The 54,022-nt window shown below is 35.5% G+C and overlaps 3 protein-coding genes across 3 annotated transcripts; 1 reads left to right on the forward strand and 2 right to left on the reverse strand.

Annotated features, from left to right (window-relative positions):
* Positions 1-681: 681 nt before the first annotated feature.
* On the forward strand, positions 682-7,349 carry LOC144432831 (sialate:O-sulfotransferase 1-like). The gene is made up of 5 exons (XM_078121128.1): positions 682-780; positions 4,381-4,590; positions 5,521-5,688; positions 6,234-6,428; positions 7,006-7,349. The coding sequence occupies exons 2-5, from the start codon at positions 4,407-4,409 to the stop codon at positions 7,347-7,349; spliced, it is 891 nt and encodes a 296-aa protein (XP_077977254.1). The 5' UTR covers positions 682-780; positions 4,381-4,406.
* Positions 7,350-8,747: 1,398 nt separating this feature from the next.
* LOC144432841 (uncharacterized) lies at positions 8,748-31,080 on the reverse strand. The gene is made up of 23 exons (XM_078121139.1): positions 30,886-31,080; positions 29,196-29,254; positions 28,834-28,905; positions 27,242-27,349; positions 26,763-26,888; positions 26,557-26,659; positions 25,847-25,983; positions 24,145-24,340; positions 22,522-22,650; positions 22,174-22,354; positions 19,507-19,616; positions 18,360-18,485; positions 16,784-16,981; positions 15,522-15,703; positions 14,701-14,866; positions 13,894-14,004; positions 11,505-11,665; positions 10,899-11,024; positions 10,613-10,695; positions 10,257-10,297; positions 9,979-10,075; positions 9,086-9,185; positions 8,748-8,883 (listed from the first exon to the last, which is right to left on the reverse strand). The coding sequence occupies exons 1-23, from the start codon at positions 30,965-30,967 to the stop codon at positions 8,833-8,835; spliced, it is 2,745 nt and encodes a 914-aa protein (XP_077977265.1). The 5' UTR covers positions 30,968-31,080; the 3' UTR covers positions 8,748-8,832.
* Positions 31,081-42,589: 11,509 nt separating this feature from the next.
* On the reverse strand, positions 42,590-44,877 carry LOC144432640 (protein prune homolog 2-like). Its single transcript, XM_078120906.1, has one exon. It carries the CDS (start codon positions 44,346-44,348, stop codon positions 43,311-43,313), a length of 1,038 nt encoding a protein of 345 aa, XP_077977032.1. The 5' UTR covers positions 44,349-44,877; the 3' UTR covers positions 42,590-43,310.
* Between the last annotated feature and the right edge of the window lie 9,145 nt (positions 44,878-54,022).

A 54,022-nucleotide genomic window follows, 5' to 3' on the forward strand; every position in this document is an offset into this window, starting at 1 on the left:
TTTCGTGGGTGAGTATTGTTTACTGTTACACCATTTTTAGTTAATTTTTAATAATGAAGTCGAAATGACAGATGGTGACAAAATATTATAGGAATAAAAATTTGCATGTTGTATGCACATCTTGGTGTTGACTTTTCATTCATGTATATGGGTGCTGGTCTACAGCTAAGTAATCATTACATATTATTTATCAGTGTGTAAATATTTTATATGAGCATAATGTGTTCTAATGCATACATAAATAATTGTGTGTCTATCTATTTCAACGGGTTAGTGTAGACCATAGGACTCAACTGAGTACAATGTAGAATGTGACAGTCTTGTGCTTGTACCTTTGACAGTGGCTCCTGGGCAAACAGGTATTATGACACTAGGCCTTCGTATATGCACACACTTCGTACACACGGACTTGCAGACAGATAGAAAGAACAAAAACACAAGCATCCCTTCAGGGGTTTGTATTGACGGATATCATCTTGCTCTGGTAGATTTGAATATGTTCAACCATATGTAGGAATGTGCATACGAAATATCAAAACAAACTGATAAAGAGTCTATTTACAGGGGAAATGAATTTGTATCTAATTCATTAATCCCGCCCCTATTGTCAAATGGTTTACCCCTAACTCGATTACAAGTCCCAAATTTGTACATATACGTATGAGCGAACAGAAGTTTCCACTGGCCAGTGATCACAGGCCTATGCAGTCAAGTTCCTGTTTCGCTGTTTGGTATGTTCATCGACTGGATACGATGTGACAGTGCCCGAGGAAAAGCAAGGTAAAGACGCTAAACACATTTTAAAGCGTATTATCGACTAGCGCAATCAACGATCAAGACCTTCCATGTCATAGAGTTAATATTGTCAAATATCTAATATTCACGATATTTGTCAAGTATCTACGGAACGTACTTTGCAAATTTAGAATTTCTGACCATACCTTACACACCAAAACAAGCAGGATGTATGATATAAACGCATTCCAGATGAAAAGGTCAACGGATATTCAGTGGGCAATATAACATGTATACTAATAGTCGTTAGAATTTAACAGTTGAAACATTGTGTGTAATAATAAGAATATTTCAAAGTTAGGCTTTATGAATTCAAATTACCCTGCTGGGGTGGAGCCCTCAACTGCAAGAGTCTAGGTGCCCGAGACTAACTTATACGTTGCATCAAATTCAACCTTTATTCATGACTGACCAAGAGGAAGTTCGTTGCGTAATCGAATGTAAGAGTGCCTTCACGCTGAATAACTAAACTAAATATGTATATATTCATATTGTTCCTTTGAAATATTAGAAACAATATTCTTCAGATACTGAATTTATCATCTTTATTTTATGCTACATTGTCCTTTATCCTGTTGAATTTTAGAATTTCGATGAAATAACGTAATCAAATGTAACACCGGAGAACACATCTATTCATGTTGTTCCCTTGAATTGACATGTAACTCCAACAAAATAGCTATACTAGTAGAAACGTAGACAATGCATACGACATAATGGCGTGAGTGAGAGACTAGGCAGTAGTTTTGAATACAAATAATTGGGTCTATTCACTCGAATACATAACTTTGTATAGTAACGATTCAATTGATGCTATGCTATTGATCAAAAATATGTTTATATCAGATGTAAACTGAATGCCTTCAATAAAGGCAAAACTTTAGATTGCTGTTCCTTCACGCCTTGTCGAAAGAAAAATTCTGCGCTACCAGACATGATATTGCATATCCATTAGTTACTACATCAATAAATAAAACGAAGCTTTGGAGCTTATTGTTCATATCCTCTTCTGTAAAAGTTGAGTTTGGTGTATTTTTAACCCGCTGTAACTTTCACTAGAGTCCACCATTTTAGTTTAATTCACTATACGAAAAGTCATATTTGACCATGTCTTTCCACCGGGGTAAATCTTTAGCAGAGGGTGTGTAAATGTGGTGAGTGTGAGACGAAGTGACACCTTTGACTTAATTCACCCCCGGTGACCTCTCCCCTGGGGGCTGTGAACACTCAAAAGTGTCACTTTGGCTCGTACTACCCCTTGACAGAGATGGTAGTTAGGTGGGTCACAGGTATGGTAAATGCTGGGTAAAGGTGGGTAAATTTGACTTTTCGTATAGTAAACCTCAACCGAATCTCTTCTTTTGTGTCAGTAAAATCAATTTAATACTAGACAATAATTTTGAAAAAAAAATAATCAGGTCTACCACTCAAGTAGTTGTTTTGTCAACTATTTTTGTCCTTGTTACCACGTCTACTCAAATAAAACCTACCTAAGAGTACCCATTCATTCTCATTCAGGCTACCAGCCTACCATCCACAGACACCATCACACGATCTAGGTTAGTGTAATCTGTTCACCTTAAGCTTATGAGATTCGCCAAGTTTTATTACAAAAGGGCGATGGATATATTCACTTGTTTCAAAGATGGTAGACTGTAATTTGCTAGTTAAATTTCAGTAATTGTACGTGTATTAATGGCTTACAGCTCGATGTAGTTTTAGTGGAGGTTCGACTAACCCTGGACTTCGCATCACCGTTTCATAGCTGACCCCACCGGCTACCTGTTCCGAATATATGCATGAACCGTTTATTGTTTCGATACTGAGAGGTATAACATGTAAATATATACATGTACTAGTATACAATGATATTTTCTCTATTTTATCGATTAAGTATTATTTCTATTGAGATGAGAAGTGCATATTTTTAATCAGCTCACACATCCATATAACACCAGAGGATAAGTGCATTCTTAAGATCTAGCGTAATTACTGAAAATCACTAATTATGCAAATAACTCATTAAAATTACAAGCTATACGGTATTATCAAACTTTATGACACGTGCACTTTGTTATCATTAATGTATGTACTAAATTACTTCGATTTATAATCATATTTTAACATTCTGAATGACTTAGAAATGGCAAGTAAAGTCAGAAGGAACATTTGAACTGTTTGTTTTATTGAATTTGCCCAAATTTCAGCGATAAAAAATAATTTTCATTCACTCATGGTTTTCCTAACCCTGCCATATAGGGCGTCGATTTAAATTTTTTTCATCTAATTGAAGACATTTAGGGTCGTTTGGGTCATGAGCAACAGAATTAAGGCTGCCCTTATATATACCTACCAATTACTGTTGTTATCCTTACAATATATATAATGTTCTGACTGTTGCAATGGACATGGTCTTGTTGATAGGCATATTTCATACATGTTTTGATATTTTTTTGGCCTGACTAACCAAAAATGTTGTTATCTTTGCAAAATATACTGGCATTGTTGGCTGTTGCTAAGGCCATATCAATGGAAGTTGACTATAATCACATGGATTCATGGGTTTTCATTGCCTAACCAATGGTTAAGAATAGGGTTTTGGGGCCACATTTTATTTTTAGCCCCCTAAGACTAATTTTGAAGATAAAAATTGCCAACATGTGTTTTTTTATATGTGGTCCTATAATGAACGTAACCATATATGTTTCATAAAATTAACATACATTTCACACGAAAACCCATATGCCCCTGCACTAAAAGGTCAATGAAAGTTGGAGCGAAAAATAATGTCAGGTGATGGGTACATTCGGTGCTTTGTAATTGTGGATTTCGATCATGGGCGACTTATTTTGTATGCAATGTAACAAATAACAAATAGGCTTTATACGATACATACGGTAGTTCTACTACAGCTACAATTGAATTTGTTTGGTAGAAGTTGATGTAATATTAATTATATTATGCCAGTATATTGATGGTGCAAATCGAGAGATCCGATGTTAGTGTAGAGGTCAAACTAACTGGTCTAACTGGTCTAAAATAGTGATTAAGGTATTTGCTTGATCAAAACTCCACTGAGAAACTTATTCATGCTTTTGTCACTTCACGTTTTGATTATAGTAATACTGTTTGGCCTCCCAGCATATGAGATTCGGAAGCTTCAAATGATTCAGAATTCTGCAGCTCGTTTAATTGCTAGAGACAAGTGTAACCACGTTACCCCTATTCTCAAAGAGTTGCACTGCCTGCCAGTACAACAGCATGCAGAAATCACAATTCTCTGCTTAACATTCAAAGTCCTTCACGGTTGTGCACCTAGCTACCTTTATCAGTTGCTAACCCGACGTAGCTCCATTAACACAGAAATTTTAAAATGACAACTTCTCCAAAAGCACTGCCCTGCTTGACTTGTATTTTTGGGGTCAGATATGACAATACAGAATTATATTGATATAAATCCTTCGTCCAAACTTTGTGAGCTGTAAGACCTTATACTTCATTTACAGTTTGACTGAAATCATTAATTATCCCTTACAATATCTACTTTCATAATGTATGTAAAACATCCTCTGAATTTTCTTTCAGAGAATATAACAACAGAAGAATTGGATATGACTGGCAAACGGTTTTCAATAGCTAAAGTTATCTTTGCTTGTGCATTATCATTACCAATATTCGTCTATCTTTTGATAATAAACAATCACTTAATACAACTCCCATTAATTGCGCCACGAATTGGACATCGTTCAAAGCAGAGGACTAATGCAAGACCATTTGAAGAACTGACATCAGAAGGTAGGGTAACGGTTTCGTGTTAGTACTCTTGTGAAATGGTTTAGGAGTTGTAATCCTTTATATTTCATATGCATGCGTGGAGAAAGAACGTATGATGAATGAGAACTTGCAAAAAATGTAAATGTCGCCATTGGAACTTCTTACATTTGATTAATATCGTCTATCCTTCATGAACACAACAACTTTTAATAAACATAACACATATTTTCCAACTTTTCGCGGTTGCCAGGAGAGGAAATAATGTAGACTCAATACACTGTAGTTGTACAATGTACAAGAGGGAGGTACAATGAAAGAGTGTAACATGATAAAATCATTGGAGGGTCACATATTACGAAAGAGACCGAGCATGATCACCTTGCCCCCAATCCACGTAATTACTGAAGGCCCTCATTTTGAGCAAGCTTGGTCAGTGTGATATTACACTGTTTTCAAGATGAGCTCCTGGTAAAGAGAATCAAAATCTCTTGCTGAAAAAAAACATCATGAGTACATTTGCCATGATATGACATAGATCAGTTTGTTGATTCTCCCACCTAATGTGTGCAGCCAACTGGCAGACTTGTGATTTTCATTAATTATATGTTGTTTAAGACCAAAAATGAAAAATAACGAGTAATTTGCTTAAATTACAAACAGCTTATACTTGCAGCATATCAGTACCAGGCAATATTGACCATTGATTCATTAAATCTGAATCATAAACTTTTGTTATGGCAATAAGTTGAAATCATTATTTATTGGGCACTGATGTTTGGATGGGGACCCAAAAATTGATTTGATTGGATACATTGCAGTATGCCGCTACATAAATGTTTACCACAGGTGTTTTCAATACTGTGCAGAATGTACGATTTTATGATTAAGTCGACATTTATCCTTAAAGGTGCATATGAACTCTACTCACCTTTGGTTGTTTGTTCACCTCAGATGATGAATCACGATGTAACATATCACTGTCTCCTGTACACACGCATCCTATCATCGCATTGGCTAGTTTTCCAGGATCCGGGAATACATGGACACGACATCTCATACAACAGGCTACTGGAATATACACGGGGTCTGTATATCGTGATGGTGACATTATGAAGAATGGTAATTCTACGGTATATTGTAATCTTTACACTAAAGTACATAATATGTTCTTTTCTGCCACAGAAACTCAACCCCGATGTGAAGAACTAATATTTTTCGTTTGTCTCATTACTTTCTGTACTGTTTCTTTCGGTAATTGAGTTCCAAAAACAAAACCCACAATGGCAAAGCAAAGCACATTCTCAGCCTCTAGGCTGTGAACAAAATGCATGTACACACAACACACAATAACACTTATCTATAAGAGCAAAAAGGCGTTTACACGTGTGTTAGAAATGACTGAGTATGCACAAAGAGGTAAGCGAGTCATTTCGAGTTTTCGAATATTGGTACTGATTAAATAATGTCATAATATAATTCAAATATGAGATTTGAATACCTGGTTAGAACTCTGCTAGCCTGTTATTGTCATAATACATTCAATATGTCAAAGCATTTAAATGAATTTCAGACTGAGTGTGAACGTCAGTTTTACGTCATTAACTAACACGAATCATAATGTTACAGATTGCTTCTTAAACGTGATTTTTCTACCCTAATTGAAGGATTCGATGGTGAACGCGAAGACTATAGACTGGGTTCCACTTTGACGGTTAAAACTCATCGTTTCAATACATCGGAATACGCCGCCGCTATATTGCTTCTACGTGATCCATACAAGGCATATATAGCAGAGTTTAATCGTAGGAAGACAACGGGCCATACAGGAAATGCCCCCTTTTCAGAATTCCTTAGCAAAGGTAGGACTGATAACGATTATCCCAACCTTTAATTACCTATATAATCACTGGCTTAATGAAATATCCACATCAATGATCAAAATCAAACAGAATGAAATTGAAAATGTCCTCGTAGGTTTCGTATAATACTTAGTTGGTACATTCAAAAACGGAATAGTAGGAAGTACTGATGTATTCGTGTTAAAATCAAACCACTTCAAGTTGTGTTTGGAACAAAAGTTAATTGAATACTATGGTTTACCAACACAGATGAATTCCCATTTGAAAACACGTATCTTCTCGAGAGACTTAAAATGTGCTAATTGGTCTAAAGATTATGCAAGAATATTAAACCTAATATATAATTCTACATTATTTGTCCACGGAAATGTGCCCCCCCCCCGCCAAGTTTTATTAGTAGCCAAAAGTACACCCGAAAACATAACTTGCAGTTATGCTCTTGAGGATACTTGACATGCATGGCATGTCATGCAATTTTTTTTATTTTTTTCAAATTGTTCAAATAATACTACATCATATGTGTGTGTTTCCACATGCCAAAGTAACCTTATTTTCTCTTTTTTTAAAATTAATCTAGATTGGCATAACTTTGTGACTAGACAGAGTGCGCGGTGGGAAAACCACACTGTGTCTTGGATTCATTGCGAAAAACCCTTACTGGTGGTGAAGTATTCGGATCTCAAATGCTGCACAATGGCTGAAGTTGGGAAAATTGTTAAATTCGTAGGTTTTGAATTTAGTGCAACAAGAAGAACGTGTGTGGAGAATAATATCCACGGTGCCTTCAAGAGAACAGGACAGGCCGTCTCACTCCCTGATCCTTTTACTTCTGCCATGCATAAAAACATCGACAAGAAAATTGCCGCTGTTAATAAGATGTTGGTTGAGAAAGGTTACAAGGAATTGGAAAGAGAAGTTTAGATAACGCGAATCGCAACTAATAATGTCATATTCTTTTCAAAACAATTATTTACAAAGGATCCTAGTTTTGTGGGGTTGAGAGTGAACAAGACCTTTTCCAGTTTGAGTGACACTATGGCAAAGTTTGAGATGGATTTAATTGGTTTATTACGATGTCTTTAAAAGGATGGTTATTACAATTATTTTAGTTGGTTAGTGACGGTTATCATAATGTGGTAACATATTAGGAGTTATCTATTTTTTAGTATATTTTGTCGGTTTCAGAGCTGTTTCAACCTTATCGGGTTTCCATCTACACAACCGACCAAACCAGATTTTATAATTTCATATCAAGTTGTATTTTCTTCAATTTTACTTTATCTTCTGAGAAATGATGTACAGTACTTGAACAGAAACAAGATTCCTCTAAGTTCTAAAATAGCTAATGCTATGATAATTAAACCTTGTGTAACATTTTAATCTGAATGAGTACAAATAATAACATTTTCAAAGGCGAATCAACCTTTGCCACCATTGAACCTTATACTTGCTGTCAGCATCAACACTGTCATTGAAAAGCCAATGGTTTAATCCCAGGTTCTCGTATCTAATCAGTGGAACTATACAGGATTAGATAGGATGAGTCTATTTTTCAGAACCAATGTGTGTTACAGCTTTGAAAGACAACTTTTCTTCTCATCCATATTTTAATCCAAATCCAAATCGGGGCTCTATTAATTTCTCAAACAGTATTGATGTATGTATTTGTTCCCATGACCAGCGCCATAAGGCTGCCACTTACAGATGAGTAACAAAAATCAACTTCATTTAAATACTATAAAACACAACAACAAACGAAACGGTTACACAAAAACACACTAAAACCACGACTGAATAAAAAGCTGACAAATTAATTAACCGCTTATACATGGACACATTTCATTAAAACATAAAATTCTCTAACTGCACTATTTACATGATTAAGATTCTTAAGTACGACCGATAAAACTTGTTTTGTAAGATCGACCCTACTGGAGGATAGTATTAAAGGAATATTCATACGCAAAAAGTTGCCATGGAATATTTCTGGAAGAGTGTAAATAAAGAAACATTGTTTACGGTGGGAAATTGCATATTTAAACTCGCTTAGGAAACGCATGTGACTTTAAAGGTGGTACATCATTCTATCAATTTTCAGCTGAAGAATACCACATAAGATTTTTTGTAAAATATATTCATAATCGTAGGACGTGGACCTTTCCAGGCTCACAAAATCTTCATCGCATGTGTCTTTTTTAATATGCAACAATTAAAAAAAAGTTTTTAGGGTATTTTATATCTATCACCTTCCACACACCAGTTATACGGAATATGTTAAAGTTAATATTTATGGAATAGTTCAAAAACTATATGATGATCCTTGGTAGAATGACAACTGTGTATAATGGTCAACTGACAAAAGCCTGTGATAGGCCGATGTGCACAGGTACAGCTACATTTGTTTCTATATGATACTGGTACAGTGTCTCCTTTCCTCATGACGAATAAAGAGTCCCTGTAATGAAACAAATATTATGCTAACATAAGAAATAAAGTAATTCTAAATGTAGAATGTATTGATATAACATTAATAAAAACAGTTTTCGTTCAGTGTTTGAAGTGTATTAAAGTAATAACACAATCTGAGACCAACATTATGTTCAATAAGATACAGTATAACGGCGTAAAATTATTTAACTATACAAAGGATGACCTACCTCATCGTCTTGGAGTAGGCCATCAAGCAACTTTATTATCTTCGCTGGTGTAGGTCTCAATTGTGGAGGAGATTGCCAACACTGCCTCATCACATGATAACTGATTTGGGAGAAACAGAAGTCGGTTTGAGTTATTTTGAGATCTACGCACTGGTTAACTACTAGTGTTAACACATTATGTGTACCTTACACGGACATTTCAAGTCCAGCCAGACTTATTTCTGTCTTTAGTATACAGTACTGATTACTGCTATCAGCTTACACATCCGATAAATTGGCTGACACTATTTGTATTTGTCAAGACAACGAGATTCGTGATGTCATGATAACATATTTTCCCATAAACCCTTGCAGAAAATCTCCAAAATGGCTGAACACATGGCAAGTGCAGTTTGGCTTCTTTTCAATTACGATCTTTCAAAGTTGAGTAAGTTACCGATGTGCTATTTTATCTCCCGAAATCATAGTAATCAATATAAGTGTACTAAAGGTAAAAATAACTCTGACAGCCCTTTTACGTTGAGTTGACATCAGTAATCAATACATGTGTAATAAAGACAGGAATAAGTCCGACTGGACTTTTTCTTTAAGTTGATAGCAGTAATCAATGCGTACTAGAGGATACTAGGTAAGTCTGACGAGATATTAAAGTAGAGTGTTTATAGGGTATAGAGTGAATGTTAAGAAGGTTTTCTCATTACAGTTAACGTTAGTTAAATGCTGCCACGTGTGCACATAAATTATGGAAATTAATTTATCACAGAGATAAGTGTAGACTTTTCCTTTATTACTAATGATTGTCTTCTGCAAACAAATTGTAAATGTTGACGTCATCCAAATGACACGCAAATACAATATATATCTAAATATCTGAAAAGTCGGATGAAGCTCACCCTGCTTTCGTACAGCGACGAGTTCTTTCTAATCTTTCTCCCCTGCAGAGTCTCCGATAGAATTCTAAGGCATCCACGTTAAAAAATGGTGTTTCCCCTAAGAAAGTGCAAGACAATACAATATAGAATCACTCGATCAATTAATCTACTAAAATTACACTATTTCTTTGAGTAATCATACAAAAGAACCGTTGAATCCTTGACATGTGATTTATATATCGGTGAACTTGCCCATATCAGCAAGGTATTTTTTTATACTGTATTGTTAAGTTACGTACCAAGGGTAGCAATCTCCCACATCAATACTCCAAACGACCATCTGGGGAAAAACACATAAAAGAAGTTACAGGTGCTGAACAGGTAAAGTTCAACAACTTCAATATTGTCATAATTTGTTTTTTTTCCCATTATCACAAAGACTTCTTAGAATAACACTTCTGCAAAAATGATAGCAACGGTTAAAAGTGGAGATTTGGGAAACAAAACGAAGGAAGTTAATGCAGCAAAGTGGTTATGTCAACGTTGTAAGAAAAGACGAATGAAAATGATAGTATCATGAAACTGATACTCGTGTAAGTAAAGACTATTTTTGCTGATAACATTGAGGATATGCCCTTCTGGAGATGTTACTTACATGTCACCTTCAGGTTTAAATATTCCCTTGGAAAGAAATTCGACAGGCATCCATTTCAGAGGCAGGGGTCCTTGATCTGCAGCCTAGAATGAACAAAATCGTCAATCATAGACTAAGCATATTGTCAAACAAAACTCTGAAATGAACTTGTAAACTATCCTTTACTTTTTAATTTTCACAGAGGAATGAATCGCACATAACCAGAATAATATTGGTAAAGTGTTTTAAACGTTCAAAACAATCATTAACATACAGATACAAATAGAATATTAACTGCTATACAAACCCATGGCACTTTTTCATATCCTCCCTTAGTCAGACAGACATTTCGACTCAGACCAAAATCACCGATTTTGGCAACATATCCGTCAGTTAAAAGAATATTTCTTGCTGCCACATCTCGATGAACAATCTATATTTATAAAGAATGTATTTTCAAAGATTAACATAATATATAAAATATATTAACAGAAAACAATGCCAGGGATAGAATATAGGCCATGCATCCATACCTCCTCCCTCCGTGCAGACTATGTAAACAACACCCAATGCAGTTTGGTGAATATGACTTTCAAACGCATGAAAACGTTTTTTGATCGAACTTTCTTGCACACAAAATTAATCCAATTGTACAAGGAAAAGCAAATTTCCGTTTTCTTACAACTACGATCGCTCACTGCCTTTTGTTTTCAAAACATTTGACAGTTTTACTATCATACTGATCTTCAGAACATTTGCCCTCTACTGTTAAATGCCGTCACGTGCACCGATTTTATGTAAATTGAAGTACTCCATAGATTCTGTGTCTTTCCCCTTTCTCATGTGACAGCAGAATTACAGAGAAGGCTCATATCAGTATGATAAGCCCGAATGAGATACTAGCTTCACCGACCTTCTTTTCTCGGAGAAACTGTAACGCCTTGGCCACGTCTTTCGAATATTGTATCAGTCTTGATTCATCTACTTGTGGTATTACATGCCAGCGTCTCAGGCTGGTCAGGTAGTCTAAAAGATCCCCCAGGGCAGCATACTCAACTATGATGTATTTAGGTCCTTTAAGGACGAAACAAAAATTGGTGTAAAATTCTTTTGATTCCGTTCATTTTTACCATCCGTAAGGAAGGTTATATGTTAGGGATGAAAAGTCTATCTATCTATCTATCTATCTATCTATCTATCTATCTATCTATCTATCTATCTATCTATCTATCTATCTATCTATCTATCTATCTATCTGTCTGTCTGTCTGTCTGTCTGTCTGTCTGTCTGTCTGTCTGTCTGTCTGTCTGTCTGTCTGTCTGTCTGTCTGTCTGTCTGTCTGTCTGTCTGTCTGAAACGGCAGGTTCAATTCAAACGAAATTTGGTGCACATATTTTTTCGGGTAATGGCTAGAACTGATTGGCTAGAACTAATTAAGCTATATCTTTAAGAGTGCACAATTCAAATTCAATGTAATTTGGTACATACATTTTAACTAGTTATTTGTATATCTGTGTTTCCGGTAATTGGCTCATCGCTTTGCAAACGTATTAAAACTCTTCGTACAGTTTGACCTATCCTGATTTGAATATTGACCCATCGATCTCTTTGCATGTTAGTCATTCAATACCATGATAAATCAGACCCCATTTGTGGGCAATTTTTCTTCACTATTTCATTCTCAAATATAATTGAAAATCTTTCAGTTTTGATTTTTTTATAGTAAGTCAAGTCATAATAGCTTACTGGGGAGCCCCGTTCTGGCATACGCATATGATTCAGGCCAAGTCAACATTGTGTGTGGATTACACGGAAGTTTCCGTGGTGTACAACCCTGCAAATCATGTTTTGACTAAATTGTCAAGGTATATTTTGCTTATTATGGACACACAGTGTATTTAGATTGAATAACAGGAAATTTGCAAGTCACCAACTTATGCATACATGGTCCATCCTAATTGGTGGCTTTTAGCAATTTTAGCAATTTTATTGTTACATGATGGTTAAAATTTTATCCTAAAAGCCTGTGTTTTAGATCATCAACATATTTGATTTTTTTTTTGATTTATTGATTTCACCAGGAAATAAACATACATAACAAATAAATTAACAAAATATATAAATTAAATTAAGTCAAAGAATATTCAATCAAATACATGTACATCAGTAATTACATGGACCTGGTGGGGGTTGTAGGAATAGTTCTACAGAACTAGTCAAGCCCACAACCCTTACAGAATGAGTTAAGTCGAAAATACTGGGTAAAACTCGGTAGCGGAAAAATAAACAAAATGTGATAAGAATAAATGTCAAAATAATGCTTTGCATGAACGAATAAATAGGATTTACAACAACAACAACAACAACAACAACAACAACAACAACAAAAACAGCAAGATAGACATACATGTACATACATACATACATTGAAGTACCTGTTACTAAGTACTTACTTACTTATTGAAGTAAGTAAGCTTTTAAGGCATGTTTGAATGAATGTCTGTAAGTTATGTTTTTTATGTAGTCTGGGAGTGAATTCCAGTGTGTTACAGCTGCATACTTGATATTGTGTTGACTATGAGATAAGTTAACTTTAGGGACAGAGAAATTATTTTGAGTTGCGAAACGGGTGGGATACATGTGAGGAGGTTTTTTAAAGTAATGTGTTATGTCATGGGCAAAGTGATTATTCAACAAGTCAAAGATGAAAACGCATGTGTGCAGTTTACATAGTTTATAAATGTCTAAAATACCAAGTTGTCTGAAAAGAGGGTCGCTATGAGCATGAAAGTCAGAAAAAGTAATGAGGCAAGCAATTTTCTTTTGAAGTAAAAGTATTGGCTGTAAGGAAGTTGCATAGGTATTACCCCATATTTCTAGGCAGTAAGTAATGTGTGGTAGAATGAGTGTGTTATATAATAACAAGAGAATGGCTTTCGGTACATATATTTATGTATATCAAATAAAATTCACATGGCCAATATTACCATCGAAAACACCTATATTTCAGGAAACTAATTTACACAAAGGTGCCAAATTGTTCCTCAAACCTAAATTGATTTTAGCCTAGAAGCCCTCCTGAAAATTTGAATACATTTGCATATATCAGTTAAATAGAAAATGGCTGCCATCCCTTTAAAAAAACAAAATTGAAAATTGAAAGAAAATATTTGTAGGGGCCGGTATTAGTAATGAAGTTTTTGTTTAATACGTAATACTGTACCAGTTTAGAATTCTAGACTAGGCAGAATGCAAAGAAACTCTTTTTTATCAATCCTCTGCACAAAGGAAGTATTTCTCACCTTCACCAAGGGTTACTCCTATAAACTCTATTATGTTTTCGTGTCCTTTCAGTAGGATGAGCGTTTCAACTTCGTGACAGAAATCTCTGTAATTGTACAAATGAGCCTTTTCTGGAAAAGAAAGTAAAATGTTTAAATATTAATAACGTCTGGAAACAACATTGTACAAAATAAAATATACTATATAATAATATATTTTCTAGTGAAGTTTAAACTTTTCAATTTCCAACACAACCAACTCTTGGAAAGCTGTACATGTGTTCCTAGTTCATGTTAATTACTTCAGTCTGCTCATGAAGTCCTTAGTGAGAGGACGAAAGCTTCAGGTACATCTTTTCAAGAGTTGGTTGTGTTGGAAACTTCACAAGAAATGGTTAATACCACACAGTTCAACCTACACAGAATTACATAATAATAAATGCAATTATTTTTTTAATTCATTTTTATAATTTCCATGCCCTGTCGTCAGTCCCTAGTCATGAAATCGACTGGTGTCTTCCCAGTTCTGATTTACATTTACCTATAGCTTTGTCTGTCTGTCTGTCTGTCTGTCTGTCTGTCTGTCTGTCTGTCTGTCTGTCTGGCTGTCTGTTCGTCTCGGTCAGATTCTTTGTAAAAACGGTATTTTCTACTGTTATTATAAACTTGTACAAGGAATGCACCAACTCACAAAACAGAGTCTTACTTTTTTGTCCGCATTGGCAGCTTACCACATTTCACATTTATACCAACTTGCTCATTGGATTATTTTGTAAGAATGGCTTTTACCACTTAGGTAAGAAAAAAGGTTAGGGGTTAAGTACATACCTTCACTGAAGGTCTTGACTGCAACAGTTTTCGCACCCTCACTATTTACAATTTCAGCACGTTCAACATGTCCATACTCTCCTTGACCTAATATAATCCCGGATCCTAATTTCAAATGAGATCTGGGTACTTCATGTTGAATGACTTGGATGTTTTGGCTTAAAGTCTGGGAGAGAAGAATCATTTTCATAACGTGAACTGTATTTATGTTTATGCTATTAGCTAAATCGGTATAACTTTACAGTTTACTTTTTCTCTATTATACAGATTGCATGATATAATGAATGAATTGCTTGATAGTTAACTTGGGTGAAATCTATAACTTCAATGTGATAAACGTATGTCCTTATTTGATAAAAGCATGTGCATTTATAATCAACAGAACAACAGACGAGAATGGAGAATATATAGTGGACTAATTATACATTTAATGTATTTGTTTTCACACAGGGGAGTTTGGGTTAGGATTAGATTAAGCATACGTGTCTACAGACTCCCTAGCATAAAGCTGATTTGCATAACTTTAAATGCAGTGAACGGCACTGTTCCACGTGTCTGACATTTTCGCCCTATTTCAAAAACTACCCTAATTATAACATAATTTTGATATTTTCCCCTGAAATCTTCCGATATAAGCGTTTGTCTTTGTTTCAAAGAAACTAGACATGATGTTGGCCTAACGCGTGATGAGAATGATACTACTTTGAAATATATTTGTGTAGTTTGATTTGATGTACGAATTTCGACATCTTCAAATCTTTTGTGCCCTGTCACATTTGCTGATGTTCTTGAATGAAAACCAAATTAATTACAAATATTACCTTAATCATTCTTTCAGCTTCTATGTCTATGTTATCAAGTCGTTGATGAGATGTTAACGTTGGTGGTTTTCTCTTCCGTAACAATGATATGCATACTACTATGATAACGCTGAATACGATGAGTGCAATAACTATAACTATAGGAATCCATACTGGTGTAGACGTCTTGTGATTTGAAACACCTTGACATAGAAAATGACAAAAAAAGACGATCATTTTTTCCTTCAGTTATAATTCAATGTAGTTGATTTTGGTCAAAAGGCTTACTGTAAAGAGAATTTGTCAGATATATGTAATCAGACGTTTCTGTCCCCAAACTTAAACCGTGCTTAAAGGGACTTGTGAGCATGTTCAAACACAGCTTAGTCAAAAAGAACTCACAAAAAGATATCATACTTCTCAGTTTAGAGCTTTCGTTATTTTTACACAATTTATCTTCGTTTTAGCATTTACCATTGCGATACAAGTTAAAGGAAATTGTGCCCTACACTACTTATTCGTACGTTCATGAGCTAAACGTACAATGAAATCATGGATGAACTTACTCTTGGCTATGCAATAAATGACGTGGTTTGGTATTTTGATATTTAAAGTGGAGATCAAATCAAAGAACTAGTAAATGAAATATCTGATAAGGAGGTTATATACACTTATATTAAATGTCAATGCCTTTTAATTCCAAATCCCGAACTAATTATTGGTGAATTATTCTGGCAAATATGGCTGACATAATATGAATACCAAAACATTCTTTTTCATAACTTCTGCATCATCTTTTGAATATTTGAAACACGTGTATTTTTGATCAGTCTAAGATTGCTGCGTGTGTTTCTTGATGTTATAAGATGGAATTCTAAACTCAAAGTCGAAAAATAACTGAAAAAGCTAATTGTGGCATGTCGTTTGGAGAATGAATGTGTAACATAATGGAATCCAGTTCGTGATATTGGCTGGAACATCCCAAAGATGTTGAGAAACTGTTCAAGTAAGGTCTCCAATCTGTGTATTCAAATTCACAAATATTAAAAGACTTACAACCCAATTTAATTTGGGTATAATATTCTTTTACAATGTATATCCTGTGTCTGAAAGTATCCATAAAAGAAAGCAAGCTTTCGGAAACTTAACAGAAGAGTGTGGGGCCAATGACATTACAGGTAAACTCCAACTACAATAATGGAGAACTCTTTGATGCTAATTTCCTAATACATAAACACGGATTTAAAGTTTGCTATAAATCCAAATATTTTAACATGACTAACCTTCTAGGCAGATACATTCATTCGAAGCATTACACATAGGTATTTTAAAGGAATCTTCACAGGAACAAATTTCCTGACAGTGAATACCACAGCTTCCTTCTGGACAACTACATGTCCCATCCTTTACATCACATTCTGCACCATGTTCACATTGGCAGGCTGTTTTGCAGTTTGGACCATACCAACCTGCTGAACAAACTGAAACCACGACACCTTAAATCGTGCACTATCAAATTTAAATGTTTGTTTTTCTTTATTTAGACTTAATGTTTCTGAAATGCTAAAGGTATGTTTTTGTTGACATGTTTTCTTGCATTTCACTTGTGCCATGAGTAAGTAGTAGACCTTGACTTTAGTGCACCACGAATGAAAACATAAAAAAATGCACTTTCATTATGCACGACAATTTTATACAAGATTTAGAGCTGTCTGTCATCCTTTTTTGTTGATAATATAACACTTACAGGGTATACGTTAAATTTAAGAGCTAACTCAATATTTAGAATTAACAAGTCTTCGTAGAATACACACTTCCTCAAATACTTTACTTCTATGTGGCTGAATGGAGACATGAATTAAAAGGAATTAGTGGTAACAAATAAATACTTCAAAGTGTTTGATAATGCAGGAAACTGCTGAATTTCGTTAAATGAACCTAAACATTAGGACAGAGTCAAGGCCAAAGGTCAATTTCTCATTAAAGAAAGTTTAAACCTGGCAAAATGGGGTAGACACTTGAATGTAGTCTTCATGTATTAACGTTTTTTGAGTTATGTTGTAGATCATTATTGTTCACTATAAATATAGCTGCCATTGAGTAAAAAGTAATATGAGCACCAAAGATAATGTATGTGTATGTTTATCTGGTTTTGCGTTATCTGTAGACACGATCTAAAAGACATTAGCCACACATAATTGCTACAAAGTGTCTGCAATATGTAAGTAAGTAATGGCTTAATTTTGATGGTCTACCCTGTACGTCAAGGTCAAGGGTCACTCTTGAAGTTTTTGAGTTATTTTGTAATATAGTGATTCTTTTACTACAAATATGGCTGCCATTCAGTACAAAGTACATGAACACAAAAAATAATGATTGTGTATACTTCCTTTTTTCAATATTACTTGTAAACATGATTTAGTTGTATAGTTTGTTTCTTCAATATTACTTGTAAGCATAAATTAAAAGAAATTGGCAATATGTAAATACTACAATATGTCTGTGATAGGCAGGAATTGGATGGATTTTGATAACTGCATCTGAGGTCAAGGTCAAGGCCAAATATCAAGGTCTCAAAAGATAGCTTGCATCTGATAGTAGACACTTGAATGGGATGTTGGCCGCCATTCAATCAAATTTGCATGTATCAAAAAATAAATTGACGTGCATATACCCCACATGATATGTCACCTTTGTGTCAGGTTGGAAAGAAATCGGATATTGACGTATTACTGATGGATGGAGCCTGTCGTAATTGCGCCCCCCCCCCCCACCTTCGGGGCTAAGATATGAAAAATGATCTAAAGCAGCCAGTGTAATGTTTTACTCACTCTACATAGAAGTACATGGAAATCTTACTTTCAGTGCAAGTGTCCCCTGTCCATCCATCTGAACACAGACAACCATTATATCGGTCACACAAGCCACCATTCTTGCAGTTACATGTCTTTGAGCAATATCTACCCCAATAGTGCTCAGGACAACCTATGTATCAAGTTAGCAAGAGGAAAGAATACAAGAAGATGAGGTATTGGGCGTTTGAGCTTATGGTTCTTGACAGACTCGCACATCCACCCCCCACACGCACGCTCGCATGCAGACAGACAGACACATACATACATACATACATACATACATACACACATATACAGACAGACAGACAGACACACACACACACAAAAACAAACAAACAAACAGAACCGGGGACAGATTTCAGGAGATTGCATGGACACGAAAATTAATTCTGATGTAAGTATTGACGAAAAATGGATCGTCGTCTTCGATCGCCAAAATTGGTCACCTTTTAACCAAAAAATATTCCCTAAACATGGATCGCATTTTCACCTGAAAATACCCAAAGCATTTTTTAGAAAGATCTTTACAGCAACAGAGTAAAGAATCACTTTCACCTGATTTTGCTCTTTCGTTTCAGGTAATTCCTACAAGATTTATAAAAAATAGCCGAAGTGATGTATACATAATATGCACCACATTGTTATTCCCTATAAGTGTCAAATTGTTATTATTTATGTTTAATCGAGGTATTCTAAAGCCACAAATTAAGGGTGTTTTGAGTTTCTGAATCAGAAGGGTTGTACTTTTGTCGTCCTTCAATATGGGTCTGTTTGTGACTGGAAATCACTAACAATGGGTCTATTTTTGGATTGTGCATAGGTAGATGTTTTCAACTTGGGCCGCACCCCCCCCCCTCCTATCGTCGTGACGTAGAAATCGACTGAAACTTCAAAATCTTCAACTAAAATGGACGAAATGCAACATTTCTTATAATTTCCTTTTTCATTATGATACTTATTTCTTGAATGTCCCGATTTTTATGACAATGAATAGAATAATAGGTTTAGAAGATTCAAACGATAGTGTAGGTGATATTTATCATCATTTTGTTAATAAACATGATGATGGGTGAGTATAGGGAATGATACTGGGTAGCATTCTTGGAATTATAAGCTTATATCGTGAACATAGGGAAACACCTAAATCTTACCGGATATATTGATATACGCAAAGGCGCTAAACACGTTATTCTGTGCATCGATGTAACGACATTCAAAACGTCCAGTATTTGTTTCTGATGCTTGATCGATTTCAATTTCCCTGCAATGAAGTATATTAATTAATAATAACATGTTTTATCAGCAATTTTCAGCACAATTGAAATTATAGAACTGCAGATTAATGTTGTGGCCATTATATGGCTGAACCGCGTGACGCATTAGTGTTATTTACACGAGTGTTTGCGGTGTGAAGCGACTGAAAGTGCGGCAGCAAACACCACGAGCGTGTGTTCTAAAATAACTAATACTCTATACCCGTATATAGATGGTACATACCAAGAGATTAGATTGGTTAAGACATCTCACTAACTGTGCTATATTAGTATTATATGCACACTTAGCGCGACTCGAAGCAGCCCTGTATGAGAACAGTATAACCATTTTGTAATCGCTGTATCGTCTGCAGCCATCATGGTCGCCGTGTTAAGCGCCACAAACAAACCTAGCCTGTACAAACTACGTATATACGCTGCACATCATTGCTTACATGTAAATTAAGTGATCTTGTCCTCGACTTCATATCCTGAGGACCCCCCCCCCCTTCCCGTAATGGGTGAAATCACAATGTTTCAACAGATATTCATGTTCTGGGCCGATGATCTATACCTGCACCTATACATATACATTCCAAAGTGCAGTTTGCATTACTGTTTTTTTAAAAACCGGTAACTTTCTTCGGCCGGGGGGGGGGGGGGGGTTGATTTGTAGGAGGAGGGGGTGACCCTGTTTTTGAAAATTGGCAGTGGGGGGGGGGGGTCATGCTGTTTTGAAAATTGTGGATAAGGGGATCATTTTGTTTTGGATTGTGATGGAAGAAAAAAATCATATTCTACAATGGCATATAGCCTTGTCTGAAATATGGTACATGTAAATATTTGTTCTTCTCCCTGTTTCTTACATGAATTCTTTAATATTACTTATTAGTTCAAGCATAACTATACATATACATAGATACATGTATTACCTAGCTACCACACTAGTTACAGAACATGTCATGTAAATGCTTGGCTGTTTCACAATCAATGCTTCACTTATATTGCACTTTGGGGCAAAAGTGAACATGAAGATAGTTTATAAAAGTAGTTAATCTAAATTTTTCTACTCGTCAGTATGAACTTGTCAGAAGAGATTAATATACTTTCTATTTTGGACACTACATATTATTGATGCTACAAATCACCGCATCTCATTAGATTCCAGTTTCTACTATACACTAAGTATGACCACCTAAAGTTCTCTAACATACCGGTGACTTTACTATACTTACTCTATTAATGCCCCTATGCCAATGTTACGGGCCCATTTTTATGTGACATGGAAAACTCATTTACATTTACGTTAGCTTTTCGAAGCTTGGAAACATTATCTCAAAGCCTACGAATAACCTAAACATTGCCTTAATAGAAGCAAAAAAACCCCAGATCTGCCAAGGAAGAACCCCAAGGACACCCTCACCCCACTCATGCATTCAACCAATAATCAGATGCACCAACCTTTTTACTGTCATAATGGTATTAAACTTTTCTTAAATATTTTCACCTATTTTGAGATGATATTGTCTTTTAAAGATGTGAAATGTTTGCCAAGATAATCTAAAATTGCCTTAATCTCCAAATCTCCCCTACCAATGATACTACCATTAGACGTGCTGACCTTTACTACATGTAAATAATGATGGTATTTAACTTGTTAAGAACATATTTCAACCATATGTAAGTTACAAAGAATAGTTTCTGATACTTGATGGTGCTGTCTTGTAAAGCATGGATTAAGTTATTGATTGAAAGGGTCTGAATAGCCTAAATATTGGCTTAAGAGTAAAAATCCTCCAGGGCTTCTAGAGATAGACCCCCTCGGACCCCCACATGAGGTGTACACATCCCAGTCTCAAGCTCTTCCCCTACCTCTTACTGTCAAGATGCTATCAAACTATTTTTCAAAAATATTTCAATCCCATGTAGTTGCTTTTTACATGTTGATGTTGTCTTGTAAACCTTGGAAGTTTTTTTCTGAAAATGACTTTTCAGAGTTAAACACCTCCTGGAGACCCCTAGGACCCCCCATAAGAGATGTACATATTCCCTTCTCAAGCTTTTCCCCTACCTTTCACTGTCAAGATGCTATTAAACTCCTTTTGGAATATATTTACCATAGTTCATGCAGTCAATAATTATAATTATCATAGTGCTAATCCGGGATCTTATAAAGTAGTTGCAACATTGAGATGAATAGATATTATAAAGATTAATATTATATAGGGGGGGGGGGTCATCATGTTTTAGAATTAAGTGATGGTGGGAGGTCAGTGACTTTTTGTCGGCCCGATTTGTACAATATCGAATGGACTGTTGTTAGCAATGGATGTCCGTCAGATGCAAACATACCAAACATTATTCCCCTACAAACACAAACAACAATAGTAGCTTGTGGCCAAACAAGTATGTGAAATGTGCCAATAATTTTCCTGATAATTACATATCTATAATTAATTAATTAATTAATTAATTAATTAATTAATTAATTAAATAAGTACATCAATTAAGTTTAAGTGTCATTTGCACTATTTTCGTTGACGTTAAGTATTGATCGATACCTACCCAGTGTTCCCAGTGGCATTCCTATTGGCTTCAAACTGTGTGACCAATTGGACTTGGTTTCCGTTAAGTAACCCAATAAAATTTGTGTAACCATTCATTCCATTTGCATAACACTGCAGTTGCACGTATTGTCCATAGAGGACACTTCCACTTTCTGGACTTATTGTGACTATTGGCTCTGCTGCAAGATGGATACATACATTGTCAAGTGAATAACAGCTTTATAATAAAACTTAAAGCATGGAATCGTGTGTATGTATGTATGTATGTATGTATGTATGTATGTATGTATGTATGTATGTACATTTTCTTAAAATTTATGGTAGATGAACAATAATTATGGCTTACCTATATCGCAAGCAACGCCTTTGTAACCAGCAGCACATTTACAGGCTCCATTGTATGTATGACATGTGGCCCCATTCTGACAGATACAATTGAATTGGCACAATCCTCCGTACTTTCCAGGTGGACAGCCTAGTTTTTCAAGTTATAAGAGATGTTAAGAAATTAAATCATCACCATTTAAATTGGCCAACATAACAATAAGAAAGTTTTTAGCACTTGATACCGAGCATTGATTGGGTTAACTGGTTTACTTAGTTGCATCTTTCACAACCAAATTACTGACAAAGCTATCTTATAAAATAGTCCCTACTTTAAAGAGTAAACTTATAGCTATATATTGAATAATATTATTTGCATTTTGAAAAAAGCATATAAAATGTGCCATAGTATCGTGATTCTTTCCTCCAAATATTCCTAATTCCAAATTGGCATTGTCTACATATTGCTTCATTGAAAGATATCATTAAATATGCAAAGGATCATAGATAAATTATCGATTCTTAAGTACCTCTTCATCTACACATCCCCAGATGCATCCCCATAAAATGTGAGCTCAATCTGCTCAGTAATTTTGGAATTATAGATTTTTAACCAAACAGATACATGCTTAGACCTAATTTCCATATATTTGATTGGCTCATATGATATGAACAATTCTTAATCTAAGCACCCCTAAGCATGACTTCAAATTGTTTACACAGACAGACAGACAGACAGACAGCCATTTTCCCATGCCTATAGTACTTCTGAACCTAAGAAGTTCAGTTGTGCCAAAATGTTTTTTTAAAATGTTAATTGCCAAAGTATTTGTAATAAGCATGAAAAAGATTGATTTTGATAATTGACCCTGATAGTCAAGGTGAACTGCCAAGGTCTTTGCACCTTGTATTAAATATTGTTTATATAGACAGACAGAGAGACAGACAGAGAGACAGAGAGACAGAGAGACAGAGAGACAGATAGACAGACAGACAGACAGACAGACAGACACCCTAATGGAGTCTCTAAGTATAATAGTTTTTTGAGGTATGCAGTAAATATTGATTTGGCGACACAAATATGGTCGCCATTCAGTATATAGTGATATGATCACTAAAAGAAATTCCTGTGTGTGATACTTTTCTTCTGTATTACCAACAAATAAGACATTGCAGCCAAAAATACAAGAAGGTATCTGTTCTTTGCACGAGAAATGCCGGATTTTGACAATTGACCATGAAGGTCAATGTCAAAGGTCAATGTCTAATATTATAGGGGTAGACACTTTAACTACCGTCTTGCAGTAATGTTATGCAGTAAGTTATTATTTTCTTACCACAAATATGGCCGCTATTCAGTAAAAGTGATATGAATACCAAAATTAATGCTTCTGTATATTAACCATCTTTTATATTACTTTCAAACATGATCTACAACACACATCAAGTTTGCATATGTCGTAAACCAAAGTGACCTGCATATGTCCCATATGATATGTCACCATTGTCACAGTGCTATGTTTGATTAAAATCGGACTTAGCATGTCTAAGAAATGTTGTAGTATGGATGGACATGCATCTCACTAGCACCGATGGCATATTAGTAGTATAACTGATACTGCAGTTACTGCTTAGAAAAACTTACCTAGTAATTCGGCTGTGATCCCATGTATAGATGAAACAGTACGATGCCGGAAATTGTCATACACATAACAATCCAAGGGGTTTGCAGCCCCTATTATATCATTATTAAATGACAAAATATGCAGGTACTCATAATTATCTCTCATTTTATCAATATCTAGAAGAGCGATTGCATCTTCTGGAAACTCTGCATTAGTCTAATGGAAAGAAAGATATAATGACAATAACAATAATGAAAAACAACGTAAGAAGTTGTCATAAAACGATTCACAATATCTCGCAAAATGGTACAAGTAAAGTTACACACAACCTGTTCCTTATAATGTTATAATATTAAGGTACCTGACATGACAAGAACGGCATTGCTTGAAATGGTATGGTTGCCATGGAAAACAGAGACGACAAAAAAGACATAATTTCCAGTGTCCCTGTAGTGGCGGCATGGGGTAAATGGGGCTCAGAGTAAGGCTTTGGCAGGACACGATAGTGCAGTAGGTTTTCTATAACAGATTTCAAAGTTGAATATATGTAAGATACCAAGATGCTATGTTATCTCACAAAGTCATGTATAGGTTGATAACGGTAATCAGCATAAGTGGGCATATCCTAAAAGCTTGCTTGGGCCATCTGACTTTGTTTGTTTTAGGTTTTTGACACTAGCACTGGATAAGTAAAAAAACGACTTTGCACCACACTAATGCGTAAATTAGGGTCACATAAGGGAGTGGCCTGTGTTCACTTTTCATTGGTTGAGCACGATTTTACCTTCCGTAAGGAAGGTTATATATTAGGGATGAAGTCTGTGTGTGTGTGTGTGTGTGTGTGTGTGTGTGTGTGTGTGTGTCTGTATCACCATTTTCTAAAAAACGACTGGCTCATTTCAAGCGAAATGTTGTAGACGTGTTCCATAGGGTAATGGCAAGAACTGATTAGTATAGGTTTTGGTAAGCATCCCATGAATATTACTGAGCAATTTACGTAATTAATGGTTTTCGGTAATTGCTATATTTCAAGACTGCACACTGCAAATTCATTATAACTTGGTACATATATTTTTGATACCAAAGTGCAACTGTCCTGAAACTATTATTGATTTAGCTTTTAGTTTTAATAATTTATTGGCATATTTCGGTAATCAGATGTGGTGGCCACACAAACACAAGTTGTTTTTTCTGGTAAGGAAACATTGCCTAAAGTGGTGTGATGACGCAAATGTTTTTGTTAAATGTTCATAATTAATTCTGCAGTTGTCTTCCCTGTAGTAGCAATTGATGTAGGGAGAGTTATTTTGTGTTTCCCTACGATCTGCACTCTGCATTAGCTAGACAAACACTAGAAAAAAGAAGATCGAGGCAGGGTATTTAAGTGATGCAAACTCACCAGAAAACTATTTTTTCTTGGCCTTAAAATAAATAGGTTTACAATGGGCGCGGAGTTAATATAATAACAAATCCTGAGGGTAGATGTGTGGTGGTGAGGGTGACGGTAATGGTGGTGATGGTAGTGGTGGTGGTGGTGGTGGTAATGTGTACGTGTGTGTGTGTGGGGTTCAATTTGAATGGAAGAATTAGTCATTAGGGTGTCACTGCATGGGAGAGGCATTACATTTTGACTAACAAGGACCACAAACCCCTTAGCCTCAATAATACCCCCCCCCCCCAAAAAAAAAATAATCCACAAAAATGTTGTAGCCTCTTGATTACCTTTAAGTCGTAGAAATGAGAGGTAATTGGAAATAACTCTTCTGTCACGGTATCTTTACAATAAAAAGACGCTTGGTTTACCTCATCTTCTGGTTTTGGATGTTCCATATACTGACTCCGATATACCGTCAAGGCACCTAAGGAGCGAACGAATCACTTTGGAACGTCATTTTGTTGCTATTTACTGTAAGCTAAATTTGTATGGCAAGTGTGACAGGCAGTTGCAGTAACTTGTCATGGCGTTTAACGTACTATAACAGTGACAATCTACTTCTGAATTCTTGACAAATATGTGGCCTTTCAAGGCGAAATCTCACATTGACCCCTCACATATACTTGGATTTCCTCTTGTAAATTCTGCTAGTTCCAATATACGTTTTGAATCTAAAACTTTTATCCGGAAAGGCCAAGATCTCACCCTCCATAAAATGGAGTTTAACTAAATGGCCATGGAATTCATTTGAAAGGGTTTCTCTTACTTGACATGTTAGAAGTGTGAAGCGACAGTATATATGTCGTGGAAATGTCGTTGGAAACGCGTACGATACTGTAAGATTACGAATGTCATTAATACATTGTGATAACTCAATGAAATTTAAGTCAGGCAGACTAACATACTTGGGAACTGTTTCAAATTTAGGCTTTGGAAACAATGTACTGATGTGATAGAAATGGAAAACATAATTAAAAGTTATAAAGAAAATACTTACATTTGTCATTGTCCATCTTCATAGCATTAATGCCTTCTTCATAGGATTCCCTATCCCGCAGATCATAACGAAGAGTGCTTTCATAAAGTGTTATAGGAAATGGCTGTAGGCAAAGACACGTCATTGATTGTAATTATTTGAAGAAATGTTTATACAATACATAAATCTTCCTAATAGTAAACCTCCTAGTATGTAAATTTACGTACCCAGGTTTCACTGGGGGCTCTAGAGTTTGGCATCACACAACTGTCATTAAAATAGGGCGGCCACTTTGGCATGTCTTCAAGTGATATCCTCAGTAAGTACACATTTGAACAATTGCCAGATTTTATCTGTGGAAGTGTAAACACAAATAAACAAATAGTCATTAGGGACAATTTCAAACATTTCAACACTGAGAATGCTACTTGCCATAATCATCGAGATAATAGCTCAGTTACCATGCTATATGTAATTTTCAGACGCGATACCTTTGAATATAAGACTAGAATTTCCAAATCAAGATAGCATGCAATAGTTTGAAGTAAGTGGTACATAACCAATACTTTCTGTCAGCTTATAAACACAAACATTACCATCCCTACATATAAGACAAAATCAATGTACACAACTAAAGAAAGTTTGACTTGGATAGTACTTAGACTATTGTACAATATGTGTGTTATAGAAAATTAGTTTTACTTACCTTCTCTACTATATGAAGAGTGTAAGTATGTTGAAGTCCATAATCGAGATAAGCAGCTACTTCAATACAGGAAGAGCCGTTTTCTACCGATTCCTTGAAACGCCCATGCTGTAACAAACAACTTATGATATAGTAACTGTAGGTTAGACATCAAATTGTCTGCTCTAAAGTGTATTCAATGACTACACGTACTGATTACAAAACAGATATGAACTGAAAGTACTCCCGCCTATATTTTCTCACAAAAAGCCCTGATTAACATAATTATTCAATCATAGTACTAATTAGGTTACTTGTACACAAGCACTTCGTTTTAAATTATTACACAATGTAGCATCCATCTGTTAATTATTATATCATTCAAAATCTTCTTTGAATACATAATTAATTGGAAAATTCAGTAAATTATTTGTGTAATCTTGCCAAATTAATATGCAAGAGTTTTATAAAGCGTGTGAATATCAGATATAAGTGAAAGTAATTCAGCAGTTTTTGACAAATTTGTTAATTATAATTATGCAAATTAGTACACACATTCACTCATTTAAAATGGCAAGTACTGCATCATTCAATCATGTCTTTAATATATGGAAAATCAACAATGTTGTAAGAATTTACATGCAAATGTGGATAATTAATATTCATAAATAGTTTCTTGATACAACTATACAACATTTCAACATTGTACAACATTTCACTATATTTGATAAGTACATATTGAAATAGTTTAATCATGAAAATATAAAAATGTTATAAAAATGTTAGTAGCATAGTGCTTCATCCATATAGAACATATATGGCAAGTATTGATTTTTTGTCACACCTTACTCTACAACTAACGGGAAAATACATAAAGCCAAATAACATGCAAATCGGTGTAATTAATATGCACATAATTCATTCAAACAGTAATCAGATCTATACAGATCTATATCTATAACCACTTGCAATATGTGTAACAAATTGATATATTCATATGAATCGACTGTTCTAGATAACATAATGCCGCTGAAAATACTTTACAGGCCTGTAAAGGCGCACTAGCTGTAACTGGAATACAATGTTGTTTGCTCACACAACCATTAATATAGTCACTACAACTATCAAAATACTAATAATTAGACATTGCACATTTTGATGAGAGGTCAATCTCTACACTAAAAGGTTGAATTGTGATCGCTTTGGTACACCCACCCACACGTGATTCATTACAATTCAAGGTGTATAATATTACGAGTAAGTGATCAATTCTATCAAACTAAACAGTTTGAAAATACGTTCTAGTTGCAGCTAGTGCAAGCTAATAGCAAGTCAATGCAAACAAATATATATTGAACAGGTTGCTAAATCTTAATTAGACGAAGACTCTTGAATTTAGTGTCTATGCAGAGTAATTTCGAAGATAATATACACATTCCGCTAATTTTCACACGATCACAATTTCAAAGTAATGTGCCAAGTTTTAAAATGTCCATTACTCAAATCTCTGAAATGGCTGCGAAACGATGAACAGAACTGCTCAGCCGTTAGGGAAAACAAAATCGCTTTCGAATTCCACTATAATAATTTGTCGAAGACTGAATACATCTTACCTTATTACCACTCATTATGCGCACACCCCATTCAACTGAAAAACATGTCACAGAGAACCCAAGATGTACATCCTGTAGTAGAAAAAGACAAGAATTTTGTTGAATTATTTTATCAATGAAGATATTGGTACCGAAATTCTGTTGGTAAAACGTGTTATTATCCCCTTCCATCAACTTTCTTCAATGAAGATATGATCATATTATATGTATCACTGAAATCTAGCAATTGTCAATCGACCATCCATCATCTTTCTTCAATGAAGATATGATCATATGTATGACTGAAATCTAGCAATTGTCAATCGACCATCCTTCAATAATGACATGATACTAAAAGCTAGTTCTCTATATGGTATACTCACCTCTGGTAATGTTGTGTTTACCGTATTGTGAAAGACACATGTTGCATTATCTGCCATTGCTGGAACACAATCAATGCAGAAATGAGACATCAATGTAGACAATGAAAAATGTATAATAGGGCAATGGTTCTAAGATGTGAGCTGTGATGCTCCTAAAAGCTTTTTTTAGTAGGTGAACTAAGTATATCAGGCGGAGAGGACAATGGGGCACAGCTCTGCACAGGGCCCATGACTAAGTAGGGGTTACCCTCTCATAAGCCGATTTTGTAAAATATGAACTAGAAAAGAGAAGTGTTAAATCTGTTTTAAAAACTTGACCAATTTTCTCGGTGTATTTGTAGCACATATCAAAACATTTCCATTTGTGTATGTGGAATTTTCGAGTGACATCCCCTAAATATAAACCCTCCAACCTCCAAGTCGTAAATAATTACGGTTCCCGAAGAAAATGACTATATTTCTTTATGTGTATTACTATTTTGCTTCGTTTATTGTGACAATCGTTTGTTTTCGATTTTGTTGTTGCGCAATGACATGTCAATAAGGAAGTTAACTTAAATGTCATTTATGGCCGAATATTTATGTCACATCAAAACAAACTATTCATGCGTACAAAAGACCTATTGTCTATAAGGTTGGCGAGAGGTTAGACATTCGATGAATAGGGACACGGATGACTCCTTTTTGAAAATGGCTACGAAAAGTTACAGCGATGTGTTCTAAACGAAGAAAGGGGAAGTACACATATATACGTTACATACTCCCTTTGAATCAAATAAAAAAGAACACATTCTGTGACATTGCTTTGCTCGTGTTCACAACTGTTCCCAAATTAATAATGGATATTATTTCGTCCTTTAGCAACCAAATTAGTTTTTCAAATCAAGACGTGTCTGTTTTAACTAAACGAAGACGAACGAAAAACAACATTCAGCGTTTAACGTTTCAAAGTACTAACTAAAACCAGAGGACTTATTTATATACTGATTATTTGACACATTATAATTATTTGACACACATAATTTTATCACCGTGACGTCAGATCGCTAATGTAACTCCCAACATTTTTGGCATGCAAAGGGGTAAAATGGGTAACAGTTTACTTCTACACCTTGATGCCTTTGCTCACTTTAAAAGTCGTATTCGAAGAGAGAAACCAGGTCTTTTAGACTCGAACAACAGTATAGCTGCAGAGTGTGTTTGTCTACTTAATTTATAATTTTCATTTACTTCTTTTACACATCATGAAACTGTCACGGAAGTATTGCGACCGTGACCGACGAGGAACTTATTTTTGGGGTCGAAGGAATTTTTAAAGTAAAATAAAATTCCGACCTACCTACTCTATTTTCTGAAGACGTGTTGTCGGAAACAATTTCTTTTATGTTGCCTAAATTACAGCTCAAAAATGAAAAAGATAATTTGTAAATTCGTGATACAGCATTGATTGATGCAAGGTCTCAATTACTTCTGTTTTTCGCCTTTGTTCTAATGATAAAGTTATACATGTAGGCTTATTTGTAACACCAAATAAGCAAATGGCTTTTTTTCATCATATCAATGTGATTAATTATATTTGTGGTGGTACAAATCGCTTACCAAGTTGTGACAGTGACTTTCAAATTTCTTTCATCACACTTTCTGACGTTATCAATCATTTCATGAGAAAGTATGATCAATGTGTACTTACGGTCACCTATATCCGTCGATGCTGTAACTACCAATGTCGTGATAATCAGAAAGATAATGCCATATTCTGATCTCGAAGACATAACTTTTATGGCTAAGCTCGTAGCTTCACTTATTTCCTGTTACTGTAGTTTTCTTACACGAGTTCCTTGTTCTATTTAGTATGAACGATTGAGCACTTCTGCCTCGTTTACCCAATCTCTTTACAAATGCTAACAATACACCCAGCTTGTTACATATTATACTTTTCACTTACAATTGAGCATGCGCACTGGGCTCCTAGGTTGTTGATAACACACATGAGGCAATGACGACTTGCGTATTTAAATTCCATTTCCAGCGATTCGTAGTAAAGCTTATTTATCAGCAGTCATGAAGAGTCCATAATCACAATATTATTCGTCTAATCTGGTTTCTCGGTTGCTATGGGTGTGATCATGGCTGTTTGGCATAATGGAAGATTCACTTGACAAGCTGCCACTGCCCCTATTAATTTGGCTAAAATCAAAGTGGTTTGCCTACTGCTAGGGGTATAGCCATGGTTGCTGGGCATGAATGCGTTACAATTAGTAGAAAGGTATTCATCTGCTTATGTCATTAATTTAGTAAACGTCTATAGTTTGGCTGTGTGCCAAAGGGTGTAGTTATGCATGATTGTGTTAATGTTTTGGAAGATATTCACTTGTCGTACATTGACTAAATATCACATTAATTTGCCTGTTGCTATATATGTGCATGTTCATACTTGTGTGAAACACCGACGTCAGTTGCCTATAAATTACGAGACTGATAGAAAATTATTTGTAAATTATGTGACTGTTATTTCAAGTCAATCGGGTGGACAGGAGAAAGTTCGAATATCCATGACGTTTGATGCATAAATCACTTTGCACTATGGCCTGAACCTATTTATTCTACACGACGACCATGACCAATTACAATACGGCAACAGGAAATGTCTTGAGCAACAACGTACACTGGTCGTGTGTTCAATAAAGCGTAAATCCATTACACGAGCTGAAGAAGATACGCTGTCGCTGTGTGACGTGTCCCAAAAATGATTATTGGTATTGTAAACAAGTTTGTTTTGTTTTCATGACAGTTTTGGTGTACAACAACTGGTACCAGATAGTATTGAACACTAGAGGGCGTCTGTTATTGAGATGACTACATTACTTTGGACACTCTGAATTGTACGGTAATAAAAAATAAATTAAAAATAAATAAATCAATGTCACCAGCTTGTGAGGCAAATGACCATTTCAACCAAAGTAGCCATGACAATGAACTTTTCTTTTGTCATCGGAAGTATATATTAAGGAGACATGGGCCAACTTCAGACACAATTTTACATACATGTATTTATGTTGAGTTTTGCAAAGAGCAAATTTCCATAATTATAGCATGCAAAGGTTCAGTGCATGTCTATTTTTTTTACGATCCTGGTGTCAGTGGCACTTTTTGGGTACATCCAAAAGAGTACCTCATCGAGGCGTCTGTTTAGATCCTACTGCAAAAGTATGCTGTTGGAAAATAATATATTGCCGAAAAGCTTGTGAGTGATATCGTGAACACCATAAAAGTATATGTCCATGTAATGCCAAGGACTTTAGACAAACTCACAACTACATGTAATACATTGCAAAGTTACAAATAATTTAAATAATTTATACATGAATAATAATGAATCAATTAATTGCAGTGTAATCAGTTGTGTTGCAATGCAATTGGCATGAAAATAGGTTCTCAGGTAGTTTTATTTCCACTTCTCATTTATGGTACATGTGTGTTTAAGTCTTTTCTGGTATTGTCAATTTCACCAGTCTTCTGTGCAAGTGTGCGTGTCACACTACTTCGTGCTAATTCTTTGGATAGAACAACAATTGTATTTAGAGACAACACTTCATATATGCCAACACATTCCAATGAAAAAGAGATGTATGTATGTATGTATGTATGTATATATGTGTGTGTGTGTGTGTGTGTGTGTGTGTGTGTGTGTGTGTGTGTGTGTGTGTGTGTGTATGTATGTATGTATGTATGTATGTATGTATGTATGTATGTATGTATGTATGGTACGCACACACGACGGACCAGGCTGAAATGAATGAAATAAAATAAGAATTTTTATTTGATGTGCACGTGTTTATTGCAATGAACAACCATGTAATCTGTTCAAAAGTATAGACCATTCACCAGGTTGGTTTCATGATATATAAAAGTTATTTTATCACAAGCAGGAAATGTTACCTCGTCCAAATATTTCGTCTAGACTCGATTGACTTCTACAGTACTCTTAGTCTTGACTATAACTTAGAGAGGCCCTGGAGCGGACTATTTGTGCCAGTGTGAAGCCCCTATCATGAATGTTTTCAAAATGTATTCAAAAGTAAATACCATAACTAAATATTGAATGATTTGAAAATCATGTTAGCAGCATATTACCAACAATATGTAAACCTGAAAACAGGTCAGGCTATGTGTATATCTACACTTTGAAAGCCTTGACTTAGTATCCTTTCTATATTCGACGTAATAATACAGATAAACGTAAAAGGATTGTAAGAGGGCGATATACGTCATATAGGGTATGTATTCACTGTAAGGGGGAACTTTTCTTTAAACACACAGTCGTTGGTGGCGCTGTCTAAGTCTCATGGTACAGCCATCAATCTGATACTGACAAACTGATAATGTAAAATGTTTATAGAGACCAAAAGTGGTCGGATTTTGCCTGAACGCAGACTTACTTCGATCGCCATGATTCTCCTAGGCCACTAGTTATCCCCCGCATTATTGCTCGAAGGGTGATACTACGCCTACATTCGATTCCCTTACTGCATACGTGCGCACGTGCGGCCGTCTGTCCGTTTGCACCTGTATCTCTAATATGAAAAGGCCAAATTCATTCAAACAACGTACAAAGATGATGTGTCCATGTTATTGAAGCCGTAAATGCTTGCTTTGCCTATTTTCCAAATTTGAAAGAATGGTGGCCTGTTTGTAGTAAAAATAAAGTTTTTGGCACAAATCTTAGCAAATGAGAACGCATAGAGACTCCATATGATCTATATTGGTATCAGTATATCAACTTATTCAAGTTTTCCCCAATTCCAATTCCAATAGATTCAACGTGCCATTTGGGAAGTGTTTATATTAACTACAAGGTGGGTAATCTATTACTTTGTTTTGTTTTCCGATCACGGCCACTTAAATATGATGTTAAAGAAAGTGGAAATGCTGATGGTTATTACACCTGTGCAATCCACGACTTGTCAGGTTTAATTTTGATCCCCAAAATACATCGGCATAAATATTCTGGTAGTGGAAATGTGTCATTTAATTATATCTGTGTAAATCCGTGTCTTAATCATGGTTTTAATTCTTTACCTCTACAAACACACGTAAATAACTGTAAAATAACCTCATAAAAATACAATCGATTAAATTGGTAGGTCATTAAAATAAACATTTTGCGTGAAAAGCTTAAAAAGTTACCTTTGGGCCTTACAGGTGAAGGAAATAAAAGAAATGGCCGAGCTCAGGCAAGGTGTCACTTATTTGTGCAATAAATGCATACTGGAGAATTTATATCGTATTTCAGGGTTTTTTTTTATGTTGTGAATATGTAAACAAAAATCGTAGACTTCAATGATATAAATATGCAGGATATTTCAAAATTGGCATTCAACTGACACAAATATGACAGATTTGACGTCACAGTAAACACTCAGATTTCATACATTTATGAATACCGAGAGACATAAAAATATAGCGATTGGATGAAGTATATTGAAAACTATGTATATGTAAGACTTCATTCAGTTCTATCGACTATCTGATGTCAAATTACTGTATTTTGCTTGGTCAGTGACATGTTAGACTAGAATACTAAACTGGTTCAGTAAATTACGTCTTAAAAACTTAATTACTGTGTTAAAGTAATAGAAATTTTTAAAAACGTAATTTACTGTACCAGTTTAGAATTCTAGACTAGTGGCGTGTGTACTTGGACCGTTCAAAGATGCAAGTGTTTGTAGTAGAGCTAGATTGGTCTGTCTGATATTGTAAGTACATGTAAACACGGCAGGTATTCAAACTATTTGCTTTCACTGATTAAAACTGCTACCAGATGGCAACGAATGTCACGAACTGTTAAAGGGATACGATTTTAATATATGTAATATTTTCATTCAATTGGGGCAGTACTAGTGGTGATGTTTACCTCTTTCGGACATCGTACTCAGCCCGACAAATTCATTTCATCAAAATTTATTTTCTGCTAATTTTCCAGACCAAAATAAGAGAAATAATACAAATAACAGTCTTTTTGTATGGAAAATGATATCACTATTTTTCATATAAATGGAATCACCCTATGGTTAAGCATTTTATGGGTTATAATTTAGATGAAAATAGCAGTTCTTGTTTGAATGTTTCGTCGGATGTACATGTAATTAAATTTGTGACCTTCTGTGGTTAATAATTACGGAAGTCATATTGATGTTGACAAGTTATTATTAAAAGTGGCTAGTTATTTCGTATTTAATTACATTTATGAAAGTCATTAATATGCAAATGGTGCATGATTCGAATACAATTGTTTGAATTAAAATTCCTGATGTTCATATATTAAAATAGTTTATAGAAATTGATATTTTCAACTATTCATATGCATGTCATTTGAGGCCAGCGTTTATTTTGAATCATTCGAACAGGCAGAATATTTCCAGAAAAGTACATCAGTACTTTGATCATGTTGATTGGAAACGCACCGTGAATATGTAGGAAGACAATCCGCTCCTTGTCCGATCGCAACGACGGCATCAATCACCCGTGTCACGTGAGCCAGCTATTTCAAACGACCTCGCCAGATGGAGAGGTCAAACCGAGTGAAATTAATCTGGAGATATAAGATTTAACTTTGCACTATTTTTGGCTTGTGTATCACTAAAGTCATTTAATTTTCACAAATCATGACCTCACTTCGTATAACTTGTCGTCGTAACATGATATCTAGTCAGCAAGGAAATATGTATATTCATCATAGATCTATAGGTAGAAAGTCTCATAGACATTTAACTCGTAAGTTGAAAAAATCATGGTGTCACTGTAGGTTGTGAACTTATCAAAGGGAGTACTCAGTACCACTAAGTGGATATTTACATACGTGTATGTATGTGTACTGAATGTATATATTACTCATTTCAGCATTGCCTGTGACATAAAACATACATCTGCCGAGAATTGAAGAAATTAAAATAATCCAAAATAAAATAATAATAAAATAACATAGAACTGAATTGTAATATATTTTAAGCATGTTTTTGAATGTTACTAGCAGAACGAAATCAATGTCATGAACAATTATAATTAAGTGAAATTTCGAATTCTGAGATTCCAAGCTTCCTGTTTGCTTTTACGAGTTTGACAATGAGTCGTGTCTCTGGGGTCATTCACAATGACTTGAAAACAGTAAATATGTATTAACCAAATCAAAGAAGTCCTTGTAAGTAATCTAAGGTAATAATAACTGTAGCCCTTCGCCTTCGTATTTTCCTTGATCATGTGACTTCACGTGATCATTTTGGGGTTACCTCATTTCAAATTTTTAGTCCCCAACGAGCGAAGCCCGGAGGGAACTACTACGTTGCGTCCCGTCGGTCCATGCGTCCCTTTTTACCTCATATGCACTTTGTTTCACAAACTTCGCAATTGTGGTCGAATGGCGGCCATGTTTGTCGCAAAAAAAATTAAGATTTTGATTGAGACCTCATTTGAGTGTCTACAGCCATATTATTATGATGCGCTTTTCAATGAGACTTTGACATTGACCCCTATTTCAAGGTCAAATGACCAAAAATGTTCAAAATGTATATGTACATATGTGACATGCATGGACCTATTTCAAGCAAGCCTGGCACACATGTCAGATATAGTTAGTCCACATATACGCATCACGTTGTTTCGCGACCTTCACAATCATGACCGAATGGCGTCCACATTTGTCACAATAAAACAGATTTTGCTCACTAACTCTAGAAGCTTAATAGTTAGCGACCTCATTTGAGTGTCTACACCCATGCCATCCATTTGGAGTTTTCTAATGAGACCTTCACATTTGACCTTGATCCTATGTTCAAGTTCAAATAACCACAAGTGTTCAAAGTGTATACAACACACATCTGACATGCATGTACTGAATTCAAGAGTACTATATATTACACATCTTTTCATTTACTCCCTTGTCACCATTTTACTTTCTTCAAGTCGTATGCTTCTTCAAAATGACTTTAACACTAAGGAATTTGGTCAGTTACCAATGTGTGGTAGGATCTAGTACAACACCATCAGGACTGTGCACTATAGTACCATATGGGTTGAACATTGTGACACATGCCAATTACAACCAAACCTGGCACAAATGTCAGATACTGCTGTTCCTTATGTACATCATTTTATTTGGCGACCTTCACCATAGTTTAACTTAATCACCATATTATTTGTCATAAAATTCAGACTTTGAATTAGTAAGTTGAAATGGTGGGGGAGTATATGTGTTCGACGAAGACTTGTTGTATTATGCATTGCGGTAAACACGGAAACCTTCGGACAGAAACTGGAGTAAAACTCGAATAAATGCTGAAACACTTTCCCTCTAAACTTTGATGTAAAATCGATTGTGATAATATATACATATAATCAATTTTCCGAAATGAGCAAATCCCAAAATAGGTGAGCGGGTGTTTTACGTTAACGTTAATTTTTTTTATCAATCACTGCATAAACTATAAACTATAAAGTCGTTCAGTGATACGTATGCTACCTTTAGTCACAGATAAGGAAAAGCCTTTTTCCTTGTCTGTGCTTTAGTCAGATATTTTATTTCAGACCCATACCGAAAGCGACATTGGTTTACCTCCAGAGGTTATCTATGGCTTCGAATCTCTTTTCACCGGAGTGAGGACAGGTCGCGAGAATGGGAGCCATGGATAGCCTCTAGACTAAATTGATATATGTATCAACAAATTACGACATGAGAAATTCAGGCGACCGCTTTCCAATTCATTTGCTAATTTAACGTTACATGTTTGCGAGTTACATCAGATGTACCGTGACCATTCTAAGACGATTCAAGCAAAATAAATAACTTAAAAGCATGAATTCTAGATTAGCCAACATTGGGGAAGCAAAAAAAAAGGAACTTTAAAAATAAATGAACTGTCAGTCGTCCTTGAAGATATGATTGAAATTCAAATTACAAAATACCTACAGATCTATAGCTACTGACACTGTAAATATTAAATTTTATTTCGAGGAATGACAAACTATGCGGAATTCCATTTCCTAGTTGACTCATACTGAGATTACTTTACAATTGAGGAAAAAAATCACCTAATTCAAAGACGCTCTTATAACAGGTATATAGGGATCATTAAGGTTTATTTTTCAATGACTTGCTCTCTTTTATTATTTTCCTGTGTGCTGTGATACACATACGACATGTCAGTTGTTTTAATGAGTTTATATTCAGACGACGTGCAGGAGTACGTGTAATCCGATCATAAAACATCAAGGCTGAAGTGTTTATGATAATAAGTTCACTGCTATTCTCCTGACAAATTACTGCATTTCTTTTAACTCCAAATCCATCATTTTAACAAATTTTGACCCCGTTACTAGTGAAGGCCAATCATTGATATTTCGCAGCAGACTTTGACATACGAGAGCTCGTTTTACATATCATTCGTTATTAATGAAACCTGAACTACTTACTGACTAGTTATGCTAAAATGTGCACATTCAGCAGTCGGCTTGTCTCAGTGGGGTATATTTGATAGCAATATGGGAGTGATCACACCACCCCAATTAGTTATACGACCAAACTTTACACACCCACAAGTTTTAAACCTGCACTAGCTGCAACTGGGATATTCTTTTTTTCATCATCAAATAATCAAAGTTATATTAATTAAAAAAATTGGTCAATTATTTATAAAAAGACATTGTATCGGTGAGTTAGTGGCTGTAGGTAGTCTAGTGACAAGTTTAAATCTCGAGTGAAAGCTGGATTTTGAATCTGTCACCATGTTAAAACTGTACTGGTGTAACTGGAGTATCATACATGTATTTGGACACAATATATTCACAGAAGATTTTTGTCGAAATACCAGTAATTAGACATTGTACATGTTAAACAGCGGTCTATAGTATTCATAAGCAATACTGAAACGGGTTGAAATCGTGATCACCGTTGAGGGCGCTGATTTTTTAGTGTGGACCCAAAAATCAATTTGATTTGATTTGATTTGATTTGATTTGATTTATCGTGTATATAGCTACAAAAACTCCGTTTACCTACAAGTGATTCAATACTAGTAAGTTTATTGTATCTCATAAAAGATTTTAATTTTTTTCCAGTTGCAGCTAGTGCAGCTTTAAATAAATAAATTAGGGTAATGACTTTCTTCCGAACGTATATCAGGTTCGATGATATTCCACAGGCACTTGAATCAATCTGTATGATTTTTTTTTAAATGTGTAGTTTTTACTATACTTTAAAAAATTCACACATTAATTTAAGTGCCTGTGGTATATTCACTAAATGTGCGTACTTGCGTACTTTTGTCGTCATTTGCATCAAACCGCGTGCAATGAACTTAATGAGATTCTTACCAAGTTAGAATATGGCCGGCCATCTAGATATGTAGATCCTGTTTTTTAAAAAGACGTATTTAAGCTATTTCTTTCTGTGGGTTAGGTTCCTGCTGTTAAATAAAAACAATACACTATAGAAAGTTACAATTCCGGTGATGTGATGATGATACTATGACCAGGCCTGCGGTCTGGCGTGACATTTTTGGTCTGATGGTTTGGTATTTGGGTTACGATTTAAGACTCCATGACAGTTCTATTTACCCCACATACAGTATTAGAACTAGGACCCATTCAGTATAGTTTGTCAACGTTCGTGTCCAATTGTGTCATCAAGATTTTCAACTTAAACTTTGGGAAACTGTCTTTTACTTGTACTGCACCCAACACACAAACAACAAAACACCTCTCTCCCCTACACTCATCAACATAGTTTACAGCAAACACAAAAACTCTTAAATATAACCTTCACAAACTCCTATTCTGCTTAGATTCATTTCACAATGTAGGCTTACATGTCACTGGTTTTAGCACGATGTTCATGAAATATCTAAGAAGTGATGTTTTCTCCTGGGTTTGCCGCCTTCAACGCGGAGACAAGAAATATCGAAAATTGTGAAAACAAATTCAAAGTATCTATACAATCGTACAAATTAAATTTGCGCGATACGAGTAGATTTTTTTTTAAATATTTATTTTTACAATTTTATTTTAGGTCAGTGTTAACCTACTTGCGCTCAAGCGAGTATTCGATTGGTCAATACCATCATCACATTCAGGCCCAACCTTTTAACGTTGAGGGCGTGGTTTAACACGCCATATACGGTGATTGATGAGCCAGAATGTCGTCATCATCGGCTGATCTGGTCTCCCATCAAACTGTGCACGTCTGATTCACCAGAGTTGACTGGCCTTGAAATGAAAGAGGAAACGTGCAGCTGTCAAAGTAATCACGGGGAAAATACACAAGGAATTAAAACGTTATGAACATTTGCCAACAGGAAGGAAGTGACATCGAAGTTCGTGTTAATTACAAGTGAATTTTACCCAAAGGGACTGCAATAATATGTTTTATACATAACGCGTGTTGCAATGTTACCCCATGGGAGTTGACAGTCTTCGTGGTTAACCTTGTGACATTAAAATGTTCGGTGACACGTGAATAACATAGTATTTATCTTGCCTTATATCATTTACTATCACGTAGGTATGACAGTAAATAGCATTCTGTTATTACATGATTTTATCGATCAAGTTTTGATCTACTAGGCAGTTACTTCTAATTAGGGGCGGGTAGAATTGATTACAGCTTTGATCTCAGTGCTCACACGTTTTTGTAAACTAGTAATCAAAATTGATAATAGGTGATAGCACTGCATTGCAACGAAACGAACACAAGTGATAACATCGATCGTTTGGTTGGTTGTTGGATTCAAACAGCTACCATGACTGACAGCTCTATCCCATACAGAATTTAGATATGCGATATTATAGGCCTTCGATTTAAAAACAACATATTTGTATTTCTGATCAAAAATTTATAAAACAATAAAATCTATTTAAGATTGTGTGTGTGTGTGTGTGTGTGTGTGTGTGTGTGTGTGTGGGGGGGTGATATTCATTGTGGGGGTCAACTCTTAACTGGTATCTGTCACTCGAACTCTCAGACATTGTATATTCAATATGCAAAATGTAACAGTAAGCTTATTGTTCGTTATCGCCTGTACCCAGTCTGAAAAATATGACAAACATAGATATCGAAAACGTTTTATTTCATGTTGTCCATAGCTATATCCTGTATATGAAGAAGGGCAAAAAGAATAGTTGGAACCGCCAAATCATGTACCATGAGTAAACACTGAAGTAAAGCACTTTCTCTATGTGCTACACTACACGCGTTTATATCATTCATATCAAGTGTAAAAGTATACTATTTCCATTGGTTTATTTACAAGCCTAGCATGTGGCCTTTCTAATGTGGTCAATTAGCAAATGAAACAGTATATTTTTACACTTGATATGGATACTATAAATAATTGTGGTACATACAGAAAATGCTTTACTTTGGTGTTATGAGTTGTATTACGGTTTATACACTGTAGTTTTTGCCGGTTTTCTTTTGTTTTGGGGTCCGCGTTTATAGATGTTCGTCACCTGTGTGGACTGGCTGACTAAAGGCAACGTTAAATAAATAAATAAATAAATATAAAAATAAAAATTAATAAATACAAAATCAATGTTGCCGATTTCCTGTTTTCAATATAGGAGTGTACAGTTTTAAAGTAAGCGTGCGTCTCCACTAAAAGGTAATACGACGGGTGGCAGGGCGGTTTGACTGGTTGTCTGTACGTGCCTGACATAAGTATAATAGTGCCGATGCTACCAAGCTATTCCGTCTTTGTGTTCACTGTTGTTATTCAGACAAAGCCTTGCTGTAAGACCGGACCATTGGATCTTTGGTTTATGTTTACTGACCCACTTCTTACCTACAATGTGATCATACAGAGCGTTCGAGACAATGGGTAGCTAGGTATTACAAGAATGGAGTCCTATAAATCTGGTATGAAACCCGACCGACATAATAAAACAGCATGTAAAAAGTTAACGCTTTCTCGTACCATTTGCAGGTTTATCGTTTATACATGTATTTGACAGCTTTCCGGTAAATTACAAGCCTTGTGATTTATCTAAAAGACCACATATGGAGTTACAAATTGTGCGATATTACCCTACGCTGTTGAAATGCATAGAAGTGTACATTCACGTACTTTATCTGTATACCATTATATATGACACTGCTCTGTTTCATTCAGATAATACATTGACATTGCCAATCTTATGTTGATCATCTCATCTGTTATCTAAAAAGTGTTTAGTATCTTTCATCCCAGAATTGTTTCCTTTTCCCTTTATACGCAGGAATGTGGCAACACAGTCATAGTTATGGTTGATACCGTGACCATCACATAACTCCAATCAACGCAACGCATTCATTAAAACAATCCCAAAATCATTATTTTTTTTGAAAAATTTATTCTTTAAGAATTGCATAAGATAACGTGGGTTTCAAGCGTATCTCGTTCTCTCCAACACATTTGGTAATCAACCAATTTCAGCAAAGTAACCAATGACAAAACACATATTAGACATTTAGTAGGCACGTTGTGATATGACGGAGTACTGCTGCACCGCAGAAGCCTCTGTTGACAATCACTGATATAAAATACGTATATTCAACCTTTGACCTACAAGGTCAGAGGTCATTTGCCGGTGTTAATTGAGATGAACGTCAGAATATTTGTGAGGCTTTTTCTTCTAATGAAAGTCCCAAGATACATGGAATTTAATACGCTACAGCGTACATTCTCCAAAGAGCGTTTTAGCATGCAATATTAGCGATCTTATCGGATATAAGGTCATTTGAAGCTGAGCAGAAAATAGTTAGCATTACTCGTCTGCTTTATACGAGACTGTGTGACGTAGTTTGCTTAAATAATTTAAAAAAAGGGGTATACAGTATGGTGTTATATGGCAGTGAGTAAAAAATAGAAGATTACCCATCGTTCGACACAGCCTCTCTCTCAGTTACAACATGATGTCAGTGTTTATGAAATGCCAGTGTAGAAAAAGAAATTCATAGTCGATTCGTTGCATCGCAATCGTCGTCACTTGGGTTTATTTTGATTATTGTGAATGGTAGTTAACTCCTCAGCATGTGTCTTTGCGGTCACTGGAATGTCTTCAATCTATTTCCTTCGGTGTTAAGTCAAATTATGATGACGAGTTTGCAGTTGTTGTGCCACTCCTCTTTTTCATTTCACTGTCCAGTGTTTTGGCTTCATCTGGCACATACATGAACTCAGTTGGTATTTTTTGGCTCAGTTCCTCTAAACTGTTAATCATCTTAATCTTCCGAGTAAGCTTGCTGCTCACGAATGGTTGAATAACTTTAAGAGCTGCTTTCATCCAGAACGACGGATGAACAACGTAAATGCTGCAAACATTCTTGCGAAGTTTTCGGTCCAGCACCGCATACATTTTCTTCAGCCACCAAAGTGGTGGCAAAGTCTTTCTCGACCTTCCACAAAAATAAACCAACACATAGCCGCTAGTTGCTAAAATATCAACTGTAATAATGGCGTGGAGAAATAGATTTTCCACTGTGTACATGTAATGTGGCGATTTCTTACGTCGTTGAGGCAAATCGTGGCCTGAGATTGAGAATAAGGCGGTTTTGTCGTTTGGACCCAATGTGCCGCCGTACGAAACGATCCCCGTATATTGTTTGACCACATTTAGATCGACATGATAAAGCTTTTCGCCCAGTTTCACTGTTTGATAATGTTCGTCGTCTTCTCTCGCTTCATCAAACACCATTTGTAATGCGTCTGTATCGTCTGACAGCGTTGATAAAGGAATGTAATCGTCCCAATCGAATTCATCCTTGCATTCGTAGTCACTCCATGAATCGGCTTCGGACGCCGACGACATACTTTCTCCGCCAGCATCGGCAGAGACTTGGTTTTTCCAAATTTCATCTTCATAATCTGTATCAATTGTTGTAAATTCACCAATTTCGTCGCTTTCTTCATCATACGCCGTTGTAATTTCTCTTATTATACCGTCCACATCAAGAAATTTTTCAGATTCCTCTCCGCCTTTTTTATGTAGGTCATTTGGACAGTCCTCATTGTCACAGTCCTGGGCCTGTAGTTCACACATGGGCGTTGTCTTAGTGTCCAACGGGTCACCAAGTTGATTTTGGGTTGATTCAATACTAAACTCGTCTTCTTCGTGGCTCTCACCCATTGTCACATGTGTCGAACGTTGAAAAACTCAATATTCAGTCCGTGTCGTCTCGATGAGTCAACGCTGTAGGCAATCTGCATATGGGGATATTATGAACGCGGTTTGAATTCGATTCAACTTGAAACAGTATTACTGACAGACGTAATGGAGATCAGCTTATTCACTTGTGTCATGCCACTATATAAATACCACCTCCGAAATGCAGTTTTTAACTTTCCTATTCACTTCCCTTCGATCGTGACCAGCACGTTCTGAAAGTTTACCGGGGAAAACACATAAGTCACTCCTACCCTGCGTTACCGAGGCATAATGTTGACTTTTGACGCTCTTAACCATAAAAAGACTTATCTCAGCTATACACAGCTACACTGCGTCCGGCTTCCGTCATTGGATATTCTGTAACAAGGGAAAACATCTGACCTTATCAATAAAAGTCCAACCAAAGACAATAGAGTGAAGTTCCGTCTTTCCTCGAATAAATTCAACTAAACTCTTGCAAGCAGACACTTCTTCCGCTCTCAGCGTAATCAGCTCGTCTGTAATAATGCACCAATGCGCAGCGCGGAGGCCTATCATGTAAAAAGAATGTAAAGCGGTCCTAAGGCCGCATTGCACCGTAGCATCTTTAAACAACGTGTAACTGTAAGTCACCTTTTGTAACATGTGTTACCAATTACGGATATACGCCCCTGGTTAAAGTAAAACAGTCCCCTGACTGAAGCGATTTCGCAGGCTGAAGTATTGCAGTCTTAATAAACCTTGTGATATGTAATACATTATAAAATATTTCCAAATGTTATTATTCTATTTTATCGATAAATTTGAATTGTGCAATATTTCTATGAAATTATATATTAAGACAAGTATTTGGACAAGTGATTGTCTTTATAAGAAATAATCTTGGCAGTTTTATATATTAAATTATATTATCGTTTGAACAATATGCCCTAGTCAAACTTTAATCGTCAAAGGTGATGATGGTGATAGTGGTGGTGGTGATGGTGGTGGTGATGGTGATGATGATAGTGGTGGTGGTGGTGGTGGTGGTGATGATGATAGTGGTGGTGGTGGTGGTGGTGGTGATGGTGATGATGATAGTGGTGGTGGTGGTGGTGGTGGTGGTGGTGGTGATGATAGTGGTGGTGGTGGTGGTGGTGGTGGTGGTGGTGGTGGTGATGGTCGGACAGACGATGTCACGTTTCCTGCCAAAAACTCACAAAATTGTTCTTATCCCATGACTTTTTGGAACAAACTCAAATTATTTTAGCAGGCAGATTGGATAGTAAAAATAATTGCAATTTATGAAGTTTAGCCAACATTTTCTTTGTTTTATGGATATGATATGGCTAGTTTAGTTTACAAGGTAAACACTTTTAGGAAACCCCACCGTTTTATTCTTAAGTTGAAGTTTCATGTTATGTGTGGATCACACGGACGTACAGTAAATGTTGATCTATCCCTAACTTTGATTTTGTTCCTGCTATTGTATAATGAAATATCGCTTCTGTATTTTGATATATGGTTAACACAATACTAAATATGATAATGAACAATGCCTCGCTGTGTATAGTGCCGAACAGTGGACAGTTGCTACTAAACACTGAAGGCATAATGATTTAAGACCATCCTGGGAAAAGTTCAAACCCACCATGCTGTTTAAGTTGCATACTTACAAGTGTAACTGATCCATCTAATAAAGTAAATAAACTATTCGTAACCCTTTCCCCAAGAGACGGTTTAAGTATTTTCGTTTAGTCTAGTATGTCCATATGTCCAGTGGATTCTCAGTGTCGTTAGAGACCCTGTAAATAGTGGTCTTGGGTGTTGTAGTACATGTGTAACCTTTGTGGCTCGTGTATATTGCAAAGTCGTCAAATACCCAGGCTTCTTTGTAGCTGCAATAATTGCAGCTTTGTTTTCATATAGAACACTTTAAAAAAAATCTTTTTCTATATTTTATTTTGTGTCACTAAACATTTTTCGTTTTACTTTTTATTTGCTTAATTAAGGGGTATGTTTGCAAAGGTTCCATGGAAGGACCGAGAGCGACGGAGCGAAACCGCTACCATATGCGGCCCAAAATGAACCACTGTTTTTTACGAGTTGTCTTTGATTTTCGTATCTGTTTGCATATAATGCAGACTGATGAACTAGGCTATACCGAAATATAGCGGTAGAACGCGTAAGTGCATGAATTATTCAATGTTAGGTAAAGTTATTTATTTTACGTCAATTAATCATTTAGTACATTACTTTTGACGACAGATGATAGTTCTGCTAAGATCTGTTAGCAATGATGGTTAGCAGTTTGAAATGGAGTAGCATTTCATGCGGAACTACATCAAATAGACAAATAAAGTTGTGCTCGACGTACGTCCCAAGCTTTCGTTTCAGGCCACTCCATGTATGATGCCAATTTAAACTTTGGGTTAATTAGTATCTTTTCGTATGATATCAATGGAAATGACAATTGACGTCAATATTCACTTTAATTTACCAACAAACAGTTGATGTGTGTTTTGTTTATTCCTATCAAATGCAACAGCTTTGTATATGCACTGTGATTTATCTACATACCGAGACATAGATAAAGAATGTCCAGCTGTCATACCACGCGAGACTGTTAACCTCTTCACCAAAGCAATCTCCCGCCAAATACATGAACAAAATTCTGGCTTCTTTTTTTTCATTTTGGTTGAAAACGCTTCAAAATAAATATTATTGCAGACCTGAAACCAATATAAAGGTGTAATCCTTGTTTGTAAACAGTTGTAAATGTTCACATATTAAAAGTCATCTTACAGGCCACGTTTAATGTAAAATTCCCAGTTTGTCTGGCCACCATTTCCCGCCAAAAATAGGTACACAAAATTTGTGATTTCTTGTAATAATTGACACAGTAATTAGATTTTAGACTCAACATTTTTGTTTTAAATTTATTCGTTTTAAAATATTCCATAAAACAAAGTTCTGTCAATGTAATCTAAAATTATTACAGGGTGGATGCTATAATTTTCATCATCAGCACTTACACGTAATACTAAATGTAATACTGATGAGAATCCAAAGTTGTAGTGGGTCCCTATGGTGATTAATCACCGGGACAGTCAATCCATATGATCCAATACAGTATGTTTTACCACATGGGATGATATGTCAGGGTGTTATCGAATGATTTCACACATATCATGTTTCTATGAATATGCCCCGAACTATTTCACACTGGGACAAAATCAAATATTAATGGAGAATTCTCTATTCAGATAATAATCAGAATAAACAAAACATTTGTCATTCAATAAGAATCGAACGGAACCACATAACTCATAAACATTAGATGTTACATGTTAGTGATGTGATGTGATTTCTGAATTTCACAAATTACACCTGCCTTGGACAAAGGGAACCTGTTGCAAACAGGGAAAGTAAACAACTGAATTGGGTTAATAACACTTGGCACAGCATGTAGGAACAGCAGAGACCTGTATTACATTCCATGGTTTGATGTTTTATGGTCATTTTACATTAAGACTAACACATTTCAAGTTCCCCTGCCATTTCATCCACACCTAAAGAGGCCATAAAACTGTTCTTATCAAACCATGGTGTGTAATACAAGTCTCTAATCCTATTCATTTGTTTACTTTCCCTGTATGTAACAGGTTTCGTTCGTCCACGGTCTGATGTCTGAAGTTGTACCACAAGGTCAATGCAAAGATAAACAACTCAAGACTGAAACTAAGGTACTGCAATGTTGAAACCATTTTGTTCGCTTCATCGCATGCAAATGGATATATAGGATATGTAGTTTTAGTATTATCTGATATTTAAAGTTATATATATATATATATAGCGAAAGCTGGTCAGAACTTTTGGAAACTTTGAGTGGAATTTTGTTGAGACCATTCAGTTTTATAATATTATATATAAAAGCAAAAAGTTAAAGCACCTATTTTCAGATGAATTATTTACATATGTATCACATTGTATGTACTTAGAGATTTAGAGATAAATCAAGTTGATGTGTATCAATATGGAAGCACTATACCGTATAGAAATAGGATACGGAATACAGGTTTCAAATGACATGCATGGTGTCAATCATAATTATTCATGTGAATAAGGTCATCATGACTTGTAACTGACACATGAAGATGAGTGTTAATGACTTGACAAGTACGGCATCGTTAATTCTTACTTGAAATACGACACTTCTGTTATTCATAATTAATTATTTGACCTCAGGTGACCTTTTTGTCATAGATTGTTCATTGTCATAATCGTGTTTTAATCAGGTGTCTCTCTTCTCTATAAATAACGACGTCACTCGTGTATTTAAACTGTAGCATCGTAAGTCTTTCTGCTATTCTAATCCAGTGCTCGTCAAGAATGTTTACAGTTGACTACTTGTGGGTTAAAGGTCACGAATATCCATCGGCAGTTACACAGTGGCATTTTTACCGATGTGCTTGACCTATTTAAAGTTCATCATAGCGAAGAATTAGAAGACCAAATTGTGACCCCTTAACTTCCTGTCATTAATCAAAGGTTAAAAATGTCTCGGACTTTAACCATAAATATTGAATTTAATCATCTTTTGGCTGAAAAGTGACAGTTTAGTTCTTTGAAATATAACTTTAGCATCTGCACATCTGTACATCACAATACTTATCCACCAATGTATTTAATCTACCAATCTGCCGTAGAAAGTGCATCGCCCCTAGACTAAGCAATGGATACTTGAACTCACTTCCTGACATTAAAATGACATTGACATGAAGGTGACAGCGGAAATAATGAGTTGACTATTTATATCTCCAAGATTCATCAATACTAAACTCTGTCCAAGTACATGAATATTTCTCACAGTATGAACCAAAAAATGCAACGTTGCGGTCCCGGGTTGCGGTACTAGGATTATATTTCCAAGATATTCCCTGGACAAATTCAGTAGACTGCGATACTGGGAATGTGACATAGTATAGTAAAACTGGTAGGAATGTGCACTAGTAAAGCCATCTAATCCATAGTTACACGTATCACCATTTTAGACTTTTACAGGATTAGGAGTAGCTTGATTATTTTAGGATACTAAACGTAGTTATCGCTTCCTAAGTTTCTCAGACCGCGTTGCTTTTTTATATTTAAGAAGTTTCATTAGATACTTTCCAATATGTTACATTCCACATACTTTGTTGCTGTTTATATTATATATTATATATATATATATATATATATATATATATATATATATATATATATATATATATATATATATATATATATATATATATATATATATATGTATATATATATACCAAGCACCTCAAGTTCCAACCAACCTACTTTGATTATATATATATATATATATATATATATATATATATATATATATATATATATATATATATATATATATATATTACAGATTTTATTGCTTGGCTTTATACGTTTTGTATTTTTAAGATGCGCACATTTTTTTACAGTAAAGGACTTCACTAAGACCAGTTTGTTCTCGATATGTGTAAATCAATAACTACCTCTTTGGTCCTCTTTCAAGTCTTTGCTACGTGTAAGGATGTCTCACCAATAAGTAGTTTAGGTTTAGAAGATAACTATCCAGACAACAACATCTGATAAAAGTTTATATGATACGATTAAAATACACAGTAGACTCTACAAAGCCATATAGCCTCATAGAGGCCTCATCACATGACCCCAGATACAGAGCAACGACAGTGGTTGGATAGTTCAATTTTTAAATTTCTAGACAGAGTTTTAATTAACTTTCACGTCTCTCGGTTTGCACTGCTCTCTAAACAAGTCGGCACTTTTGAACCAGTGATGATTTATGATTTATTAAAAATACAAACCACCACGAGTACTAGAAATTTAACCAACATGCACATAATCTAATATGTACATGTAAAGTTGAGAGCATTCGACTGCAATTTGCCATCTATTTCACATCTATTTTAATACATATAAGAAAGTTTCGTGTATAATATTAAGTGAATGGGATCTTTTTCGCGAACACATTGCTACAAATATTAAAAGTCATATTGGCACTTTTACCGAGGAAAAATGGAGAGATGCGTGCAAGTTCTATGACCAACTTTACCCTTCATTATCCATAGCCCAGAGACTTTATAGCTGTCTGACTAGATACCACTAGCCAAGTGCCTGAGCTACACTATCGGAGGCTTGAACTTACTAGTACGGGAGACTCGATCTTGGGTTTCGCAATATAAAAAATACATGCTATATATATACGATAGTATATCAACGTTATGTTGAGTTATGAAATTATTAACACCATGAAAAGTTCATTTCTTCCGGCAGTTAAATGTGGACGTCTTATTCACATGTACGTGTCCCCATGAGAATGTTTTATGTAATTTAATCTGTACTCCGGCAAGTCTATTCCATACGGTGTTATTAATGTACTATATACTGCACTGTACTGTACTTCACTTCACTGTCCTGTACAGCGTTTAGCCACTGATAACTGTACTGTGCTCACAGTCACTTGTGGGCTAACATTCTGTTCAAGAATGGTCCTCAATTACTACAAGACATTTATGTTATTACATGTAGAATATCGTGCAGACGGCATTTTTTGATAAAAAAATTGTAAATACATAATAACACGAATGTTTTGTACTAGGACCATCCGTGATTACAATATTAGCCCACAAGTGACTGTGGTTGTACTATATCATTTGTGGTTCTGCTAAATTGTACTGCGCATGCATTGTTCTGGCCTATACTTAAAGTGTATAGAATTGAAATGTACTTTATTCACTCTTTCATTGTACTGCAATGCACTGTACTACACCACAAGACATTGTTCTGAACTGTAATGTAAATGAAATGCAATATAGAAGATCAGACATGTTCTGTTCTGTACTGTACCATTATGTAATGCAAAATTCTGCACTGTTATGTTATGTTATGTTATGTTATGTTATGCTATGCTATGTTATGTTGTGCTATGTTATGTTGTGCTATGTTATGTTATGTATTAAATGCAATGTAACGTTCTGCACTGTATTGGTCTGAACTGCGGTGGACACTTCTATACTCCGTCTCATACATAGTTTATTCAAACACTTTATAATTCCCAGAGGAATTTCTAAAGGTTACAAAGCTCAGATGAGATAAATGTTAGTAAAATATTTGACACGGTAACATGAGTAATGTACAGTTCTATAGAAGAAGGCTGTTTCTATTACAAGCGAATTGTAAATGAAAATTTGTCTAATCTTTCAACAATGTAATGTTATCTCTCATAAACCACCTTTGTATGTTGTACCTATGGCGACACAAATGTGTAGCTTTGATAATGATTGCATTGCAGCTAGTGATAGTAAGTTTGACATTCGGGTATGGATCTAGAATGTAGGTATTTTAACGACACAACTGTTCTCACACACACCCCTTGTAAACAACATTCAACGAATGGTTCAATCATAGAATTTTTAATAACGTTGTAATTGCAGAAACCTAGAAGCGATACTGAGACATAGTTACATAGTACAGACTCGTGTCTAGATAATTACTCACGCATGCTGTGTTCGTTCGTTCGTTTGTTTGTTTGTTTGTCTGTGTGTGTGTGTGTGTGTGTGTTTGTTTGTTTGTTTGTTTGTTTGTTTATTTGTTTATTTGTGTGTTTGTTTGTCTATTGTTAGTAACAAAGTTCCTGGGCTTCCTGTGCACAGACCCTGGAGTCTTATGCATCCGTACTCATTGTTTGAGTGGTAGCTCTCATTAATTTGCATGTAACTGTTACAGCTAAAATGATGTAGGCGTGGTGTCTCACTCATGTGAAAGAAAAAATTATATAGGTGTCGTGCACAGTGGGGATGTAGAAGTAGTCAAGTTGAAATGTTGATTTATCTGGTAGAAAATTAGTCCTGCTTGCGGTGCCTGGATCTAGATTACTGACATGACTCTCAACACCAAGGGAGGGACAACTGTCAGAATCGAGTCCCGAATGACTCCTTATGCAAGCAGGACTAGTAGAAAAGAGACAATTGCAGCCATTGAAATCATCAAGTCAATGTGTAATGTTTACATTAAAAGCCTGTTTTACTGCAATGTGAAAGAATAGCAATGCTTATCAAGGATCCTGCTGTGTTTACTGTGTCTGTTATTGTTAGTCTAGAATTGAAATGGGTTTATCTCAAAAAACGTAATGTCCCATGATCCCATGAGTGAATCACCAAGCCTACACATTCTTGCAAGCCAGAGTTATGTAATATTTCTTGGAAATAAAACCAGTAGGGACCGACTCGTTAAGAACTGTACCGTAAAATGGTCGTCGTTTGCGACGATGAGCCTAAACCATTTTAGCTTTACGATTTAATGCTATGTGTTCACGCATGCGTGTATAAACTCTTAAAACCTGAATGGAACATGTGTACACCGTTTACATACTATCTTATATAATCATATAACCTTCAATCATGTCTAAAGTACTCTTTTGATGGAAACATTATTATTAGTATTGTTATTCAGGTACAATTAACAACACTAACTATGTCTGTCTGTCTGAAAATACGGCGATGGCAGATGTTTTAAAGGTTCACAGCATATTTACCTGTGATTATTCAATAAATCAACTTCTTAGAGGTAGGCCCAACCCCTTCCTCCCTCTTGCACCCCTCCAACAACACATAATGAATCTAAATGTATATCACTGTCCCAACAAATTGTTGTGATATAGCTCCAACCTACTCTGCATTCTTAACTTGACAATTACGCAATCATCATTGGCATGGCTACGTAATCGCGACTGGTGTGCAGGGGTACCTTGACATGGTAATCCGGTCCTGCAATCTCAATAACGGTTTAAGTAGACTTCACGATTGATTGAATACCTCTGATTGTTTCTAAACAACTCAAATCTTGCCGACTATTACGTGATAACTGTTGACTATTCATGATGTACTTGGTATGTGCTATTTTTATGCTACTCCAGGATACTGTAAGAAGTTCAGTGGCCACGGTGTAACCTTGGGCTGTAATCAAATAGTGCGTTTGGTAAATTTCAACTCTTTACAGTCGTGCTTTTTCGAATCTTAGATTTATTATTATAATATATTAACTGTAAATCATATTAAGTGCACTGACCCTTTACTGCAATCTGACCTTGTATAATACATGTAGCAGCCTCAGACTCAAGTCCACATAATACATTTGAATAGATGCGTTTAGTCGTCACTGACTGCAAATGTGATCACAGTATATACCTTGCTAGGTATTACAGAATTTAAGAAATAGTAGAATTATGTGTGTAAGACGGTGCTATATCTAATTATCTTCCTGCAAATAAATCTACAAGAAACAGAATGATGAAAATGGGAAAGGAAAAGGTAATGGAGTGAGAAGATTTTAATTCTGACTTTTTATTTATTTAATTGATGTATGTATAATATGGACATAAACCAGTCTGGTCATCCAGACTACTCATTCGTCTTTTGCTAAATTTCATTTTTGTAAATAGTTTACCACTCCATTGTATATAGCTAGGGCAAATACGAATAAATGTTCCATTTGAAAAGATGATGGATGATGGATGAATGGATGAATGAATGGATGGATGGATGGATGGATGGATGATGGATGAGTGGATGGGTGGATGGATGGATGGATGGATAGATGATGATGAT

The sequence above is a fragment of the Glandiceps talaboti genome, chromosome 1, assembly GCF_964340395.1.
Source record: "Glandiceps talaboti chromosome 1, keGlaTala1.1, whole genome shotgun sequence".
Lineage (NCBI taxonomy): Eukaryota > Metazoa > Hemichordata > Enteropneusta > Spengelidae > Glandiceps > Glandiceps talaboti.

What these genes read in the sequence shown, in the direction of transcription:
- LOC144432841 (XM_078121139.1), bottom strand. Translation starts at nt 30,967, where the DNA reads ATGTCTTCGAGATCAGAATATGGCATTATCTTTCTGATTATCACGACA. An exon ending in ATCGACGGATATAGGTGACC is followed by an intron (nt 29,255 to 30,885) that starts GTAAGTACACAT and finishes ATTGTGTTCCAG; the next exon opens with CAATGGCAGATAATGCAACA. An exon ending in AGGCGTTGCTTGCGATATAG is followed by an intron (nt 22,355 to 22,521) that starts GTAAGCCATAAT and finishes TCCATCTTGCAG; the next exon opens with CAGAGCCAATAGTCACAATA.
- LOC144432831 (XM_078121128.1), top strand. Translation starts at nt 4,407, where the DNA reads ATGACTGGCAAACGGTTTTCAATAGCTAAAGTTATCTTTGCTTGTGCA. An exon ending in TGGTGACATTATGAAGAATG is followed by an intron (nt 5,689 to 6,233) that starts GTAATTCTACGG and finishes CCCTAATTGAAG; the next exon opens with GATTCGATGGTGAACGCGAA. An exon ending in TTCAGAATTCCTTAGCAAAG is followed by an intron (nt 6,429 to 7,005) that starts GTAGGACTGATA and finishes AAATTAATCTAG; the next exon opens with ATTGGCATAACTTTGTGACT.
- LOC144432640 (XM_078120906.1), bottom strand. Translation starts at nt 44,348, where the DNA reads ATGGGTGAGAGCCACGAAGAAGACGAGTTTAGTATTGAATCAACCCAA.